The 62,377-nt window shown below is 48.5% G+C and overlaps 2 protein-coding genes across 2 annotated transcripts; one reads left to right on the forward strand and one right to left on the reverse strand.

Annotated features, from left to right (window-relative positions):
• Positions 1-7,064: 7,064 nt before the first annotated feature.
• VSIG2 (V-set and immunoglobulin domain containing 2) lies at positions 7,065-24,930 on the forward strand. Its single transcript, XM_090027825.1, has 6 exons — positions 7,065-7,184; positions 10,808-11,015; positions 11,786-11,944; positions 14,475-14,594; positions 22,876-23,023; positions 24,789-24,930. The coding sequence occupies exons 1-6, from the start codon at positions 7,065-7,067 to the stop codon at positions 24,928-24,930; spliced, it is 897 nt and encodes a 298-aa protein (XP_089883951.1).
• A 1,927-nt stretch (positions 24,931-26,857) lies between these two features.
• Positions 26,858-55,537, reverse strand: NRGN (neurogranin). Its single transcript, XM_090027824.1, has 3 exons — positions 55,315-55,537; positions 42,141-42,355; positions 26,858-28,054 (listed from the first exon to the last, which is right to left on the reverse strand). Exons 1-2 carry the CDS (start codon positions 55,327-55,329, stop codon positions 42,149-42,151), a joined length of 222 nt encoding a protein of 73 aa, XP_089883950.1. The 5' UTR covers positions 55,330-55,537; the 3' UTR covers positions 26,858-28,054; positions 42,141-42,148.
• Positions 55,538-62,377: the final 6,840 nt, after the last annotated feature.

Raw genomic sequence — 62,377 nt, forward strand, 5'->3', positions numbered from 1 at the left:
CCTGTGAAAAGCCCACCTCTGCCCCACACCCTGTTCCCCTGCTACCCAGCCTCCTGTCGGTGCTGAGGCCTTCCCCTTGACTGTGCCAGGGGGAGTTGTGGAGGGGCAGGGGTTGCTCCTTGTGAATGGGGAGGGCTGGCCCCTCCATGAAGACCCCGAGGCCTTTCTGCTGTCACTGTTGCATAGTCCGGTATCAGCGGTGGCCTCAGCTTGCATGAGTCAGAGCCTCACGCCAGGTGTTTGCATTGCCTGAGCAAAAAGGTAAACAGCACATACCTCCTGCACAGTTTCTGCTTGGACTGCCCAGATAATAGTGTCTGAGGACATGGCTGGGAACTCACTCTCCAGCTCACGGCTCTGCTGCCTAGCTTTGGCCTTCACCTTGCTCTTTGGTGAGTGCTGGGGACAGACGATGCATGTGCATGGTGGGTGTTTGCCTGGGACTGGGTGCTATGGGTACTATTAAGCACAGGCAGGGAACCCTCTTCACAGATCTGAATTTTGGGTATGTGACTTCTTGCTCAGACTCCAAGAGCCCTGTTTCACCTGTTTCTGCAGATCACAGCCTCCCTAAATGCTCTGCCTAGAGTCAGTCATGTTTCCATTACGGGAGTGCCCAGGATCAGGACCCAGCACTTGGCAGGGTGCTGATGTCCTAGGCACATCCCTGCTGCTTCCACACCAAATTTAACAGGCTGGTTAGGACTGGTGTGGGGAGGGTCATAGACTTTTCCTGGATGCCTGGCTTCTGGCTGGGTTAATCTGGCTGTGACAGCATGCAATTAACCCAGAGGTGGGCAAAATATGACCCGTGGACCGGATCTGGCACACCAGGTCATTCTATCGAGCCCAGAGGGCCCCTCCAAAAAACAATTACTGGCCCACAGCTGCCCCTCTGACATCCAGAGCTCATGTGCCATCAGACCAGGCAGGCCCTGTGCCTCCGCCTCCATGGGGCTCCCGGCACTCCAGCTGGGAGCCCCATGTGGAGGCACCGAGTGTGATGGCAGAGCTGGTGAGTGGGGAGGGGAGGTCCTGCCTGCTGGGGGGCTTGTGGGTGGGTGGGTGTGGGTTTTATCATCAGTGGGTATAGCCCCCCTATGGTGCACAGCCCCCTCCATCACCAGTGGCAGCAGCAGCAACAGCAGACCCTTGGGGTGCTCATGGCTCAGAGCAGCCAGAGCCCACTGACAGTGCATGAAGCCAGCCTGGCCTAGTTCGCTGGCATGCACTTTTGAGCCAGACCAGACTGGCTCCATGCCAACACATGGGGCTCCCAACACTGCAGGCAGGAACCGTACGCCATCAGGCCAGGCCAGGCCAGGCCAGCACCGTGCCTCCACGTGGGGTTTCCACTACTCCAGCTGAGAGCCACACATGGTGGTATGGAAGCTGCCCGACCTGACAGTGTGCAAACCGGACCCTCGCCCTCCCCATTGCCCAGCCGGAGGGAGCCTGGATAGTTCCAGCCACAGTTATAGGGTGTTCCCCAGTCCCAACCCTTTGCTCAGACCACCTGGACCTGGGTACTTTCTAGCTGCCCAACTCCTCTGACCTACCTAAATCCAAGTCACCCAAACTGTGGAGTAAACATGGCTGCAGCAGGGATGTGAAGAAAGGGAACAAGAGGGACAGCATGAGACCCCCTCCTCCACAAGCCACTGGGCTGGGCAGCAGCAGGAAGGAGGAAGGGAAGAGGGGTGCACGTATACATATGGCAGAAGCAGGAGTGCACACATGTGGGGGTGAGTGTCCAGGGGTGCAGCATGAGGGGTGAGGACAGAGAGCATGTCAGGGCAGTACAAGAATTACTGGGATATCCCAGTTCCGTGGTCTGTCTCTCCCTCACAGCGTAGCTCCACCAGCTCCAGCAATCGTTCCTGGCTTACATGGACCCGAGTCAAGAATCCAGCCCCTGGCACTCCCCAAATTTGTCCCTCCTCAGGGCCCTTTCAATGAAGTTGTGCAAGGGTCTAACCACCCCACCACAGGCTAAGCATTGCCTGCTACTTTTGTTTAGTGCTCCTTTTGAAGCTGTGCCCCTGGCCAGCCAAGATATAAAGGGCCTAGCAAAGAGGCAAGGGCATATGCCAGTGGGGCAGAAGCTTTCCTACAGCACTACAACCCACAAAAAAAATGAAGAACTGCATGCAAGGGACAGTGACAGTTTCAAAAGGGACACTGGCAATTAGAGCACTATGCTGGGAAGCCAGAGACGGAGTCAAACACCCTGTGGACAAGGGAGAAGGAGCACTAGATCCTAGGTTTCTTGTTTCCTAGAGAAGTGCCCTAACCCCTCACCTACTGATACCAAAGCCTGGTAGGATCTGCCCTCTCTTCAGTTCAAGAGCTGCCAGTCATACATTTCTGGCCAACTACATTTTCAGGACTTAAATGTAAGTACAAGTTCAGAATGGGTGGGTGTATTTGTCCAGCTATTGTGTAGCTTACTGCACAGGCTCACTCTACACTTCCATGCTTATGCATCCACACTGCTGGGAGTAGCAGGTTCAGGGCTCCAGAGTCAGATGCCCGCTGGCAGAGAGTCTACTTGGGATGCTGTCTGGTCTCTGCATCAGCTCCAGCTGTTTCACCTGCCACATTTTCAGTACTGTATGTATTCAAGAGACTGCTCTAGCAGCAGTCTTCCAGGTGTTTCCTTCCTTACCAGTTTGAACATTCTTCCAGGCTCTTTCTGGTCAGCCCTACATCAGCTCACTGGGCACAGATCCTGTGCTCAAACACCCATCATCAGCTACCCCCAACCACCTATCATGTAACACCCTCTGTTGGACACTTTTACTGGGTCCAAAAGACTATTACCCTTTTTTGCAAAAGAAATATTCAGCACCCTAATGACTTCTTATTCACCCCTCTCTAGCCACCCCATGCCTCACAGCCCAACACATAATCAAACAGCAACATAAACCTTAAGCCTGTTTAACTTATCTACAGGTGAAATTCTTCTCCCACAAGGATCTGGGTCAAAATATGATTTCTAGCCCAAAAGTCAGGCTTATATTGCCAAGGGCCCCTCCCCTCTTCCCATCACCTGATCTCTGCTGTCCTGGACCAGGCACAGGGCTTTTCTATTACCCACTCTGCAGCCTTTTCTCACTGCAGCTTGCTCCTCTGTAAGCTACCGCTCTGCACTGCCTTGCAGCCACTTAGCTCCACTGCGTAGCTTTAGTCTCAGTAACAGGCACAGGTCCCCCCCGTTACAAGGGGTAATACAATCACCGCCTGTGTACAAATGACAAATAGGCCATTTACATGATTAGAAAACTGCTATTTAGAAGCAGAAAGAGAAATAGATTTCTGCCCTACGTTTAACTGCAGTCTCTTGAGAAGCCACAGTGAATACAGTTCTCTCTCTTGGGTGTTCCCCACTTCTCTTGCTCTGCCTCCTCCTATGTATTCACCAGTTTTTCTACATAATTAGACTTCCTGCCCCTGAAATCTAACACCTTGTCCTGCTGTGCCTTGCCAGCCTTTTCCTTCTGCTCATGGTCAATACCTCCTGAGCTCCTGTTCTAAGTTTTCTTTTGATGTTCCTGCCCAACCACATTCTAGGCAATTCTGAGCAGACAGGACAGGCCCCGGCCTCAGAAATCCAACAGGATGACGTGTCGGGGGAGAAACAAGCAAGGGAGATCTGGGGTGGGCCTGGACGTGGCTACATAGTGAGATTAGGCAGTGATTCCACTCCTTTATGTACACACCTGGGCAAGTACATTATGTGCCTAGGATTTAGAGATATCATTTACATTCAAATAAACTCCTTTCTTGCAAGAGGTGGATAGAGGAATCTGAAGAACCTAGGGGGTGTAGTTCTCAGTATATGGCTATATAGAAAGTGTTGGGGGGCCTTTCCTGTGGTTTGGGTTTATCTAGTCCAGTGATTCTCAACCAGGGTGCTAAGGCACTCTGGGGTTCACATGATGCTTTGAAGTGTGCTGTGAGGTGTGAGGGGATTATCAAATAACCTAAGTAGATATGCACAGGTTTGGGCTTCTGCAAGTGGGTAAGCACTGTAATATATAAATTAGTTTTTGAAACTGGATGCCACTGAATTTGCACAAGTTATGGAGGGGTGCCTCAAATTCAGTGAGGGGTGTCTTGAGTCCAAAAGGTTGAGAATTACTTCCCTAACCAAACAGGCACCTGGCTGCTAACATGTAACAGTGAGTCTTTGCTCATTACATTATAGCCACTGTGTGAAAGAAATACATGGGCCAAATAACAGTGTTGTTCTAAATATATGCCACATACGAGGTCTAGTCTTGTGCCTCCCTGGTCTAGGTAGTTTGAAGTCATTTCGAAGACAGAACGCAGCAAGCAATAATAGAGGGTTTGCAAGCTACATGAAGAGTACTATCCATTCCTGTTCCCTGACATTCAACCGCACTTGTTACCCATCAGAGCTGGGGGTTAAAATCTCCCCTTTGCATACATCATCCAGTAGCTTAAAGTATGCAGTGAGTTTGCCCAGAGAGGTTCCCAGGGGTTCCTCGCTCAGTTCTTTTGCCTTACACTGCTGCTGCCCACTGTTGCTGAACCTAGCTCCTGACACTGCAAAGCAGGTTGGAGAAATTGTGCTCTTCATTACGCTTAATAGTTTCACAGTGTCAAGCCAGCAGGGCTGTCTTCTTGCACCTGCTCTTCCTGTCATCCGGAGGTCACTGTCCATCTTCCCTCTCCCCCTTCCTCCCTTGTGATGGACCCCCTGCACGAACTCCGGCAAAGTTTGACAAAGCAGAAAAGAAAAAGAACAAAACAGTTTTTAGGATCTTGATTTACCTGAAGTGCATCAGCTCTTGTGATCAGTAGCAATAATCAATATTTATTCCTGGGAGCTGCCCACAGTACCCATTTGGGAGCAGGGCACCACTGTGCTGGGCACTGTACAGTCAGAGAGCAGTGGCAGTCCCTGCCCCAGAGAGCTTGCAATCTTGCAGCAATTTCTAGAGGCAGTAACTTGTTAGAGCCTGATTGTCCTCAGGAAGGTACAAATATGTGGTAAATGCCCAACAGGCTTATAGTCAGAACAAGAACTGCCAGAGCGGGGAGACTAGTAAGGTACAAGCCAGGATGGTAAAGGAATAGAGGGGTTTAGCACAGACTAGCCACATGAACAGTTCTCAGCCCGTGGTCACCAGTCACCCGTGGCACGGCTAGTCTCAGCTGGCACTGCCTGTCAGGCCATATGGTGAAGAGGAATACAAAGAAAGACAAGGTGGAAGATGGTTTTATAGATTTTAACAGAGGCTTGCACTCACATAAGGGCAAGTCATCACCCCTTCCAGTTCTAGGCTAGAAGTACAATGAGCTAACACACCCCATGTTTTCAGAGGGCACCAGTTTAGGGTTCTTGAACGCCCTGGCATCATGGATATTGCCCAGTCACCAGGTAGTCATGTGGATGAGCTATGCCCAGTGATCCATGACACCCTGCAACACAATGTACTCTGAGTGACTATGCACTGGGCGTAGGATGGGAATGTGGGCACCATCAATGGATGAGACTTTGGTGCAGTTCAGAAACCCCATTCAGTCAAATCTGGCAATGGCACTGAGTATAAACCTGGACTCAGGTACCCTTAAAGGTCCACTCAGATACCTTTAAAGATCCACTCAGCTATCATCAAAAGCCTCCAGGGGGTTGTGGATGAAAGGCTGAGAGGCATGCTGGGATGCCTGCTCTCCAGCCCCTTGGCTGTAGTGTACCTCAGCAATACTGACTACAGCATGGTTTTTAAATGATCCAGTTGGAAGGGGCTTGAACATTTATCTGGTACTGAAATGCTCCAGTTTAGAAGTGCTTCAAATGACTGGGGGATTTGTAGTGGACTAGCTGGGAAGGGCAGGATTAAATCGTGGAGGGACAGGACAAGATATCTGTACAATCTGGCTGGATTAGGCTGGAACAGAATTCAGTAGTTCTCCGGTCCAGGACTGTCCAACTTATTTGGCCCTGCAGGCCAGATTTAGTGGACCAGCAGCTTGTCAGTGTAGCTACTACAGCCATTGAGTTGGCATGGCTCTTGAACCCAGACTGAAGACCCTACATTCAGCGGTGGGCAAGTGGGTGCGGGGGCGGTGTTCACTCCCTGGGGTCCAGAGCAGTGCCAGTGTAGCCGTCCCAGCAGCCATAACAAGCCCCACAGACTGCAGTTTAATCCTTCACAGGCTGCATGCAACCTGTGGGTTGCCAGCTGGACAGCCTTGCTCTAGTCCAGCCACCTTCACGGACGCAGACAGAAGTCTATCCAGCCTGTTCTTGAATACCTCCAATAACATAGATGCCATGGTTTCCCTGGGCAGCTGGTCCCGGCATCCAACCGTTCTGATGGGAATATTGTTTTGTTTTTTTCTGGGATTTAGTATAAACTGATTTCTTTTGTGTCCTGGCTGTTGTGGCAAGGGAGAACAGTTGTCCTCCATCTCCTTTATGGCAGCTTTCAAATACGTGATGACAGCTAAAATGTCCCTTAAGCTGAGAGAAGCAAGGTTTTGTGGTGATTTCTTTTATTGGATCAATATATACTTGAGAGAGATGTTAGACAAGCTTTGGGGCACAGAGCACCCTGCCTCAGTTCTGGGGAAGAAGCAAGAAGTCCCCACATTTGTTCAATAAAAGATATCACCCAAAGCATTGTTTCTTGCATATTTCCCAAAGCATTGTTTCTTGCACATCATGGTTACAGCAACAGTCCACCACTTCTTAATCTCCTTTTCTCCAAACTAAACATGCCTTGCTCCCTCATCCTTTCCTCATGTGAAACTCCAAACCCTTTGGCCTGTTCATCTGATGTTCATCTGATGCAGTGGAAAATGCAGTCGGGGAGAGCACCGGAGAAGAAACTGTCGTAAAAGCAATGCGCAAGAAGACTATGTTAGGAGCAGCATCTGGAAGGAGGGTGGGGGCAGGAGGCTGCAGCTGTGGAAGCTGGAGAGGAGGCTGCAGCAGATGTGCAGTGACAAGCTAGAGACGATGGAACCATTTTTTCTCCTGAACAGATTCTGGGCCGTGCGTGGAGGTGACGATACCAACAGACCAAGTGATGCAGAAAGAAGGCTCCAGCGTGGAACTTTGTTGTCACTATAAAACTTCAGTCAGCAAGAACTTCATACTGGAGTGGAGGTTTGCACCACTCTCAACAGCACCAGAGATGGGGAAACAGGTGAGGGGCAGGGGACAGGGGCTGGAGCCTTGGGACTTGCTCCAGAGGTGGTCTCTAAAGTATTCCTGCTTCCAGCCCAGGACAAGCCAGATGGGGGGAATTCAAGACTCTGCCAGGGTGGCAAAGAGATGATGAAGGAGGTTAGTGAAGTTTATAGCTCCCTGCTGAACTGCTGGTTTGCCTGTAACATTATAGGACAACAGGAACAAGCCAAGGGGAACTTTTCATTAGCACTAGTCAATATTTTTGAACCAATTCTGAAAACAGTTTGGTTTCAATGAAGTTTCCATTTTTTCAATTAAAAAAGGACTTTGAACTGAAATGAAAATCTTTGTTATGTTCCCAAATCTTTCCTTGAGCCAAGTCAATATGGTTAAAATGTTCTAATGGAAATAATGGTAGGGTTTTAGCTTGGCTCTAATTTGACTGAGTCTTGGGGATGCTGCCAGCATGAAGAGGTCCTTGGCTCTGAGTGATTTGTCCCTGGGCTAGCATTGGTACCAGTGAAATTACTTACCGCCTTGTAGGGCTGGAACCAGGATTGGCCAAGGAGTCTAGGGAAGGCAGGAGGTCAGAGGTACATGCAATAATGCAGTAAGAATGACAGTTGCTTGCCTGGCGCTGAGTGGCCTGCATGATGGCACTGTTGTTTCAGAAACCTAATGAAAACAGCCAATGGGATCCATGGAGGCGAAGGACAGTTTTATAATTAAAGCCTTCAGCTGAAGTTTATGCTGGCTAGGTTCCATACCTGCCTCTGCCACAGGCTTCCCATGTCACCTTTGGCAAGTCTATTCCTCTTTGTGACTCATTTTCCCACCTGCATATCGGGGAAGACGATTCCCAAGCCGTCAGAGATTCTGTGGTCACAAATTCATCAATGCCTATGAAATACTTAATGTGACAAAGAAGAAGGCCCCTATGAATCACAGGAACAAACTAGTGATCACCCCCAGTGGCCTGTCATACAACAGTTTTATTTTATTCTGCTCTATACACATACTTATACCGTGCTCAATGCTGCAGTCTCTGTAGTTGTGTGTTAAACAACAGTACTAATGTCTCTCTCCCCGTTTTCTTATCTCCTCTCATGCATGCCAACCACCCACCCACACATTCACACACACCGTCAAGGCTTTTGATACAGTCTCCCACAACATCCTTGCAGGCAAGCTAAGGAAGTATGGGCTGGATGAATGGACTGTAAGGTGGATAGAAAACTGGATGGAGCATCAGGCTCAGAGGTAGTCAGTGGCTTGATGTCTAGTTGGCAGCTGGTATAAAGTGGAGTGTCCCAGGAGTCAGTCCTGGGATCAGTTTTGTTCAATATCTTCATCAATGACCTGGAAAATGGCACAGAGTACACCCTCAGCAAGTCTGCAGATGACACTAAGCTGCAGGGAATAGGGTTAGGGGAGTAGGGTTATGCTGGAGGGTAGGGTTAGGATTCAAAGACACCTAGACAAATTGGAGGATGGGACTAAAGGAAATCTCATGAAATTCAATAAGGACAAGTGCAGAGTCTTGCACTTAGGGCAGAACAATCCCATGCACCAGCACAGACTGAGGTCCAATTTCCTGCAGAAAAGGACCTGGACGATAAGCTGAATATGAGCCAACAGTGTGCCTTTTTTGCCAAGAAGGCTAACTGCATACTGGGCTGCATTGGTATGACAATTGCCAGCAGAACAAGGGAAATGATTATTCCCTTCTATTCAGTACTGAGGAGGCCACATCTGGAGTACTGTGTCCAGTTTTGCACGCCTCCCCCCGCCCCACTACAGAAAGAATGTGGACAGAGTGGAGAAAATCCAGCAGAGGGCAATGAAAATGGTTAGGGGGCTGTGGCCCATGATTTCTGAGGAGAGGCTGAGAAAACTGAGCTTATTTAGTCTAAAGAAGAGAAGACTGAGAGGGGATTTAATAGCAGCCTTCAACTACCTGAAGGGGGTTTCAAAAAAGGATGGAGCTGGACTGTTCTCACTGGTGGAAGATGACAGAACAAGAAGCAATGGTCTCAAGTTGCAACAAGGGGAGTCTAGTTTAGATATTAGGAAAAACTTTGTCACTAGGAGGGTAGTAAACCACTGGAACAGGTTACCCAGAGAGGCTGTGGTATCTCCATCTTCAGAGGTTTTTAAGACCTGGCTAGATGAAGCCTTGGCTAGATTGAGATAGTTGAGGCTGGTCCTGCTTTGAACAGTAGTTGTACTAGATGACCTCCTGAGGTCCTTCCAACCCTAACTTTCTATGAGTCTATGATCATGGGATGAGGGGAGGTACCAAGTGTTTCATGGTGAGGCTGGTCTGGCAAATTGGGAAGGTCAGGACAGATGTGTCAGCTGCCTGCCTACTGCAGCAAATAAGTGGCTAACGGGGAAGATCTTTTGGGGCCAGCCAAGGACTCTGGATTGCAGGTTTGGCCTTGGCCTGTTTGTTCTTGTCTGGCTGGTTGTCTCTGAACAGACCAAATGAAAAAGGTTTGCTTGTTCATGTCCCTGTGGCCTTTGCTCTGACCCAATGCTTGATGCTGCTGAGTGATTAACATTAACACCTCCCAATCCCCAGCTAGCAAGATGTAGTATACAGCGTTCATCAGAGTGGATGATTAATCATCAGTACATAATGCCAGGAGACATGATGGAGTGTCCATTCTTCAAATCAAGACACCTTTCTGGAATAGCTTGTTACAGGAACAGTAGGGTGACGCTCTGTTGTGATAGGCAGGATCTGCGCTTCTTTCTTCCCTTAAAGTTTGTGATTGTGAAATACCACACCAAGCCCTAGCGGGGGAATCAGCACTCTAAGTATCTGCCCCAGGGACTGTTGTGAACTTGGGAGTACATCAAGCCCAGGCAGACAGTTGGTAGTGTGAGAGGTAGACCACAAACCCCAAGGCAGATCGCAGCAGGCACTGAGAACCTATACCAGTAAGGCTGGACATTATTGTTAGCCACCCAAATAAGTCCTTAGCCTCCCTTTATATGAATCCCCTTATACAGACAGTAGCTTTATAATCCATACTCACTCCCAGGCGAGATCTGGTAAGTGAGTGTGGCATTGGTTGGAAGGAAGAGTCCCAGATCTGTGTCTGAGGAGGTCTCATGCTCTTGCCCTTATGTTCCAGTGGTGTACATTGCTCATAGAAATGGGGTGGATGGGATGGTCCACTGGAAGATTGTACATTGTGGATGAGTTCTTGGTCCTGTTCATGTGGACTGTCCTGCTCTATGTCTCATGCCTCACTATTTTCTGTCTTTGTCCGTGTGTAAAATTCTATAAGGGCTTTTTTAAAGCAATGCAAAAGTTTGCTCTGGGCTGGTCTAAGCACTCTATAAACAGAGGGCTCTCTCGCTGCTGGATCAGCCTCTCCTTTGTTGTCATTTCCCTTCTAGTTTATTCTTATCCTCTTCTGCATTCTCTCTAGTGTGCCTTTCACCTAGTCATTATGTGTCCTTGCAGCTTTCACCTTAATTAATTCTCCCAAGCTGTGTCCTTTGAGATTAATTCGACACAAATGCTGCTGGATGGCAAGTTAGCTCTTAGCCCTTCTCTCGTTGCATACTGCTGCGTTCACCCCAGATTTCTAAAGCTTCCCCAAACAAACTGTCTCATTTCTGCAGATTCTCTACTTCACAAATAACATGCTGTACAAGCCTGGCTCTCAGGCCAGCCGACTGAGTCTCCTTCAGAGCCCTCCCACCATGGGGGATGCAACCATTAGACTAGACAACGTCCGTACTTCAGACGCTGGCACGTACATCTGTGAGGTGAACAACCCCCCAGACTTCTATGGCAGTGGCTCAGGGCTCATACACTTCACAGTGCTGAGTAAGTCGATGAATGCTACTAAGGGTCCAACCTTGCTTGTCTGGGAGCTACCACTAAAAGGGAATCCTCTCAGACATCCTGAGTAGGTCCAGTGAGGCTGATCCCTGAAAGTTTATGCTTTCAGGGCAGGGAGACAGTGACATTTTGATCTGCTCCTGTCACTTTTGAGTCCACAACATTTCTGCTGGAGCCCAAAGGAAACACTCTCACTGCTTATTGCCCCATTAGTGGGTACCCCCTCCCAGCCTCATTCTAGCACAGAGGCTGGGCAAGGCACAGGAGCAGAAAGGTACTGAAGTATGGGGAGCAAACAAAAGAAGGCATGTGAAAGCATGGTTCTCCCTCTCCATCCCAGCTCCCGCCCCTGCTGTTATGCCCCTAAGGCATCCCCTCCCCTGTGGCATGCTAGGCAAGACTTCACCATGCAGAAAGATCTGAAGTGGGAGGAGCAGGAGGGGATGGTGCCTGGCTGGGATATCTCTTGAGCTTTCCCATCTCATTCACATTTGTGTGGTGCTTTGAGGTAGTGTGCCAAGAGTCACATAAAGGTCTAAGCAGATGGCAGAGAAGGGTTGAAGCACAGTGTGGGTGGAAGAACGAGTAGAGGTAACATGGTTGAACACAGGGATAAACAAAGTGTCAGTAGTGGGATGGCAAAGTGACTGCAGTGCTTTCCAATGATGGCTATGCCAGGGGCCCAGCCACATGTGCAGTTTTACCTATAGTCTCCTACTGCATCAATCTCATTTTCTCTCCTGATTCCCCTACAGTGCCTCCCTCTACCCCTGTTTGTAAAGGGACTGAATATGCTTCTGTTGGGTCTGATGCCACTCTGACCTGCAACTCTGCCGAGGGTACACCCACCCCAGTTTATGCCTGGTCACACATTGGTTCCAAGACACCATTGCCACTGGTCAACATGGTACAAGGTATGTGGCATTCATTAAAGACCCTTTATCTTTTAGCAGCACAGACACAAACCTGGATTGGGTCAACCCAGAATTCTGGCTTCAGCTGAGATATGAGCCTGATGCTTGAGAGTAGGGTAAAAAAAAAAAATACCCAGCCAAGTGTACAAAGCTGCTTAGGGTGGGGAATGATAAGTTTAAATCTGAAACATGCAGATGGTCTCTTTCCCCTCCCCACCTTATCCTGGCTAACTCCAAAAGATCAACACTGGGAATAACCAGGCCATCATAAAACACACAGCTAAATTCACTCTCCTCCACTGGTGTGAATTGCACAGGTTCCGGGGGCCAAATGCTGTCTGGCTTAAGACCCTATAACTCCCATGAAACTCTCCAGAGCAAAAGGAATATTTCAGAAATTAAGGAAAAAATCAGATTCTAGTCCCACCAACTGTTTCTTATGGGTATCACAAGATATGAAGTTACAGGTCCTGTTAATCAGAAGGTATTTATTAAGGAAATAGCAGCCAGCTACAGACACAAAGAGGTATCTACACCGTTTGAGTTCCATTTTTGCCTTATTTACCAGGAACAACAGACTATCTAGAATTCTAGACAGCATGCAAAGACATCTAAGAGCTAAATGCCATACTGCAGGAAAGCACATTTCAGCTTATATAATTCCAGAAAATACAAGGGATCTCTTGTAATTAAAGTATTGGCATGAGGAAAGGTGTTGGTTATTACGGGCAGGTTTTCAGGATCAGACACTGAGGGTAAGTCTGCACCACAGCAGCAGAATCCTCAGTCACGCTGCTAGGGAAATAAGCCATACCCATAACTCATTCATGCCAGAGGGCTGAACCAGTTTTCCCCTCCCAGGTACGTGCCCTAAACTGCAGGTTCTACAGTGGGTTTCTCTGAGGTTGCCCCAATGACTAATTATTTGTAGAAAGTAGAACAGCTCCAGCAGGAGAGACCAAGAGCAACCGACTAACCAGCTCCGCAAGCCAGTGCTCATGGCACGCTCCTGGAAGGTGGAGGATTCAGGTGTATGGCCCTCAAGTGGGGCAGACAGAGCAGGGATCTGGACAGGGCACTCCCATGGCTCAGGGGAGTTCTCTATGGGCATGTCTATGTGTGCCCATATGGCGACGCTGCTACTGCGCCATGCTTTAGTACTACCTTTTGGAAGTACTAGAGCCTGGCGCAGTAGCAGCCCATACTGTGCCATACACTGAGCACAGTTATCTTTAGCAGCTAGTTGGCTGTAGCAGCATGCTGTACTGAGGGAACACACTGCCACAGTGAAGTAGCTGCTGGTCATGTGTAGATGCAGCTAGTTGCTATGTTGCACATCCTATCTGACAGACCATTTGGGGTCATATTGGCTCTGAATTTTCTTGATGGCTTGTGTTCATCTCTGGACAAGATCAGCAGGGACGTTTGAACCTACCTCTGCAACAGCCACAGTGTGATTAGCCTACTTGAACTCACCTCATTGAGTCCATGCCAAAATGCCTGCGGGCATTGCTTCTGCTCTCATGTTCTCTGTCTGGGCACTCAACAGTTTGCTCTCTTCAGACCTGAAGTGCTTTAACCAAAACAGAGTATTAGCTTCAGTATTTAACCTCTTTCTCACTGGTAACAAGCTTCATGACTGAAGAGAAAATTATTGATGCTGAGGGCTAATTCCTTTCCAGCCTTTGCAGCCTTATGCCAGAACATTGAGCCCTGAGGCCTGAAAGCACATGCCCTATTTAGGCTGATGCTTAAAGCAAGTCTCTTTCTCTGACAGGCTTTCTCTCAGGCTAGTGCATGTGACCATGTCTCCTTCCATTGGCCAGCTGTAGTGAAGGGACTACCTTGCTGCTTGCTCACAGGAGTTTTCCTCTGGTATCTGTGACAGAGACATCTGCCCAGGGGCAGGGGTGTCCGTAGCCATGGTTCCTCCTGTTGCAACTCTTGCCCTCTTTTACACAACTCAGGGCATGCAGATCCCTTCCCTGTAGAGTATGCTGCTGGCATGACTACCCTGGTCAGAGGCCCAGCTGAGCCCTCACCCTCCGATTGCACAACAGGAAAGGGAACTTTCTCTGGCATTTCAAGGGTGCTAACAGAAGTGATATTTGTCACATAATCAGCCCCCTGAAAGTGCTCAACAGCCATGTCCTGACAAGTCCATGGCTACAGAATGTTTTCAAAGTGCCCATCCATATGAAAAATGAACCCTCATAACATAACGGTCCAAATGAAGGCGCTCCAAATGGGAGCCTGCCTGGGAGCAAGGATGGGCCTCAAGTCCCATCCTGAAGACAGCACTGGAGCTGGGGGGCAGGGGGGGGCTCAAGGAGAGAGGCTGCAGACATCCAGCTGGCTCCAAAGTGGAGCTTGATTTAACCCACCCCACCAGGTTCAACAGAGAATAGCTGTTAGGTTGAAGGGCTCGCTGTAACTCATGGTGCTTCCTGTGGAGCACCATGAGTTACAGTAGGGAGCTGCATATCTGTCAGGACCCTAAGGATTATTTTGTTGTTTTCCTCCTTAAAAGATGAAAAAACAGGGACACTGATGCTGACCAACCTCTCGCAGGCCTTTTCGGGGACCTACCAGTGTGTTGCCTCCAACGAGTTTGGCCATGCCAGCTGCCAAGTGACCATCAACGTGACTGGTAACATGATCTGTGTTTATTTCAGCCTCTTTGTGTCTAGGTGCAGCTTCTGCCTACAAGGTGCTTTCTCCACCCCTTTTCTGCAGGTGTTTTCATAGATTCATAGATTCATAGACATTAGGGTTGGAAGGGACCTTGGAAGATCATCAAGTCCCCCCTGAGCCTGTACTTTTCCAGGCTAAAGAGTCCCATGGTTCTCAGCCTTTCATCATAAGGCCTGTTCTCCTGCCCTCTGATCATGCACATGGCTCTCCTCTGGACTCTGTTAAGCTTCTCCATGTCCTTTTTAAATTGTGGAACCCAGAATTGGATGCCGTACTCCAGCTGTGGCCTCACCAAGGCCGAGTACAGCGGGAGGATGATATCCTGGGATTTGCTTGAGAAACATCTATGGATGCAAGCCAGAGTTTTGCACACTTTACCAGCTGCAAAATCACATTGGTGGCTCATATTCGTCTTGTTGTCAATCATGACCTCCAAATCCCTTTCAGCAGTGGTGCTAGCAAGCGTAGCACAGCCGAGCCTATAAGCGTGCTGTGGGTTTTTTTCCTCAAGGTGGAGTACCTTGCATTTTTCAGTGTTGAACGCCATCAGGTTTTCATCCACCCATTTTATGAGGCTGTCTAGGTCAGCCTGAATCATCATCCATCCTGTCCTCAGGTGTGGATGCTTTACCCCAAAGTTTAGTGTCAATGGCGAACTTGGCCAGTCTGCTTCTGACACCAATGTCCACATTATTAATAAAGACGTTAAAGAATAAAGTCCAAGGACGGAGCCTTGGGGGACCCCCACTGGTCATGGTGCACCACAATGATTTACTTCTATCGACTACCACACTTTGGGTCTGACTTCGGAGCCAGTTCCCCAGCCATTGGGCTGTGATGTAGCCAACGCTGCAGTTGGCCAATTTTTCCATGAGGTAACCAGATTGAAGGCTTTTTTAAAATCAAGATACATGATGTCAATCTCTTCTCCCTTGTCCAGGCAATATATGTCGCCTGGTCATAGAAGGAGATGAGGAGATGAGATTGGTCAGGCAAGACCTACCTGCAGCACACCCATGCTTGCTATCCTTCACAATGTTGCCATCAGCCAGTTTTTCAAGAATGGACCCTTTGATAATTTTTTCCAATTCTTCCCCAGGATAGAGGTCAGGCTGAGGGGCCTGTAGTTCCCCGAATCTACTTTCCTCCCTTTCTTGAAGATAGGCACCACATTGGCCTTCCTCCAGTCTTTGGGCACTTCACCTGAGTGCCAAGAGTTCTCAAAGATCTTTGCCAGTGGCTGAGCTATGATGCTTGCCAGCTCCCTGAGTACCCTTGGGTGTAATCTGTCTGGGCGAGCTGACTTGAAGGTGTCCAGCCTCTCAAGGTGTTCCTTCATATGGTCTACATTGATGAAGGGTAACAATTCTCCCTCACCCTGGCCGTCCCGTACCATATTGAGCAGGGCTGTCCCTTGGGATTGGTGAAAAACTGATGCAAAAAACCCATTAAGCAGATTGGCTTTTTCCTGGGCATTTTGCTAAGGCCTCCTTGCTTACATCAGTCCTCACAGGGCATCAGCATATTAGAGTACTGATAGATTATGCACTGTTGGAAGAGGAGGGGTAACATGGGACCAGCGCTACCTATAAAGTCCTGGAAGGAGGCAGAGATAAAATTGAATGGTTTGGATGTACAGGGAACCAGTTAAGAACTCCAGCCCTTCAGCCCTGTCCCCTCAAAGCTAGCAGGTTGCCTATGGCAGCCAGGCTGTTACAGAGGAAGGCAGTACCTGGAAGTGGGGCAGAAGCCACAGACTTCTGTGCATAATTTAAAATCTGTGCAGATCTGAAGATGGCGAAGGGCTGTGGGGCTCAGCTGTACCTACCCACCCAGTTCTTCCACTGGGAAAGCAAGTTTTAAGCCAGGGGCGGGCAATTATTTTGGGCGGAGGGCTGCTTACTGAGTTTTGGCAAGCCATCGAGGGCCACATGACTGGCAGCCAGGGACAGATAAATATTAATTTTCGAAATTTTTTAAGGGCCCCACGGGCCAGATAGACTGGCCTGGTGGGCCACATCTTGCCCACCCCTGTTCTAAGCCATGGTGGAGTGACAGGTGCAAATCTCCTAGTTCAGATTGTGCCTGTACATGAGCAGGGAGGCTGCTCCGACACACTGTAAATACAGCATGTTGGAGCAGACTCGATTAAGCTGAGCATGACTCAGCCGATTAATTGAGTTTGCTGGACCATGGTAATTACTGTGCTCCAGCAGCCTCCTGCATCTGGGGTATCAGTGTGCCTGTGGTTAAAAATGGCAGCAAGCGAACAAGCTTCAGTTCAAGTGTCCCTGCCATCATTTTTAACGGCAGAGATGCTGATACATGAGATGCTGCCAGACTTTAATTAGAGCAGCTCTCAGGGCTGCTTTAATTAAAGCACCATCCCCTACCTCCACACCTGGAGTATGTGTAAAAGTGCCCAGTTTTAGGAAAGGGGATGATGTGGCCCATAATATTTTAAAATGGGTTTCCTGTATTGGCCTTTATTTAACGCCAGGAGTAACATATACATAACTGACCAAGGTCAATCAAACAGACTCTTTTGTTGTGTCAGTCTTATAGACATTAACCTGGAAAATTTGGGGGCAAATTAAAAGTTGCAGAATATTTGGGCTCTTACAAGAATGAGCAGGTTAGTCAGAGAGCCTGGATTGCTGCTAAACAAAAGGAAATGTTGCCTTCTCTGAGACTGTCACTCCTGGCTTGCTCCCTATGAATACCTAGTAACTGTGTCATGAGTCTGACAGAGAATTGAAGCAGAACCCAAACTATCATGTATATGGATGTACTCTATCTTAGGCTGGCCATTCAAACACACTATAATGGAGGGGTTTGTAGCTCAATGGGACATTTTTTAAAAGCTGCTAGATTTTTGAGGCAGCTTTTCACCATGGCAGCACATTAATATTACCCCCTACAAGGTGCATAATATGGTGAAGGTAAATGACCAAATCCACTCTGGAAAGCTTTTACAGTCTGACCATGACTAGGGCTTCCCAGGGGCTTCCATTAAAATGCTCGAGAATTTCCTCCTCCAAGCACCAGAGGTATTAGTGAGTGGCTGCCTCCAGCTAGCGGTCAGGGGTCTGTGTTGGTGTTCAGCACTTCCTCCGATAAGCCCCCTGGAAGGGACTCTTTACAGCTGCTGTCCTATCGTCATCTCCTCCTCCTCCTGATGTCTGTCTCCTTCACAGTGGTGGTACCTGGTCATGTCAAAATCACCTTTGTCTTTTTTCTGGCTAAGCCTTGTGTTTTTGTCCTTCGTGGGCAAAGACGAACACATTTGGGGAGCGGGGAGAGAGAGAAAAGGAGAAAAAAGGAAAAAGGAGAAAAGCGAGGAAGGGGAAAGGAAGGGGTGGGGGATGGAGGTTAGGTTGCATGGGTATGTAGGTGACTTATAAGCCTGATCTTTGCCTTGAACAGTCTGCTGCAGCAGGGGCAGGGAAGTGATGAGGACTGGGTACAAGAGGTTTTCATTTTCCTGGCCATGCGTTTCCTCATTGCTTCTGCCGTGCGTTGCTGTTTGAAGGCCAGTGCTCTGTTCTGGATGGCATACTCCATTTGATAGTTCACCGTAGAAGATTTTCTCCGCCAGGCAAGTGTTGGGCACTCTTGAGAGGTGGCCGGCCCATCTCAGCTGCGCCAGCTTCAGTAGAGTGTGAATACTGGGAGAGCTGATCTTCTGAGCACCTCGGTGTCTGGAGTCTTGTCCTGCCACTTGATCTTTAGTATCTTGACAGGCAGCACAGGTGCAAGTGGTTTAGTTTCTTGACATGACGCTGGTAGACAGTCCAGGTTTCTCAGGCATTGAGGAGGCTCAGGAGAATGATGGCTTTGTACCTTCAATTTTGTCGACATTCTGATGCCTCTGTGGTCCCAGACTGACTTACAGAGTCTGCCGAAGGCCACGCTAGCTTTCGCTAGTCTCGCATTGACTTCATCATCGATGTGGACAGCACAGGAGAGTGTGCTGCCTAGATAGACAAATTTGTCGACCATCGACAATTGTTGGCCTTTACCTGAGGCATGTGGTTCCTGGGGTGTTGTGCCGGGCACAGGTTGAAACATCACTTCAGTCTTCTTCCTGTTAATAGTGAGTCCGAAGTTGTCACAAGCTGATAAGAATAGATCCATGTACCGTCGCATGTCAGCCTGTGAGCCTGCGCAAAACATACAGTCATCAGCGAAGAGGAAGTCGTGAAGCGTGGCTGTCTGGAGTTTGAAGCTCGCTTGGAGCCTGCATAGGTTGAAGATATCTCGATCAAAATGGTACCTGATCTCCATACCAAGGTCATCGTCTTGGAAGCCATCCAGCAACATGGCAGAGAATACCATGAGAGAATACATGCTGAAGAGGGTAGGTGCGATCACACAACCCTGCATGACACATTTGTAACTGGAAAGGAGTCAGAGCATTTGCCATTCGCAAGGACACGTGTCATTATGCTGTTGTGGCACTGTCGAACCATATTGATGAATTTTCCAGGGCATCCATACTTCTTCTTGGGCTATGTCTTAGGGCCTCCTCACCTGCCTTGTTCTCTCACCTGCTTTTGTGCCATTGATTACTTCCCCCTCCAGTCCTTTACCTGTCCTTCGCTTTTATACCATTTCGCTATTTCTCTTCCTACCACTCTGGCTGTCCATACTCCCTGAGCCTCCTGCCATAACCATGCCTGGCTGTTATGCCCTGCTTGTTCTGGTTGCAGCATGTGGACAATAACCATTGTCAATAGGAGTACTGATGCTGCCATAGCACTTCACCTGTAACTCCAAACACTGGCGTGATAACTGAACTTTGATGTACAAACTCCAATACAAATTTGAGCAGCAGATAATCTCAGTTCCTGTCAGGCCTGTCCCAGACGTAGGTCATTGCCATTCCTTTGTCAGAAGGAGTGAGCGTGGATACCTGATCTGTGCCCAGAGAAGAAGAGACAAAATATAGGTTCCAAACCAAACAAAAGCCCAGACTGGCTGCCGGGTAGGGACAAAAGCAGAGGTCTCCTGAGCTGCACTGTCCCAAATGCACAAGACAAACAGGAACCAGCAAGACCATCAGCATCCAGAGGTGGTTTTCTGTTTGCTCAAAATGGTAGTCTGTCTCAGGCATGCATACTGTACCCTGCTGTCTCCTAGCTGGAGGACAGGCAAGAGGTAGAGAAACATGTATGTGCTTCTTGCCCAGTTCTCTCTTCTATTTTGTGTGCTCAGTCTATTCTAATCCTTGATCTCCTGACTCAGAGCTGATTCTTCTCCAGCTCATACCCTCTCCATGGGTCTTTGGTACCATCTAGTGGCTCATACTCAGCCTACTTCTCTAATTCTCTACAATCCAAGCTATTGTGCAGGGTTCCCTGGGAACTCTCTCTGATCTGCCTCTCCAGGAAATCTGCAGCTGTCTCTGTACTGTGCAGTCTGGCTGCCATCCCATGGCTGCTCCACAGCATGTTCCCAGGTAGCACAGGACTTGTCTGCACTGTCTCTGTGCTGAAAGCATACTGCTGGGAAGCACATCCCACCCACTTCTTCCACCTCGGCTTGCACCAAAGCATAGGCATTATGTGGTGGGCCCAGCACCTCCCTTGGGCTCCCATTCTTGGGCAGACTTCTCAGCACACACTCAGAGTAGCTGTAACGCAGCTGCCTTGTTTCCTGGACTTGGCCTGTGCTGAGCAGGAGTGAGGGGGTAGACGTGCTTTTCAGTGGTCCCAAGTCCAGCAAAGATGGCCATAGCTCTTAGCTGGGCATGGGCACCCCTGACTAGGAATCTCTCCAGTTAGCAGCATGCATTTTTCTTGGGCAGTCTTGTCTCCAACATCACCTTTTTTGCAGTGGGCGCACAGTCTGAGGGCAGGTAGTCACATTGTGTAAGCTGGTGTGGCTCCACTGAAGTCAGCGTAGCTGATTTATACTGACTGAGGTTCTGGCCAGGGTTTGGGGCTCTGTCCAAGGGGGGATCGGGAATGCCTGATAGCTAGGTGAATCCAGGCTCAGAAGGTGCTAGTGCTGCAGATCCTTTTGGCCTAGGGATCCCCATCTGCTGTCCACCTCCATCTAAGGAGTGTGCTCCAGGTTTTGCTTCTAACTCCCGCCTCCACTAATTTCTTCCTGTTTCTTCATTTGGCACATGGCTCCCACTTGGGTCAGGCTCCCTGTTTTAATTAGTTCTCATCCACTGACAGCTCCCCTTAGCTGGCTTCACAGCTTGACTACATGAGTAAAAGGAGAACTTGATAGCCATCTGCATGTGTTTGAAGGGTGTAAATATCAAGGCTTCATAGAAATTATGGGGGGTGGGAGATGGAGAGAGAGAGAACAAAGCTACAGAACTAGAAGCAAGGGAATACATTTAAGGCAAGGGAAATTTCAGGTGTGAGTATCCATCTCAGTGAGAAAGAGAGTGGTTGATTATAGAAGCTTCTACTTAGCAAGGGTGGGTAGCTGCTTCACAGGACTCTTTAACTCAAAGGACAGGATCTTCAGAAATGCCCCTACATGATTTAATAGGTCTTTTCTTGCTCCAGGTTCAGTGACACTGTCATCCACTGTAACAATCTGCTAGAACAGAACTCATACATCACAAAAATAGGTCTCATGAGAGAGACCCTGAGCAAAAGGGATGGGGTACAGCAAGTAACTACCGCAGCATGACTGTCTAGTAAGAGAGGTCCACTGTCAGCTGGCAGGGTCATTTGGATGCCCGAGGCCAGAGCTGGGAGGCTTTGAGTTCTAATCTTGGCTCTGACTCGCCGCATGGCCTCAGCCAGCTCTTTAACTTCATCAGCCATTCACGTCATTAATTCCTTTGGCTTCCTTTATCAGTCACCTGCCCTTTTTACCTGTAACTTATAATCATTGCCACACACTTCCCTGTTTTTCTATCCTTACATCATTACAATTATTATTATTATCTTATGTTTTATTGCTTCTTCCACATCTCCTTTGAGCCAGAATGGCTTCTTGCCCAGAATGACTTTAATTGTATCTGTGAAATATTAGATTTCAGGTATTCAGTGATCATGTCTATACGTGGATTGATGTGCTGTTGTTACTACACCTTCAGTACCTCTAATATGAGGTACTAATTAAATGTGCAGTAACTGGTGTGCAGTAGCACCAGCACATGGTCTTTTCATGACACTCAGTATGCAGTAGACTAATTCTACTGCGCATTAGCCCACTAGCCTGGCTTTTGCCACAATGCGCTAATGCACATTACAATTAGTCTGCTGAGCATTAAGCATCTAGTGTAGACATACCCCATCAGATGTCCATAAACCATTTCCAGCTTTCCTTTGACACTTCCCACTTTAAATTGGCATTACTGGTTGGTTAGACCAACAACGACTTTAAGTTTTGGGATATTAGCCCTTTTATAGTTTAGAATTTCAGGCATGCGGTGGTTGGTTGATGCCATATTTGGTTGATGCCATATTTGGTTTGTACAAAGGAAATGTAACCAGATCACAAGCATTGGTACCTAAGCAGCAGATGACTTTTAAGGCAGCAATTAACTCGTTTTTGCCCATCCAAATTATCTCCAATATTGCTCATCTATGCTTATTCTAGAAATGCTAAGGATGTGTTGTTACTGTTCATATGCTACTTCCAGAAAACATTCCCCAGCTTGAAGTCATCCCACAAAATGCTGTTTTTCTTCCAGCACATAATTTACAGATACTTGAGAAGCAGCTTGTTCTGAGGCTTGATGGTCTGTAACCAACACCTCAATTTTACTTTTACTAGCTGAACTCTGATTCATCTTCCCAAAGAATCTGGCTTTCCTCTGATCCATAGACATCAGAAGTCCTGTGTTTCAGGATTGTCTATTATTCCACGAATGGAAAGATTGCCTCTGACATGAAGTGCCACTGCCTCCCGTGCTTTCTCTCATTCCATCTTCACTGGATAAGTTGTAGCCATCAATTTTAGTGCCCCATTTATAGGACTTATCCCACTAAGTCCCAGTAATATCTATCATATGTTCCCTCTCATACATGTGTGTCTCTGACTCCTCTTGTTTCTTACCCAGCCTCCTAGGATTAATATATAAACAAATGAAAATGTGACCCTTACATGCTTCATTTGTTTTTAGATATCTTGTGTGTGTCATTAAGGACAAATCTTGACTGCTAAAGAGTTAATTACAAAAATATAGTTTAAGAGGGTGGAAAAGCCATAGTCTCCTGGTGAGCCATAGTCTGCCTGTTGATTGAATTTGTTTCCAATAGGTACTGCAAAAGCTGGAGTGATCGTGGGAGCTGTCATAGGAGTCTTCCTGGCCTTCTTCCTGTTCACAGTGATTATTCTCTATACGTTACAGTACAGAAAGAGGAACAAGAAGGATTCCCAATCCACTTACACTGGGAATGAATTAAGGTTAGAACCTCTGACACCACTTCACTGTCCATAGCTCTCACCTTACTAAAGCAGGAGGGGCTCTAATACCCCGTGCATAAACCCATGCATATCAGAGCATAAATGGTAAGTCTGGGGCATATGAAGGCAGATGCTTATTAGTGAGCTGACAAGACAGTATGCACCCAGACTAGGGGAGAGCTTCAGATTTGGCTTGCGGGAGGTCTTGTGAAGGGTTGGAGATGAATGTAGTGCTCATGGACGGGACTAGGTAAGCAGCCCTGGAGACTGGAATCCATCAGCCACAAGGCAGGCCCAGCCCAGGGAGCATCAGTGCAAACTTCTTTGTTCACCTGCCACCACCCTCCTCCCTGCCAGGGTCCCACCTGCGGCAGCGAGGGGGGCAGCCTAGGCAGTGCTCAGCTTCTTTGCTGACGGTGCTAGCAGAAGTTATCAGTTCCACAGGGGTGGCTCCATGGTACCCTCAGGGCACTGAACTGGGCATTGGCTACTAACCTGATAGCCCATTGGGTCACTACTGACACAGCCGAGATCTCACCTGTAACTTAGCAGGGAAAGGCTCTGGCCCCACCTGTTCTAATCTTGCTCCCGGGTGCCTGTGCCCATTGGGCAAGAGCTCATCTTGTGGGGGCAAGTGCAGCTGATCAAGCTTTCAGATTCCTAGCTTGGCTGTTACTGATACCAGCTCTGACCACTGTAGCCATGGTTCTTTGAGGATTGGGTTGGCCCTGTGTGCGTAACACGCCTTCTAGGTCTGGGGCAGAGCACAGCCCTGTGTGCCTGGCATTAGAGCCCCAAAAGACTGTGGGCTGGAGGGAGCTGGAATATGAATGTCTTGCCAGTCTGCTGCTTTGTTGTTACCTCTTATTCTTGTTGCTCTATGGCTGATCCAATGGACATCATTGTAGCCAGAGGAGAAGGTGAGTGGCTGGTTAGACTTATGGCAAACAGAATGAACAACCAGATACTGAGAGATAGTGCCCAGCATGGGTGACTGGTGCCTCCTGAGTCAGGGGGGGCACTTGCCCCAGTCAGCAACCCCGCAGCTGGGAGGGGTGGGGGGGTGCGGTCCCCCCACAGTCAATCCAGCTAATCTGCAAATGGCTTCCGGGTGAGTGCAGTCAGCCATGGGGGGACCACTTCTCCTGGTGCCCCCACTCCCCAGCTGGCACTCTCGGGGCGGGGCAGGCACCAGCACTCTCGCCTGCCCCCCCTTGCCCAGGAACGCTGGCTGTCAGGGGATCTGCTGGCAAAAAACACTGGCTGTCAGGGAAGGGTGCTGTTCTGGTGAGTGTTCAGGGGAAGGCTGCAATGCCAGAGGCACTCAGTAGCCTGCTACCATGGCCAACATATTAACAGCTGAATGGTACAAATTTAGAGTAGTGTGCACAGAGGCAGCACAGTTCAGGGATCTCGTTGTGTGGGACTGCTGGTACTGCAGATAGACTGGGCATGTTCACTGTGATGAGAAGACCTCCAGTGGGTGGGTGCTGCAAGCAGAGGGACATGGCTGAGTGGTGCTGAATCCAGCTTTACAGACTGTCTTTGCTAGTGATACACTAGTGCTCTGTCCTGCATGTCCCCAGAACACTTAAACATGGAAGGGAGAGAGGATAATGCAGAAGGGCTTGAGGAGGCTGATGTTACCGGTAGGGGAGGACACGAGCAGTCTTGGGAATATGCAGTCAGCATTAGGTCTGCTGATGCTTTATGCCAGCTGAAGTCCCAAGCTTACATTTCTGATTGATTTTCTCTTCTATGAAAGGGAGGATGCCACTGCCCCAGGGATCACAGAAACCTCCTTGCAGAGGAGAGACAGCGACCCTGGAAACCGCTTCCTGGAACGGCCATCGTCACAAGCAGAGTCCATGAGCACCACCAAGTCCAGACTCAACATTGTTGTCTAAGGCAGGGATGGGCTTGTTCCTGCTCTGTTCAGGAACTGCTACTATTTTTGATATATTACGTTCTTTCTTGTTATTAATTAAGTTTTTTTTATTGTGGCATATTTGCAGCAGAAGGAGGTTTTACCCACTTCAAGGACCCCTTCCTTTGTGACCTCCAGTCTCCCTAGGCAGCACTTCTCACATTGGATGTGTTCTTGGTTTTGTAGCATTTCCTCCAACATTTCATCATAAACATGTAATACAAAAAGCCGTGTCCTTTGATTGTCTGACATAAAGGGGTTATTACCATTCAGGATGCAGGGGTTTCTGTAGTCATTATTGGGCTATTTCCCCACAAATGTATATGTCTCTTGATGCTGTTGCCTTCTGCTCTGCCTGGCCCCAGGACTCAGACCTACCAAGATGCGTGCCTGCAACTAAAATGCACCTCAGTGTAGCTGGAGGAGAAGCCAGAAGGAGAGGGGGAAATACCAGATCGAAAAGAAAGTGGAGCTAATGGGGAGTCATGAGGGCCTCTGCTCTGCTCGTTAAATGAGGTCTTGCCCACATGCTGGGGCCTGTATCCATCCAGACCATCTGCTTCCTTGGGCAGGGCTGTGCTGTGGGACATCACTTCAGAGGTTTCTGCCTTTTTCCTCACTGGCTTGGACCTGTAACCTGGCAGAGGTGGGGCATCTCCTGGAGCCATGTTATCAGGACATCCAAACCAAAATGGCTCTCTGGAGCCCTGGGAGCTCTAGCCAGGGCCGTAGTCCTACCGTACTGCATCGGGGGTTGATGCACGTGATAGACTACTCTGTTCTACTCCAGATCTTCCCTGTGCCCCCCACAGGTTCCCTTGACTGAACCCAGAGCCTGCCACAGGACCTAGCAAAAGGTATAGAAAACACCTCTTGATGGGTTGAGACATCAAAGCATGACCTGAAAACTTGCATATACACTAGCAAAGTCTCACCTTGCTCAGCCTTGTACCACACAGCAAACACCAGCACTACCCAGAGCAGCTGTTCTGCACCTTGCTGCCTTGCTGAGCTGTAAGGGGGAGAATGGCCTGCCAGAGATGGGAGGAAGCAGGGAGCAAGGGGGCTTTAGTTCCTTAAACAGCCTCTGTTCCAGTGGTGTCCATACCCAGTGCTGGTCTGTCATCCACACATGTGTGCACTGAACAGGACAGTTCAGGGCAGTGAGGACAGCTAGCATGGCTTCCTAGTCATGTTCGTGTCCTGGGGGAGCAGACCTCTGCCCTTAGGTAAACTAGGGTCTAAATAATGGGCCCAGACTCCAAGAGAAGCCCAAGGTACTGCAGGGAGTATGGCTGTGCTGGTAACCTATTCAGTGCTTTGCTGCTGACTTGCTATGTGGGCTGGGCAAGGCTCACCCCTTGTGTGCCCCCAGATGTACGGGGCTCTGGGACCCTGGAAGGAAGGGCTCCAGTGTCAGAGCTTAGTGCTGTGGTGATGTTGTCTAGGAGAGGCAGGGACATGGCTCTTTAGGAGCTTTCCACTCTAAGCCAGCACTGTCTCAGCACTGGGTTGCAGGAGCTATGCGACTTCTCAAACAGCCATGGCTTGCCCTAGTGTCCAGGCCCATTCCAGCATGGGGACTTTGTGCTCCTGTAGCTTCACAGACACCTGCAGCCTTGACTCATCTGTGAGTTGAAGAAGACTGCTTTCTGGCTTCTGGGGGTCCCTGCACCACTGTTATCATAGTGGGAGGGAGATCTCCATGCAGGGAGTGGCAGCAAGCCAGCACAGGGGAGCATTAGTTCTCATCCCAGATGGGTAAGGTTCCTGGTGAGATGATCCTTTCTGGTAGGGCAAAGAATCAAAGTTGGAGCTCTTCTGCACTGGTGTGAGGTGGTCCCCTAAGAGGGGTGCGTGCATGGGTCAGAGGCTCTCCAGGCATGAGAATAAACAGGCTTTCGGGGCTCATATCAACATTCCTTTATTAACATTCCAACTTTTCCAGAGAAATCACATGCAAACCAAAAAGTACTATAGAAAAAAACACTCGGCGCCAGCTCCTTCCAGCTGTGCCGATGCAGGGGCAGCATGCATATGGAGCAGGGGCTGTGGTGCAAGCTGAGGCAGGAGGGGCACACAGCTGTGGCATGGTAAAGAGGCAGGGGGATTTCCATACTTTGCTGCTCTGCTCCCTTTTGTGTGTCACCAGAAAGGAGGCCAAGTGTACACCCCAGGAATCAAGGTTTTCCAGAGGTACAGCATTGTTGAGGTCAGGCTGGGGTGCAGGCCTGACTGCGACCGCTGACTCAGGATAACAAGCAGCAGGAACCTGGCTGTTCTCCAGCCATTAATAGAATAGAGATTTTCTTCCAGCCCAAAACCTACATGAAATGGGCTCAGAAAACAACAGCACCTCAGCCTGGGGGACAGTTGGGCGAGACATAGTGCTGAGTTTGGGACTGTTAACTGGGCTAATACACTGAGTGCAAGGAAGAAGCCAACATGCAGCATGCATGGGAGGGCTGTGCTGAGACCATGATGCAGCTGAGGCTGTGAGCAGTCCACCTCCCAGACCAAGGGAAGAGTCTGCCCTGCCAAACTGGTGCAACTGTGGCCTGCCCTTTGGAGAGCTCAGACCCTGCTCAGAGCAGGGACCAAGGGTGGGGAACATACATAGTGTAAGAGCCAGAGGCATAACAGAGCAGCTGAGCACCCGGGGCAGCAGTGATGCATGGAGGCAGCAGCAACTTCTGGCTGTCAGTGCTGCTAGTGCAGTCGCAACAGCAGCTATTATTCTTCTGTCCCCTCTGCCACGACATAAGCATCTGGTGCTGCTTCCCCAGTCACCCTGCCCTAGTTACGCTACTGGCAAGAGCATCAGGGGAGGAGAGGGATGCATAGACAATCAAGGTGAGAGATGGGGGGAGGGCAGGGTCTATGCTCTGTAGGAGGCAGGAAGTGCTAATCCCCAGGCTGAGATGTGGAGATGGCACAAACTCAAAGGAGCGTCCGGGGAGGCCAGAGCAGCACATCCTTGGGACCAAATGTGAGGAAGCGAGACTGATTCTTCTGAAAGCTGATGGGGCGCTGGGGGAGTCAGGAACATGGCTGGGCGTCATCTTCTCTGCAAAGGGGATGCTCCATCTGTCACTTCTCAGCCACTGCAGGCGAAAACAGAGTGAGAGCCAGAGCTACTCCTGCACCTCCCTGCCTTCACCCCTCCTTCCCCTCAGTCCCCTCCCTGCCGAGACAGGACAGTCCCACCTGTGCTGCCTGTCCAAGGCAGAGAACTGGCAGCTTGCAGGGGAAGGAGTGTAGGCTGGCGTGTGACCAGCCTGAGGCACCTTCCCCCGCCTCGACCAGGCACTGTGCTGAAACAGTGCAGGCTTCTCCGGCCTGGAGGGCATGGGAGAGTGGGGCTGGCATGGGGGGAGCACAGCACAGGAGAGTGATCAGTGTCCACTCCAGGGCCAAACAGATCCCACCAGAGAGAGCCTCTTTGCCCCACATCAACCCCTCCCCCTCCAGCAAAGGAGCGACCTGCCCTGGGCCAGGTAGCCAAGGGGGTTGCAGAGCTCTACAGCCCTCCACTGGAAGATGGGTACAAAGGGTCACAGCCCCAACAACCCTGTCCCAGGCAGAGCCAAGGCAGGGCATCACTCTTGCTCCCTCCTGAAGGCCCTGTGCCTTTCTTTCCACAAAGGATTCTGGGAATCTTCCCCACCTCTAATGTGAGTGCTGGTCCTGCACTGGAGAGATGCTGTATGCCATGCTACCCCCTGCCCCGGAGCCTGGCAAACTCAAGTTAATTAACAACAAAGAGAGCCCCTTGCATTCTCCCAGGCCCCAGGGCATGCCTGAAAAAGCCCCCTGCAAGGGGAATCAATTGCAACTCTGAGCATAAGCACCCCACGTCCTCTCAGTGACCGGGGAAACAGCAGTGCCTGCCACACTAATGTCCCCGTCATTTACATCATGCCATTGCCAAGTGAAAAGACCCCAGCTTGACATAATGTCTCTTATTAAAGAACCCAGGGAAGAGGCAGGATAAAAGAGAAAGTGCCTCTCTCGGGTGTGTAGGTGGCATTTGCTCTGCACTCAGCATCCCCAGAGACGGGAACCAGGCCTGGAGCCGTCACCATCGGTAATCACGGCACATCCAGGCTGTTCACTTCTCTCCAGCCACCCTAACAAATCTGTGCTGAAATTAACAAGCTGACATTTGGTGAAGAATAATAAAGCCCCTCGGGACTAGCAGCGGTTCTTGCACAACTCTCGATTCCTCTCCAGAATATTGGTGGAGCGAGCTGGAAGAAGACATGGGCTCCCCGGGGGTGGGGCAGGGTTGGCAGGCCTCCCCCCTGAGCCTGAGTCTCTCCCCTGGCTCTCCTGTGCCTGCTTACACTTACTCCGTCCTAATTTATTTCACATGGGGAGACCAGGCCCATCAGGCCTTTGTTCTGCAAACTCCCAACTGAGCCCATCCCTTAACTTGGGGGTCCTTGCTCACAGCAAATGCTAAAGTGCTGCAGAACCTCAGGGCAGGTGACACACAATCCTATGTAGCACAGGCTGCCCAAGAAACACAGGCATGTGATTCAAAGAAGGCAGGACCCAAAGCGTGAAATGAACTGGAGCCAGAGAAGAAAAGAGGAAAGTGGAACGAATGAACAAGGGCTCAGAGTGAGGCACTCATCAGTTCAGACAGCCACAGAGGAGCTGCAGGGCACACAGGCAGCCCCTGCCCAACCAGTCTCCAGCCCCCGTGAGTTGTGATCCTCCTTTAGGTTTGGGTCTTAGAAGCAGCTGCAGCTGAGTCAGTCCAGCCTTTCAGTCTCACCCCACTGAAGACCGCGGGCCTCCTGGGCCCACAGGTGATTGTTCCTCCAGAAGAGCAAGGGTGTGAGAGTACTTCAGGCAGAGAGAGCACAGAGGAGGTTCAATGAAGATCATCGCAGTGAATACAGCAAGAGATTAGAGCAGGGGTGGAAAATTCATCTGGCCCTGTGGGCCAGATGAGTGGCACAGGACCAGTCCATGGGTCAGACAAACAGCGCATGGCCGGCCCCACCAATGGGTTAGACCCACCAACCTTGCTTCCACACATGCCAGATCCAATGCACACTCTGGCTAGTCTGTGGCTGTGATGCACCTGCTCCAGCTGATCATCTGGGCCCTACGCTGCATGAGGCACCTGCCCTGCACCAGCTGGGGTGGGTGCCATGTGTGACTTACATCCTGGACTGGCCCTGTACAAGTGTCGCGTGCAGAATAGCCCTGGACCAGCTGGAGTGGGTGCCACAGGCCCTTGATTTGACATGCTGTAGGGCCCCATCCAATTACGGTCTGACTGGCACTGTGTGGGTGCCACACATGGTTACATGCTGGGCCTGGCATGCAGGGCCAGGTTGGTACATGCTGCATGTGACATGAGTCAATTCAAGATCCAGGGTCAGCACCAGGAGACAGACCCAGCCTGTGGGCCTTAACTTTGACAGTCCTGGGTTAGGGCTCATGCATCTGAACTGTGTGAACAGCCCTGAGCAGGGATGAGAGCCTGCTGTGGGTGGGAGGAGGCAGCAAACCAGACCAGGGTCTACATGAGGATACAGCCCATTACTGAACAACAAGGAGGCAAGGGTTCCTGCCTGTGGCCAAGCAGTAATGCTGGGCTGACTTTGGGTCTCATGCCTGCAGGGACAATGACAAGCTGGAGGGAAGAGTCCCAGCCATTTAGGCATTGATAGTTATAAAGCCTGATTCTCAAAGATACAGGTTTCAATGTCTTAGCATTGCCGCAGGCATACTGTAGGTGCAGCTGCACACCATGTCACTGGCCTCAGCATCACTAACAAGGTCTGGTAGAGAGGTCTGTGAAGCTTTCATTGGTCCTGCCATGTCCAGGCTGGTCACACAAGACAGACCCACACATCAGCATGGGCAGCACCCTACTGGTTAGGACCAGCCAGCTCAGGGAATGGGAACCTGACCCAGTGCCCCATGTGCTGGGTAGTTACTGTTTGTCTCACTGAAGCTCTTCTGCTAGAGCTGCCCCACTTTTTATACCTAATGCAATTGTACCTAGTCATTTAGGGTAGAGTGGACACGAGGAGGAACTCTGCAACTTGGAAGCTGTCTGTCTCTCTATGGCCCAATGAATATTTAACTAGTTCCACACACGGGGCAGCTCCAACACGAGAGGTGGAGAGTGGGTCTCTTCATAAAAGCACCCAGAAGAGAATCACCCAGCCCTGCCGCAGGGACTGTAACCTGCTCTGCAAGTGCTCTCATGCTGGGTAGAAGAGGCAGAAGGGGACTCTCCCCTTCTTTCTCTCTCCTAGTTTTTTGGGGAATCACTCTGAAGGCCTCCAGTTTATTCTTCCTCAGAATGACCCCCTGGCAAATCCTCAGCATTTTGTGCAGAGTTCATATCTTGTTTTGGGTCAGCTGACATAGAGCTGCTCTGGGCTGAGCCAGTTTGCCCTGTCCATCTCAGACTGAAGCACCCTATGAACTCCTCACACTTAGCACAAATCCCCTGCAGAGACCTAGCCGGAATAGGCCACCCACCCAAAGAGCTAGTGCAGCATCGTGCATGGGTCCCACTGTCTCCTACCAGATTCATCTGCAGGGAGACACAGACAAGATGGGAGTGTACTGAGCAAGAAGGTGCTGACCAGTACTGAGATTTGCTGGAGGGAGGGAGAGGGGGTTGTGGCTCAGAACAGTGTGGTTTTGTAGGGCTGCCACTGGGAAGGATTTGTTCCTCTTTTCAGCTCCTGCCACAGCAGCCTTCTGTGATTTTATAAGGGAGCTCCTTAGCATGTAGGCGAGGGATGCAGCTGACACGCCAGCTCTTGTTCCTGATCACCTGAGAAGGCCACAGAGTGCCTTGATGTCAGCACCTCCCCATCCCCTCCCCGCACCTTAACTATGCCGTGGGTCTGATTCTGGTCTCACCTACGAATCTATACTACAAATGGGGAAGCTGAAGCTCCCTGCTCTTAATAAGCAATTATCAGTGCCCCCCTGCTGGCGATCTTCACCCAGTGCTATTGATCGTAGTGTACTTCTTTGCACATTGGTACAGCAAGACACCTCCCTACAACCACAAAACAGCCCCACCAGAACAAGCTTCCCACAGTGTCCCTATCTTCAGCAGCACAAGCTCTGAATTCAGACACCCATCCATGTAGTCTGTGTGATTCCTAGGTGCAGATTCTCTTTTCCTTGTTTGGATTTTAATCATTATTACCAATGCCAAGTCCCTCCAGACCTGCATGACTCCAAACACGAGACCCTTCATACATTGCTTTATGCGCGTGTATGCATGCACACGCACACACATACTCGTTTGCATAAATATGTGCCTGGACTCATGCACATGTGTATATAGATATGTTCACATATACATGTGCATATATACGCATGCAAATGTACATGCATGTGCACATGAGAAAAAAGCACACACATTCACAATGCATACATGGACACACACACACACACACACACACACCTCTTTTCCCTATTTCTAAGCCACAACCATTACCACAAAAAATGCACCATCCATCACAGTTCAATCCATTTGTGAAGAGAAAAAATAGGAATAAGAAGAGGTAACATGCACATTAAAATCTCAGATGCTCTTGCCTAAAATTAGCTCCTGTTCCCTCTGGGGTGGGTACGAAGGAAGTGAGAATGCCTGCTAAATGCGCGGGATGAAACCTTCTGGGGGAGCAGGGACTCCATCTGTGTGGGAGGGATACTCTGTCTACAGCCAGGGCTGTGTGCTGCCAGAAGCCTTCTCCCAGCAGTCCCAGCTCCTGCAGGAAGTGTGGCCAGGTTGCAGGGGTGGGTAAGCAGCCCGACGAGGAAAACTCCCCCAGGACAGGCACTGCAGTGTGCCATTGCCTACGGGAGGCATAGTGTGCCCCTGCATCCCCACCGTGCCCAGGACTGGAGGGCTGCACTACGGTTCACAGGCAGCCTTGGGGCTGCTGCCCTAAGTGCCTTTGCTACAGAAGCCTCAGTCCAAACCCCACAGGGCTGCGTTCTGCCCTCACTGCAGTGGTGGCAGCAGCAGCTGATTTACACTAACTGGGATCAACGTTCGGCCCTCGTCACTCCCAGAAGTCTAGCGTGAAACTTTGGCAGAGGGGAGCAAGTCTCCAACAGCTTCCCTATTACTTGGTGGGGGGAGGTGCTCACTGGCTGTACCTTGCGGGAGAAGGGCTGGATTGGGCCCACTGAAGCCAGCTTTTACATTGACTAGATTATATTTACCTTTCCCTGCCAGGAAACTGTGACAAGAGGCTTTAAAAATAGCATGTGCTGATGTGAGACGTTCAGGATGGTGTTGCTAAGGGAGAAATTAAATTCAAATCTAGGGCTCTTGCTTTCTCCTGAGAGTTGCTTTTGGTTTCCATGATAACTACTACACTGTAGGAGCTGCCAGCAACACAAATCTAGGACATACAGCTGTGCCTCCTCTTTGGCTTTCCTCTTAGGGAGCATGTGAGAAGAGGTTGTGCAGAAGTTCCCAGCCCCTGAGCACCACGTCCCACCTCTTCCACACACTGACTCTGCCCGGGGAGGATGGGAGCCACAGTACTGCACAACACATCGGGTCCAGTTCTGCTCTGCAGCACAGGCAAAGCTCAGGAGTGCTGCCAGTGCCGTGAGGCTGGGGAAGTGGGTTCAGCCCGGTGTTACACCTCTCAGGCCCCAGTTCTGGCCACAAGGGAGGTACTCCTGAGAAGTTTGCTCAGGCTGCTGATTCCAGAACGACACCCAACAGCTTCACACAGATGTGGGGGGCAGGAATGCAGCACAGACAGTGATATGCTCTCTCACTGGCCAATGACCATGTGGTGGAGGCTCTGGGAAGTGGTAGGGCACTGCTCAGCCACAGTTGTCTTTTATGGCTATTTCATGCCTTCTGCAAAGCAATCCTTCCAGCACTGAATCAAAGTGCTAAGCAGGGCCTGTTCTGCTCTAGACTTCCTCTGCAGAAGTTCAGAGACAAGAGCCAAGTGCAGAATACCATCACTCCGACTAGCAGAGGAAGGTCAGGAACTATGCTGAATCCAACTTTCTCTGGGACAGTGAGAAGGACATCTTCAGTGTGGAAGAGAAAGGTGGTGCAGTGGCTAATGTCAGCCAGGATTTGGGAGACTTCAGTAAAATTCCTCACTCTGCCACAAACAACCTGTGTGATCCTAGGCAAGACACACAGGCTCACTAGGCCCCAGTTTTCCTCTGTAAAATGGAATAAAATGCCCTGCCTCATGAGGCTCTCTGGTGATAGAGACCATGGGAGCCCATGGGGTGCACAACCTACAGCTGCTAGGAGGCTGGGAGTAAGTTTCTGAAGAGCCAATAGCTTTTGTAACTCCGGTGCGCTGAGGCGTGGGAGTCCCTTTGTAGCTGCATTGCCTGCCCTCGCCAGCTCACAGGTGCTTTTGAAAGTGCGGCAAGGTATGGGAGGCCCCTGCACTGCCTGCTTGACAAAGAACGTTGCAGCCTCACTGGAAGAGCTGTCAAGAGCATCTTCTCTGCTAGAGTATTGACCATAGACGACACGCAAGTGTTGACAGTTGGGGGGGCACAACTCCATGCTGCTGCCCCCGCTGCTACTGGGAGCTGGCTTCAGCTGGGCTGCAGCCCCACCACCACTGCCCTAACTGCTGCAGGGCCCTGGCTTCAGCCTGCCTGTCGTTGGCGCAGAAATCTGGCGGGGGGGACAAGTGGGTTGGCAACGAGCCCCGTGAAGGTGAGTAAGTATAAAGTCAGTATCTGTTAACAGCCACTAAACAGTGCTACAGGCCTCACCTGTACTCAGTGCAGGGGAAAGCTATGCTCTCTGTTGGCAAATGATAGCTTTTAAACATTACTACCTACTATGGTATCACAGTGTCCACTAAAGTGTAGGTGGGGAATTTCTCCAAGAGTTTGTATGGATGATATTGCTTCTAACTTCCTGAGATACTAACATATGAGCTGAACCTGTTTTCAAGGGTGAGAGTAAATAATTTCAGCTACAAATAAATTAAAAAAAATATCTTGACAGCTAAAAGCAGCTGCAAGCTGAGCGTCTAACAAAGGCCTTGGCAGAAGCCACTATTAGACCGTAAATGTTTTGGGGTGGAGCCTGTCACTTACTATCTGCAGGTACAGTGCTTGGCACAACAGAGCTGCTGGCAGGCCTTCAGGCTCTCCTGAAGTATAACCCACTATTAGCACTTACAGTAACTACATTAAGGGAAATGTAAGGTTGCCAAGTCAAGCATTCAGAAGTTTCAGCATGGCCAGGCCTTGGAGAGTTTGCACAGGGAAGGCAAAAGGTACATTGACACTCCTTTCGCTTCCAGATTTCAAGCCCCAGTTCTGTAGTGATAAAAATTAGAATTCAGAAATACTCCCTAATGTAGAAGAATTGGAACTTTGGAGATGGTCCCTGAGTTAAGTTAGTTAGAGACAGACTAAGGGTCTGCAGAGGCTGCCTACTGCTCCACAATAACGTCCATTGTTATTAGTTCTTCTCATTCATATATGCATGTGTTTATTGAACCCAGAGATCACTATAATTTTCACAGCCAGGTGTCACTCAAGCTTCTCAACAAAACAGTGTTTTAGCATGGGCAAAACAACATTATTTTTTCCACTCTCAATCTTGGTGAAGGCTGAGCCATTCTTGAGGAAATATTCTAAAGGAATTCAGCCTTGGCCAAAATAAAGCATGGGAAACTACAACCTCGCTGCTGCAAGGGTCTTACAATGAGAAACATCAGACAGCAATGGCAGCACTTCCAAACTCCGTCTACACTATCTGGCGGTACTGATTCCTCAAGCACTTTGGTGACCCCTTTTCTCCCTAGACCAGTGATTCTCAAGTTGGGTGCCTGGAGTGCCATGAGTTCCTTTTAAGGGTACAGTAGGGTGCTGCACAGTACTAGAACTGTTAGGTGTGAAAACACCTACACATAATTCACAAGATAAACCCAGAGATTTCAAATAGGAATCCAGTGTTGTGGTCAGGGCAGAATAATAAAATGAATTGCTCTACTGTTTTTGTGTAGTCAGCAATGAACCAAAGTTAGGAGCTGCGGCTTTGAGTCTAGTGAGGTTGAGAACCACTGCCCTGGACTGACTTTGAGCAGTTTGTTGTGGGCAATAAATATTCAAGCTGTGATCTGGCCAGGTCCGTCACAGGGTTCTGCTTTAGCCCTTTGATTAGGTGACTGTCACTCCTGAATAAGGCAGAGGGAGGGATTGGCTTCCTCCAGAAGTAGGAGCAGGTTAGGTAGAAGGAACAAATAAGTAAGTTTTAGAAACATCATGTCTTTTCCCATTCTGGTCCAGGCAGGCCTCACTGAAGGCACTAAGAAAATTAAGCTACTGCAAAATGTATTACCTGGTACAAAGTTCAGTTTAATTTGGTATGGCACATTCACATGCTTGAATGCTCCTAGCAGTCATGTCCTTGATAACTCTCTTAATTGCCTCTTTGCTGTAGCTCCACTGCTGGGAAGGAAGGGGCCAGGAGGTAGCAAAAGAGCCACAAAAGAGGTAGAAAGGGACAGGAAAGGAAGTAAGACTGCTGCCTCTGGCAGTGCTTGTAGCCATCACAGTCTACTAGCACAGCCATGGGAGAGGTGCTTGCTAGCACCCTTGTGCAAACTTGTTTCTGCTTTCCAAAAGTGCAGCCTGTCTTGTGCTCTTGACATGCCACATTGGTGCAGTATTACACAACACATGCAATGTGCAGGAAGTGCACGGCCCCAGTGTGATCCCAGGAACCACATTTACTACCTGAGACAACAAGCAAGGCCTAGCTACACCCTCAGGTTGTGATCACAGAACACAGAGCAGCACATGATATAGTATCTAAAAGGATACTACCCAGTAATACCCACTATATGGCATCAAATGCAATCAAGCAAGGCCCAGATAATTGTATTTTGATTAGTGCATCCCTCTGTGGGCAACTGCCTGCAGAAATGGCCAAGTACACATATAGTACTGAGGTCTCCTGAGGCACTAGCTTTCTCTCAGGGCTCTGATCTTCCTGTTGCAATTTCATAGATTTCATAGACATTTGAGCTGAAAGGGACCTCGGGAGATCATTGAGTCCAGCCCCCCGCCCAAAGGGCAGGAAGTCAGCTAGGGTCAAAGAATCCCAGCAAGATAAGCGTCCAAATGCTTCTTAAAGGAGTCCAGAGTAGGTGCTTGCACCACCTCTCGAGGGAGTCTATTCCAGGCCTTGGGGGCTCAGACAGTAAATAAGTTTTTCTTTATGTCCACTCTAAAACAGTCTTAAAGGAGTTTGTGCCTGTTGGACCTCAGGGTGCTCTGGTGAACAGACGTTCCCCCAGATCCTGATGCACACCCCTGGTGTACTTATATGCTGCCACCAGGTCACCCTTGAGCCTGCATTTTTCCAGGCTGAAGGGTCCCATGGCTCTCAGCCTCTCTTCGTAAGGACTGTTCTCCTGCCCTCTGCTCATGTGTGTGGCTCTCCTCTGGACTCTCTCCAGCTTTTCATGTCCTTTCTGAATTGTGGCGCCCAGAACTGAATGCAGTACTCCAGATGCGGCCTCACCAAGGCCAAGTACAGCGGAAGGATGACATCCTGAGATTTATTTGAGAAGCATCTATGGATTCAAGCCAGAGTTTGGTTTGCTTTACCAGCTGCGACATTGCATTGATGGCTCATGTTCATCTTGTGGTCAATCAGGACCCTCAAGTCTCTTTCAGTCATGGTGCTAGTGAGTATAGCACTGTCAAGCCTATAAGCGTGCTGCAAGGTTTTTTCTTCAAGGTGGACTACCCTACATTTGTTAGCATTGAATGTCATCAGGTTTGTATCTGCTCACTTTTTGAGCCTGTCCAAGTCAGCCTGGATCACCAGCCTGTCCTCAGGTGTGGATGATCTACCCTAAAGTTTGGTGTCATCGGCAAACTTGGCCAGTGCACTTCTGACACCAGTGTCCACATTGTCAATAAAGACATTAAAGAGAACAGGTCCAAGGACAGAGCCTTGAGGGACACCACTGGTCATGGAGCGCCATGGTGACTCTGAGTCTGGCCTCAGAGTCAATTCCCCAGCCATCGGACTGTGTCTGAGATCTGTCCAATTTGCCTGAGATCTGTCCAGTTCTGCCACCCTCAGGGCCCCCTTCATCCTGCCACCCCATTGGTTTGCTGCTGCAATCTGTCACGTACCTAGGGCTTGATTTTCCAGGTTTCTATGTCTGCTGTTCTTCAACCTTCCTGGGTAGCCTCTTGCTCTCTCTGTTTCCCTTGCAGCTCATTCAGCCTGCCCAGGCATTGCCCAGAATGACAGTCTTGTAGAAGCAGCAAAACATCCTCCCCTGGCAGCCCAGCTTGTTCTTGGCACTGCTTATGCTCCCACAAGGGTCCATGTTTTGGATACTCCAGGCTGGCAGCAGCCCAGCCATGATGGTGCCAAGCCCACAGCCAGGATGTTAGTATTCCAATTTAGTCACATTTTGTAGGACTTGTGGCGGACACTGAATCTGATGGGTGGGGGAAGCGACAGAGGGATGCGGGCAGCAGCTGCTACAATGGCACAGGATTCCAGGAGAAGACAACAGAGGACAAGCTTTAAAACCCAAGGCCTATTGTGTGCTCTAAGGAGGGATTCTGTAGTGGTCTTGCTTCCGGATTGTCATGGATGCCAGCTATTTGCCCACACTTAAACTCCAGAAAATAAAGAGCATTTCAGGGCTGCTCAAGCTGCCTTGCTGGGGCATTGGTAACCATACAATAGCTGCATTGCCATCTCGTTCCCCACTCAGTCAGACTTGCTAGCTATTGAAGGAGATGGCAGGGCACTTAAAAACCTAAAGCACCTTCTGCTAACAAGGCTGGAGATGCGCCAGAAGATAGAATGGCCTTTGGGGAATTTGAAGTGCTCAGTTAAATGGGGAGACCCTGCTATTGACATAGAAGGCCCAAGGCCCAGGAAAAGCACCTGGGATGGAGGTGCTTTGTATGTGTGTGGGGCAGGCATTATGGGAAGTGTTGATGGAGCTGGGAAAGGCCCTGCAAGAAGAGGGGTGGGGGTGGCAGAGGCTCTGCAGAAAGCAGATGGGCCAAGGGAGCCAGGTGTCAAACAGATGCGTGCCTCTTTACCCTCATCACAATACCCTTCACATTTGTTCTCCTGGGCAGATGCCTGGTCTGCCTGTATTGCAGGGCTGGCTCTGGCAGCGAATGGGTGACTTGACTACACAAGCAATCATTTGACAGCACTTCAGATTCCAAAGCAGCCTCAACTTCAAGTCATGAAAAACCATAGACTATAATACTGCAAAATACAGCCTCCAGGATGCAATGTGTGAGCTACTTACCAGCTCACACTGAAATCAGGTGCTCTTACAGAAGCAAAGAATGCCACTACCACAAAAACATGCATCTGAGCAACAAATGACAAAACAGGAGCAAACATTATATGCAGCCAAGGCTGAGCAAGATCTAGGCCAGAACATGGGGGCCAGGGCCAGGGCTAGGAAAATAAATGGGAGAGACATAGGCGAGGGGCTCCAATCCACCTGCCCTCCCCCATTCCCCATACTCCAGAAAACACCAGAACAGACCTCCCTCCCCTGCCGTCTCTCCCTCCCACCCAAAGACAGCAGCAGGGCCCAGCTATGCTGCAGCTGGAGCAGACAGAAATTAATGAAGGTGCTCCACTCGGAACATCTTCATTTGAACCCTCATACAATGAGTGTTAATTTGTTGCATGATCAGAGCACACCGCAGCTATGCTCTTCTGTTTGGGCACAGCTTTAGAGTGCTTTCAAGGAGATGATCAAGTAACAAATGTCATTTCTGTCTGCACCCACTATGAGACACTGCCATCTCTAGGATATTTCTGTTTACTCCCAGGGAGCACCCCAGGCCAGCCCCCTCACCTGGGCTGGTAATCAGCTTGCATAAACTGCTAGTTACCAGTGGGCCAGACTCACTAATCGTGATGGCAATAGACTAGGCACAGGGAAGCAAAGCAGGGGTGTTTGGTAAGTGTACATCGTAAGTGTTGTCTGCTCACCAAGAAGATGGAAGCTATGACTCAAAAAAAACAACTCCCGGGAGGTGGCACTGACTGCTTCAGATCATGTCATTCTGCCCTTTGACAGCCCCCACGCTCCTCCAGGGCCCCGCACACAGGATTTTCATCCTCCAATCCCCACATTTTTCTGCCCAAACTTATAGCATGGATCTAGCTTCTCAGCTTGGCCTCCTTGCTCCCATGGTGGCAGCCTCAGCCCCATTCGTCTCTGTCTTCACTCCCATCTATGGATCTTGCACACTCCTGTGTGCCTGGAATGAGCACCCCTGCCAGGGCATGGGGCCTCTCTTCTCCTCCAAATCCCTCCCAAAGACCCACTTTTACCTGGGAGCCTGTAAAGACCCACCCATATTACCCAAGTCCTTCTCTGCTTCAGTACAATGTCAGAAGGGAAAAGAGAAGCTACTGGAGAAAGGGAAAGTGACAGAGAGTGCTGAGCAAACCCCTCTCCTGGGCTGCCTGATGCATCTGGCCTTCTCTCCATGCAGCCAGTACACCATGAGCTTCTGAAAGCAGGGACTGCCTGTCACTGTGCCTGGTATGGCCTAGGCAGGAAAACTGCCCAATGGCAGGTCCCGCAGATGCTGCCCAGTGCTGGGAGATAGAGCCCTGGGGAGGGGTGTCTAGGTGACAGTGACACTGCTGCTCTGATTTTACACTGTATGTCAGGCAGAGCCAAGGACATACAGCCTAACACTGTGACTAGTTATGGTTTAATTCACCTTGCTCTATACTTTTCCACCTAGTGTCCTTCTCTCCCTGCTGGTAGGAAGAAAGTCACTCCTGCTCCAGAGGAAAGACAACAATATGCTATCCATACCAAAGACAGTGGCCAGAGACCAGCTGTGGGATGCAGAACAGAAAGCCCACTGTGATCCTTGCAAGTTCTAGATTAGTGCATGGGGCCACCTCTAAGGGATGTGGGTGCAAGGGGGAAGCACTCATTCAGAGAGCTGAGAGCGGCGGTGTTAGCTGAGGGGTTCCATGAGCAGGGGAGGACCCAGCTGGAAAGAGGCCCAAGGAAGAGTCACTGAACATTATCATCTCCTTGCTCTTCAGTTCCCAGCTTCTATTCACCACACCTCACAATTTTCTGGAAGAGAACAACCCCAGTCTGAGCTACGAGGCCCTCAGCCTTGTCTCTGTGAAGAGAGAGGGACGTGGGGAGGGACACCAACCAAAGCAAGGACTCCTGCAGGCTGACAAGGAACAGAGTCTGCATGGGATTGACAGGGGCCCTTTACAGATCTGACTGGAGCAAGAAGCACTCCTATATAATGGGAGTTGCCAGCACAGGAGAGAAAGGAAAGCAGGCTCCACACACAGCTGGTGCCAGAGCACACCTCAGGCCTTCTCTTCTCTGACCACGCTGAGCCCAGATCTCATTGACATGCTGGGCTCACACAGCTGGGTACACTGTGGTAGTTTCTGCTACGCGTCCTCCCAAGTCCACACTAGCATCTGTCCTTGCTCATCTGTTTTCTTGAACACTCCACTCTCCTAACATCAGTGCCTAGCTGCAAGTCTCTCCTACTCAAGGCATATCTCCTAGAGTACATATTCCCATCCCACTCCTAGTGGGTGTCTCTGATGATTTGCTCTGTTCCCTTTTCCAAGCTTTCCCCTTCTATAGCTGTTTTCCTGTTTACAAGTAAAAGAAATTAAAAAAACAGTGCCGTTATCTAAACTAGGGCAGATCTCTCACATTCAGACCACTCTACAGCTTCCAACCACAAGATCTATAGGCCCAGACTAGACATTTCCACTTTCCAGAGCTTCCTGCTTTCAGCTCAATCCCAAAAGGAAAGTGGTGGGAAGGGAGATTGTACACATTTCCGATGCTTTCTAACTGGGCACCACCACCTTACCTGGGACTCAACACTGAGAGACGCTGACTTTAGTCCTCTTTAAGTCAGCGGACCACCCCAACCCTAGTTCTTATTCAAGCAAACTTCCTGAGCTCTTGAACAGGTGTGTCAGGATTTGGCCCTTTGGGATTACAGGGTGCTCAGCATCTCCCAGATTCAGGCCTTTTACCCTGAAGTCATTGCGCCACATGTGTGCAGGACGTGTTTCAGATGTAGCTGTGTCTGAGAGAGCGGGAGCTGAGCCCCAGTGGCAGCGGGTGAGAGCAGTGGCCAGGACCTTACCTGGCCAGCTAGTCTCCATTGCGTAGGTCTCCTACGCGGGAGCTGCTTGTGCACTCGCTGTCCTTGTTTTTACGGTCTATTTCACCCCCTTTTATCTTCTTCCGAGTCATGTGACCACGGAAACTGGCTTGGATTTTGGCTGCTGCTGCATTGGCATCAGGATCGTCTAGTGGAATATCCAGGATGTCCTCGTCCAGCTTGGTACAGGCCCCTTCCTGTAAGAAAGACAAATGCCACAGTCAACACAGTGTGCCCAGGAGACTGCAAATTGCCAGGCAGTGCCATTTTGGGGGATGGCTCCAGGAAGAGGAGCCAGGAGGGTCTTACTAGCAGAGGAGAGTTTGCTCCTAAACAAGGAGAGTGGGATCACAAAGCAGGGTAGTCCTGGGAGGCCCAAGTGAGACACTGAGAATTCAGAGGGAGAACAGGGTGAGGGAGGATGGGCCAGGTGATAGTGGCACTGGAGTTACCTAGATCCCTAGGGCCACATCCAGTTTTCCCATACAATTCAGTGCAGATATACCTTCTGTGAATGCCCAGTGCAGTGAAGCTGGGCAAGGGAAGAGAGACAGCAGCAGCATAGCAGGCAGACCGAGGAATAGCACGAGCAGAGGTGAAGGGCCCCAGAATTGTTTGGTCACTTTTGTTAGACAACCCCCCCAATTAGTCCTCATGAATCAACATGTCACAGACTGGCAGCACCCCTTGCTGTCTGCTCCTTTCCTTTACAACACCATGGCTGCCAGTTCTGCACATGCCCTGCTGTTCCATGCTCAGGAGCAGAAAAAAGGAGATCTCTCTACTCTGCCACACAGCAACGCCCTGTCACAGGCACCTGAGAGTCCCTTCCCCCAGCCAGGAAGAACTATCCTCCTACCCCTGGGCTGGACTTTTGTAGAGACCCTTTCTTGCCATGACTTGAAGCAAGAGTTCCCAGACCTGCTGGAGAAGTGTCTTCTTGGTGTGCAGCTGTACCCTGAGCTGTGCCTCTGTAAGTAAGGCACGACTAGGTTCCACATCCATCATTTCTCTATGACTCTATAATTAATGAGCTGTGTCTATAAGTTAAAAGAGATTTGGTCTAAGTGCCTGCCCTGAAAATCCCTCTGGGATCTGAGAGTCAGGCTGGACCCTCCTCATATATCACCTCCAGAGTGAAGTTCTGTGCAACACATGTTGTCTTCCTGAGTCTTCAAGCCCTAGGGGACATGTACAGCCCCATTACTTCCACTGGGTTTGCACACATGTGCCTACCTGGAGCTTGGCAGCCAAGCTGCTTACACTCCTGAAGTGCATCTACACAAGACATGTTAATGCACATTAGCCTAATGTAATGCTCATTACAGGTGCAAATTCACACGTGTGTGCTCTTAATGCACATTAAAAATGGCGAAATTAAGCTAATCACATCTCAGTTTGATACTTGAAAATGCAGATATCAAGTTTAGGCATGATTAGTGAAAGCACGTTAATGCATGTGTAGATTTTAGTGCCGGGTCTGACCAGCCACTAAGGGCATATGGCAGGGCTGCAGGGACTTCCAAGTCCCTGCACATGTAAACGTCTGCCAAAAATCTCTTAATGCATGTTAAATTTAGTTGCGATTAAATGCAACTTCCCTTGGAAGAACAGATTTTAGCTCTTACCAGTGGATTGATTTTGCACTTGCAATGAGAACAAAAAGAATTCAGCCCCTGCACAGGTGGATCTACATTATATAGCCATCATACACAAGGGCACAGATTTTGATCCAAGTATATGTGTGGAACTCCAATGTGATGGCAGTGAAATCAGTGGAGTTTCTTTGGTTTTATAATAGGAAAGCTGAGATTAGAATATGGGCCAAGATCTCCACATTGCAATTCAAAGCCTTTAAAGGAAACAGAAATGAACACACCTGTTTTCTGAATCGTCCATAAGGTGATGAGTTGTGCTAAGTTAATTACAGTTTGGCTAATTTCAGCCCACCATATCATCATACTGCAGTTAGCAACAAGTTCATTAGACTCGATTGTTTTTTTGTTTTTCCAATGAAGTGTTGACAAATTCTTTGTTTTGAAGGGGAGAAAGAAACAGCCAGGATATTTTAAAATGGAACAACTGAGAGAAAATTACCGAATTTCGCACAGCAAATATCTTCATTACATAGAACTGGCCCCAAATGTTAATGGTGAAAGACTCCCAGTGCTTATAATTTAGCAATGTCTATTCTTGTAATGCCTACAAGCCCACCAAGTCAGGGCCCCAATGTGCAAGGTGCTGTACATTTTGCAAGTGACAGAGCCTATGCCAAAGAATTAAAGTAAGAAAATGCAGGGGGGTGGGAGGGAATTGCACTGAAAAAGGAACGTCATCAAAGTGAGCAATTCCCAGTTAAAGAAATCTCACTATGCTTATCCATGGCTACAACCCATAAAATAATATTAGCAACAATAAACAATGTCTAAGTGACAATTTGCAATTATGGTAGCTAGGAAACAAAAATTACATCAGATAGAAACCCTCACATTCTAGAGTATATACCAACTCTTAGCTGCCTCAGGTGAAAAGAAACCTCTTCTGAGACAATTTTTCTGCTGGACTCCACTAGGGAGTTCCTTGCTATAGATCTGTGATTCTGGGGTGCTATGAGATGCTTTTAAGGGTACAGTGGAGTACCATGAAATGTTAGCATGGCTAGATATACAAAGGCCTACACGATTCATAAGATAGTTCAGCGATTTCAAGTAGGAATCCATAGTGGCAAACCCATTTTGCCCTGGTGTGGCCTTTTTGTGTTCTTTGCAACAGAAGAATAACACAATTATTTTTCTGTAGTCAATAAATTGAGTGAAAGCAAAGAGCTGGTGTTTTCTGAAGGGTGCCTCAAGTCTAATGTGATTGAAAAACACTGCTATAGAGAAAGAGGGAATATTCACAACTTTTATGAGCAGCTGTGACTCAGTTTGCCCTCCTGCTTTGCAGTTCCACCCACTGGGCTTCCAAGTGTTACTGCAGCTACCTAATGTTTATAGTGCTTCCCTGCAGGGGGGAGACTTTGGATGATGTCCTTAACAGTAGTTTGAGGGCATTTGATTGCTGGAGGGGCCACTGGGAGAAGCAGGGGTCCTGTAGCTGGCAGCTGATCCCCCCCTTGAAAATAAGTTGCGTTGAGGAGGAGTCCCTGTGACAAATCCTGGGGACACTCCCTGAGGCTGCATGCAGACCAAGCCTTGAGCTCCCTGGTAATCCATGATATTTATACATTGTTTGAAGCATCTGCTACTGGCCATCTTCTGGGACAGGGTCGTAAACTGGGAACATAACCACTAGCAGACAGGCAAGGCCAGTAACATAAGACTTCACCCTTAGACCATATTACATCTGTGGAATGCTAAGCAGTGTTACAGGCAGAATGTATTGCGAGCAGTCATACATTTACGGTTAAGACAGTTGCACAGCTCTGACTTGTCACAAGGCTGGTGAGGAGGTGTGTGGCTAGGAGCAAGGACACCTGGGCTTATCTATCCTTGCTCTGGATGGGAAGAGGAGAGAGGTTGGGAATGGTGCATCCTGTGATGCTAGAGGACTGCAAATTACTAGTTTTATCTCTTTGGAGCAGATTGAAGTTACCCTAACAAGCTAGGTAGCACAGCCCAGAGTTACCCCTCACTGGAAATGTCGTAACTTTGAGATGCTCAGAGGGCATTTAGCATGAATTAACAAGTTTTAACATGTGGATGCTCATGTTTTAAGTGCCTGTAGTCTGGTCTAAGTGTAATGTATAACGTCATCCTCAGAATTTCCATGGTCCTGTGAAATACAGATCCAAATAGTCTCCATCTCCACTTAATGTTATACTTGGCCAAATACTGCTACTTTAAGAACTGGTCACAACAAATTCCTAAAATCCTTCTTGCTAACAACAGACAGCATCCCAGTCCTGCCTGTGCCGAGGCACAAGCTCTGTTGGTGAATTAAGTTTAAAGCTTAGGGGCCAGATGGTGTAAATCGGTGTAGCTCCATTGAAGTCAGATGAAGATCTGTCTGATGGTTTGAATCCAGTTTGATTTATCTTTTTATAAACCTCATTTGATTGTGGAAGGGACATAAATGATTTCAACTGCGATCAAGCCAGTTAATTATCTTCACAGTTTATCTCATCTTGGGAGGTGTTGAAAACATCACTGAAGATATAAATAATACAAGGGGACCTGGAGAGGTTACGAATGACAGAACCACCCCAGACAAATGCAAATGAACACAGACTGGAAATAAATATGGTGTGCTGAGACTGAATCACAGAGAGAACCTATGAGAGCAGGGGTTACAACAACTGCAGAGGATGGTGTTCAACAAATCACATATGTGCTGGCAACAGAAAATGTTCAGCCCCTAGCAGCAAGGGATATGTGAGAGGTGGTACATGGTATAAGGGAGTACACGCTCATTCAGGTCATTGTGAAAGGTCCTCCCATCCTAAGGGACCATTAGCTAGCACGGTTAAGGCACACTAGATTCAGAGTCAATGACGCACAGGGGAGTGACGTGGCCATCATCTCATCTGGCCACCTTTAACTCGCAGTCCAAAGGACCAGATACCCATTCACAGCTGGGTTGACTAGGGGAAGGCAGCATTAGGCATGAGTTCAGAGCAAGTCTTGATTTCATGCCTCCAGATTACGTAGGTAGAAACATCTGCAAAGCATTAGAGACAGAAAGTGTGAGCAGGGGAGTAGGACACAACAGCTCCAGAAAGGGAAGGCAGGACTCATTGGAATAGCAAGAAGGATAACTTTCCTGCCAGCAAGCTGCACGACACACACTGTGCTGCTGGTACAACTTGGTGCAGTTCCTTTCACATGCAAAGCACATCATCAGGAAATTATGTTCTGCTCTTTTCTCTCCCCTATCGCCTTCCCTCTCTCTTTCTCTCTCTTTGACCAGTTTCTTCCTTAAGTGTCACTGCTCCCTACCAGCTATATCCAGGCAAATCGTGACACGGTGCTAAACTATGGCAAAGCTGTGGGAAAGTCAGTGGAAATCATACACCTTGGGAAATGTAGGGAAGGATTATCGTAAGAGTCAACACCACATGTGCTTTTGCACTCACATGACCTGAATTTATGCACAGAAAGGCAGGCACACTGCTCTATCTCATGTTTTAAAAACAAGGCCAGTAGGTCCCCCCAGAGAAAGCACTATGTAAAATATCCAGGTTGTAGCCGTATTGTATCCAATACGGCTACAACCTGGATACCTGACACATGGAAGATATTGAATTTAAGCCAATTTTTAAAAAATGAAATCTTCATATTTTCCCAAGCAGGAAGGAACTGTGACCACCTAAAACCTGAGATCCTGCTCCTGCCTTTGTTTCAAGGTAATTTGCATTATCAATCCTTACCAGCTATGAACAGACTGCCCAGAGGAGTTTTCCATCTATTGACTCCTCCGTGAAATCCTATGAAATATGAACTTTCATTTCTTCCCAGAAGAACTTTTACAATCTTTTCTCCAATGCCCAATGAAGGGTGTTTGTGCCTGAAAGCTTGCAATTAAAGATTTTTTTTTTTTCAAAAATCTTGTTGGTCTAATAAAAGATATCATCTCTACTATGAGCCCTGATTGCCTATGTAAAATATAGCATAGGGAAGACCCTAGCCCTGACTCCTGCAGAACTGGCCAGGAAACTCAGAGGGATATTTTAATGCTAATGAAAACTAAGACATTTTTTATGAACACCATTTCCTGTTTCCATCCAAAATTCTGTTGTGAGCTCCAGTCCTTTCATCACCCATCAATGTGTTAATAGCAGTAATCTCAATGGCAAATCCCTCATTAACCATGATCGCCTCATAGACAACACTGCTCATATTCTTGGCCTTACTGAGGTTACTCTCCTATTACCAGTTCCCAGCTTTGCAGCCTGCAGGCAGGCACCTGCGGAAATGATGGTGACTCTCCAACGGGCATGCTCTCTGAAGTGCTGAAAAGTAGCTACAATACAGGGACACACACCAGACTGTGGCATCTAATTCCTCCTCTTTCCTCTGGAAATGCAAGTTCCTCTTCAATAACATTCACGCACATCTAGCCAGCCATCCTGCTTGCCCTCTCATGTTGATATCAAGTAGAAGGAATAAGGGAAGGAAAAGCTTTCTACTAAACCTTAAACTGGCATCATCAGAAGGCTTCATGAGAGCCCTGCAAGCCTATCCATCCCATTTTTATTCCTTCAGTTGCTTTGCTCGAACCGGTGCAATACTGGCTATGCAGCAGGCGCTTCAGGAGAATGTTCTCTGTCTTGGCAAGCTTAGACTGTGCGAGAAAAGAGCAACAGGAAGCCAGAGGCAGCACCTCTGAAACCAGCAACATCAGGAGAAAGTAAGCAAAGATGATGGACATGAGTGGGCCTGGAGAGAAGTGTCAGTAACTTCAAACACCTGCAGCACTACAGCAATGATGTCTGATCACAGGAACAGAGGAGCCACATGTGCCCTATCACCTCCAGGACCTCACAATAAATTCTCAGCAGCTTTTGACGGGTTGTAAAGGCACTCATGTATGTAGACTTCCTAAGGCTTAATAAGCTACTGGATAAATACCCTCTAAAACTGCTGCAAATGCTTTTCAGCAATTTAATTCAACCCACACTACATGCGAGTGAAGTCTGCAACCCAGCTTGACCACTCACTTGCACCAGTGAGGATGAAACCCCAGTTCTACAGCTCAGCAAATATTTCTTGAGGAAAGAAACTCTGGCAACACTGGCTGAAGAGCTGAACAGCAAAGTACATTCAACTTCTGGTGCCGTCAAGAAAAATACAAACATTCCCTCTGTTGAAAAGCATCATAGAGATGCAACAGGCAGTCAAAGGAATCAGTTCCCAGATACCATCATGCCTGGGCTGAAAAAATAGCAACCTTGCAACCAGTGAAGCAAGCAATCAACTGCACCCAAGGGTAGAGCTGCCTGAAAATGGAACATATCATTATTACTGTTGTTGTTGTTTTGCTGGTGTTGCTGCTTAATAGTATAACAATACATTGTTATAATTATATATGGTACTTAACAATATTATTGGTGATGCTGAACAACTTTCCTGTTTGAAGTTGGAAGTTTTTCCAAGGCAGTTTTTCCAACAGCTCTATCAAATTCAGCAAATAGCCAAGCCAATAAATCAACACCTAAAACAACAGGTGAGTCACTCACAAAAACAACAAGCTACACTGCTCCACAACTCTGCACAGAGCTATCATGCTAGCTGAGACAGTGGCATGTACAGAGCTAAGGAAATCTAACTCATAAATAAACAGTGGACTAGGGGAGACCCAAAAACCGGCACAAGCTGGCAAGGGGACGGTTGCTGACCTGGTACAGCAAAGGCGTGACTGAGAAAAGCAGATGCTGTCTACCCCGAATGGTGAAAACTAGTGGGGGGACAAGAGAGACTTTTTTCCAATGATGAGGCAAAAAATAAGATGCTTCAGCGACAATTAAAAAGATGCCTAAACCCGGGAGGAAGGAGAGATGCCTCGTAAAGCAGCTCCCGGCTGGATTCTAAAGGTGACGGAAGACACTGAAGAAACGGCTTTGAATGGATCTGTCTGCGTGCCTCTCCTTTAACAGACTCTTCAGTGCCAGGTCTACAGCTGCCCCTGCCAATAAAGTATTAGAAGTGAAATTGTAACAATGGGCAACTAGCAACAGTAACTATGGATATTCAGAGGAAGTCCTAGCAGAAGGGAGTGATCCTGTTTGGCAAGGCGGAGAAGTGCAGTGCAATGATTGTGACTTAACGAAAAATAGCTCTGTGCCTGAAGGGAACTCCGAGTTTTTTGCAATGTCCTGTCTCATTAGGGCAGCTGAGACAGACTTCTTTTCTCCAGACAGTAAGAATATTTATTCGGCCCCTAGAAGGAGAGGAAGCTCAGCTCAATGATTCCTGAAGAGTCAGAGACCAGCTGTAGCTGAGGAGGGGATCAGGATGCTGAAAAGAGAAGGACGTACCTAGGAAACAAACCGTGCCTGGGAAACGGTTGGGACTGAAGCAACCCTGGGCACCAGACTGACCTCAAAAAGGGTTTCTTTGCCAAAGCAGCTGATCCTGGTTTGAGGAACATCACTGAGAGGAGATGGAGCTGAGGAAGGCATGGGTCTGTCCATCACCCATCTGAGCCCTGTCACTGGGCGTAAGCTGCAGGTACAGTTTATCAACTCAAGCTGCACAACTGACACACTCACTGCATCCCCAAAACAACCCACACTTCTCCTCAGAGTCCAATTCATATTATGTCTTTGAGGAGAGAGAGTAAAGACAAGATTCTGCCAAAGTTCCCAAAACGCCATAATGCAATAACTGGTGAGCTGCCAGAATGACTTGCTGACAGAGAGCTCAAGTTGCCAACGCTTACACACAAGGATGTACACGACTCTAGTGCTTGAAATTTTGTCACATATACACTCTGTTCCAAGTTACCTTTCAGCGAGACATCCTGGGCGCAGTTCCTAGAGAGCTGTGTACTATAATTGGACTATTTGTTTTAGTGTCTGGCTGGCCACAAATGTTTGACTGATTGTAAAGGCATTTACCATTTTAGTATCTACATTAAGCACTCCTGCTTAGCTGCCTGTCACACTTCAGAATGGCTTTGGTATCTGAAAAGAGCAGTTTTCCACTGAACTACAAATACCAGCTGTAGAAATTTTCTATATGGAAAAGCAGTGATGAGTGCTCTTTAGATTATTTACCATTTATTTGTTTGGTCTATAATAACTTCCTAAACAGGACGGCATAGTCCGCCACCTCTCACACCTTTCAGAATTGCGTGTTTTCAAAAAGCTCTCTCCAAAGGTCTTACACTGCTGCCCATGGCTAGCATCTGAGTACCGCTGTTATACTGTAAGGCAACGTGAGGGTTGCCTTATGGGAATAATAGGCCAGCCTTTCAATATCACTAGAAAATCTAATCCCTAAAGTGCCTGTCACTATACACGAAGCACTATCTGCATAGCGGGCTCTGTCCAGAAGAGGCAGGCAGTTTTCTAGTTCTTTAATCATTCAATCACTTCATTGACTTATTCTGGAATATTCTTCTCTGTTTTCTGCTGGTTTTGCTCCATACATCTTACAGACAAGGCAGGTTTTACTGATGGTAGGAATAAGACTCATCCTAACATCCTTCCGGAGAGAAATCCCAAACTTCAAATGCCACTACAGAAGACTTCTTCCAGCTCTCCGACCTCTGTGAGTTGACCAAACCGCTATGGTAGAAAAAGTTCGTGCATTACCAGCGGCCAGTAAGACCACTTCCTAGACAGTGCAGACAGGTTAAAAAGGGGTGAGAAGTGGCTCTGTGGTAAAGAAGCTAGCGCAGGATCAAAGATGTGAGTTGAGTCTCTCAGGCAATTCACTCCAGTTTTCTATCGAGGGGTTAATGCTTTCCTTTCCCCTTCAACTGTATGTTTTTTGAGGCTCTCTGTCTCTAGCTATGCTCTCCTCCAGCACCCCTTGCACTGAGCCTGGCTACACACTACTGGAATACATGTAAACGGGGGCATGAGCATACCGTGGACAGTGACCAACTGAGCGCACAAAGGTAGGACACATGGGATCTGAATTCCAGGGTGGCAGGTGGAACTTTAGTAGCAGACCCGTGACATGACTCCACTTTCTCCCCTTGGTGCAAGCTATCCTTCAAGAGAGGGTGCAAAGACCAGCTGAGTTTCTCAGGGCCCAGAGGTCAGAAATATCCCCTGTAAGCATGTAAAAGGAAAAAAATGGCATGAGAGTTTTTCCCATGGTGCAAAACCAGGGCCTGTCACAGCCTTTTCTGTCAGCCTGATTCGTGGCTCACTGCTGCGGCTGGCTGTGCTGGGTAGAGGCCCTGGCCCAGCCCACACTGTGGTGTATGCACTGCACAGAAAAGGAAGGGAACAGACTGAAACTCTCTGTCACAGCATTTTTACTGAAGAACTAGTTATCGCTCTTTGTCTTTGGATGATCCTGCCTACACACTGTGTAGAGCTCCTAGGTAGTGATCCATGAGGGCTCTGAGGAGGAAGGGTCACAGAGACAGGGGAGGTGCCTTGCCCAAGGTCACACCACAGAGCCATACACAGAGCCCAGGCCAACTCAACACTGGCCCCTTTTCAGTCTCTGGGCCTCCTTTGTTAAAACTATATGTTGAGTTGACTTTCTCAAAGACAGAGGTGCTTTCCAAACACCAGAGGACCCTGCCCAAGCCCAGCTCCATCTCCTTAGCTTCCTTCCTGGACTCAGAGCTCTTGCCGGCTTTGGTCCAGGATCATGTCATATTCCAGTCCTGGAGCTCACCAGCCACTCCACACCCCTTCCAGAGGTCTGCACAGATGCTCACAGCCAGCTCTGCATATTGCCATGTGCACACCTCCGCCTTTCCTTCGTCACCCTGTCACCTTCTCTGCAGGTCCTCTCACCTTCCCCGAGGCCCTGCTCTTTAGAACACAGCACATACAGGGTGTCATGGCTGCTCCTTAATTACACTGGAAATGAGACCATAACACTCATGTGTCTACCTCCCCCACCCATCCATTTTATGGCCAGGCTGACATTCTTAGTTTTATAAAATCTCTAGTGACTCCCACCAATGGATCTTGGCTCATTCTGCTCCTTCCCTTGTTCCCTGCATGCACTCACCATGGGTCTGACCTATTTCTTCCCACCATCAGGCTATTGTTGGTGCAAGTGCCTTCCCTCTGCATTCCCATGCCTGGGAGTAGTATGCCGCATCCCTCCACTGAAGCAGCTCTCCATCTTTCCCACCCCTCAAATTTCATCTGAGAGCATCTCCTTCCACTCCTGCCTAAGGTTTTTAATATCTCTGCACATCACTGACCTTCTGGCCACAGGCTACTTTCCCTCTACTAGGCACACCAGTGATTCTTGAGATCAAGAGTATTGAGGGGTGCCACACAATGTTAACATTGCTAGATGTGCAAACATGATTCACAAGATGAGCCCAAAGATTTCAAATAGACATACAAAAAAACTAGAACTCTTGGTTCCAAAATGATACCTTTTATTAGGCCAACTGGAAAATGTCAGAAAAGGATAAATTTGTCAGAAAAGGACAATTTTCTTGCCATTTTCCAGTTGGTCTAATAAAAGGTATCATTTTGGAACCAAGAGTTCTAGTTTTTTGTGTGTTCTTTTGTCTCAGACCAACACAGCTACCAAGTACACCCCTAAGATTTCAAATAGGAATTCATAGTGTTAAAAACATTCTGATGTGTTTTGGTCTTTCTGAGTTATTTGCAAGAAAAGAACCACTTAATTATTTTTCTGTAGTCAAACAAGAAATGAAAACTAGACATGACATTTTTTGAAGGGTGCTTGGAGTCTAACAAGGAGTGCCTTGAGTCTAAAAAGGTTGAGAACCACTGCATTACACAATGCTGTCCTCTAGAAGCTACTGGGGGTTATCATTTGAACAAAAATTGGGTAGAAGGCGAGGTAGATGTATAACCTATAGACTAACTAAATAAAATATATATTGAACAAAAGTTTCCATCAGCCATTCTGCTGCACCACACTGCATTTTCCATGCAATCTATAGCAGGAGGCAGGGTTCAAAATCCTGAGGGCAATACGCTGTGCTTGCAATCCTGTCACCTCTACTGCTGCCTGCTATTAAAGGGTGCTCCGATAGTACTAAAAGGTTCCCCTGCTGAGCTCTGCTGAGCATTTGCCATGCAAAGCATACAAGCCTGAACCAGCTGTGAACTGCTGTGTTACTCCAGACCTATTGTTCACAACACAGGAAGGGCCAGAAACCGCCTACTCTTCCATAGGTGCCTAACAGCCTTCTCCTGCTCTAAGAGGCCAGAAAGGATATCTCTAGTTCCTGATCCTTCCTCTTCAGAATTTCACCGGCCCTTAGTCCAGGATAGCTCCACTGAAGGCACTGCAGTTACTCTGGTGTGTCTAAGAAAGGAGCTGGGCCTTCCGTGTCTAAGGTTAGCAAATCCAGGAGACCACAGGAGACAAGGCAGGGGAAGGGCACAGCCCCACTCCCCTTGTGTGCTGTCTCCAGCAAAGGCACATGGGGTATCCACTACGGGCAAAGCGGTTGTTGCTCCTGCTCATACCACCCAGTGGTCTGAGCTCTCTGAAGGCGGGTGTCAGTATAGGTAACAGGATTGCAACATGCTACCAAGAGTCACACCTTGGCTCCCCACCTTGAGCCTATTACAAGCCACAGTCGGGCCTTCCACCCAAACAAATGGATCACGTTGGATCCATTCAGCACATTGCAAGGGGAATCCACAACCTCCTAATGGTGGTTGGTGAAAGCAAACCAAATCTATAGGAAACAGTAGCACGTCAACACCAATATCGCCAACTTTACAAACAGGATAACAAGAGATTCCTCACTAGTGCAACGCAGCTGCATAGAGGGTGCATTTCAAACTCGCTGCCAGCCGAGTCCACAGGGTCTTGGGCTTTGCTGTTACAACCAACTTCAGCTTTCTCTGCTCATTGACCTGCAACCATTCTCATTAATTGGCTGCTTTTGTCATTAGGAGGTGAGTCTCCTCAGGGCTTGTGAGGGGAAGATGTCTGGCTGCCCAAAGTTTGGAGTTCCTGAGACTCTGCCCGGTGGCTTTCCCTGAAGAAAAGCAATTTTGGACGTATGTGGTACTCACCACTTCTCCATGGTACCAAGGAAAACAACATTGTTTTCCCTGCTCTCATCCTTTCCTTAGTGCAAGAACAGAAATAAGCAGAGAGACTCCCACATGCAAACTAGCTTTTTAGCTGCTACCATTATTTCATGTTCAAAAACCCTGCACCAGAAACCATCCTGCCAGGCAGTGGAGTGGTGGAAAGGAGTGCTGAGCTCCCTGCTAAAACAGCTCCCTTCAGTTCCCAGTCCCATGCATTTGCTAGTTACAAACAAATCCCCTCCTGTGCCAAGACAGAGTCCATGTATGTACTATCCCTGGGCAAAGCTCCCCACATCATGCCCCAGCACTCAGTGCCTCAAGGAGGGTCAGCTCCTTCCCACTGCTGAGAACAGGTCAGCAATGGCAACAGCTCCCTGCACCTTTCCTGCCACAGCACCACCACTCCAGTCCTGTGAGGCAGGGGATATTAACCTGCAATTTTTTTGTGGTGGATTAAAAGAGAAACAAGCAGCTTGTACGTACGTTGCAGCAGTCCATGCCCGATGCCAATCTGATTAGAAGCTTTTCAGTCAAACAGAGGCTTATGCAGGAGGAAGGTAACAATCTGCCTTTCTGCTGTTCTTGTAACTTGGCTTTCCCTGCTGTCTCCAGATCAGCTCCTTCTGCAGGTGCTTAAGTTGAGCAGAGCCTCTTGCCTACGTAACCCAGTTCCTCTTGGCTGGGGAGCCTATCAGACCTACTCAAGCAGCTCCAGTTTTCGACATGCTTTTTATTTTTTTCTCTCTCTCTCCAGTTTATTTCACAGCAACTCCCCTTGCTTCTAACACCCTTTAAATACTTAAAGGAACAGGCAGCTTGGAACAAGCTCTTATACAATATAAATACATCAGTAGCACAAATAGTATCAAATATTTAATGCTACGTAGCAATTTCTATTATTTCCCCCTCATTAGGGCATGTAAATGTCCGTCCCGTGCTTTCAATGCGTTCCATCCTCACCAAATCTGGTGTAAAGCGAGATCTTCAGAGGCTCAAATTCTTCTCCCTCACACTGATTTTACACTAGTGTAACTACACAGACTTTAATGGATGTATTCCTGATTTACACCAGGGGCAAGTAAAAGGAGAAGCTGCCCTGTATATTAAGTTAAATGTAATTCACCATTGTGAAACCTAATACCAGTAGCAAGAGAGGAAGAACCCGCATACCTCATGTACATTATCTTCCTTCCAAGTTACAGGAATTGCCAAAACATTTCAAACCACTGATTTACCTAGCCCCATTCCTCTCCTTGAGGTCAGCACCGGTTGTTTTAGTGCAAAATAGAAGTGTCTCCATAAAGGGAGATCAGATTTTTCCTAGCTGCTGGCTTCCTAACCTGCAATGGTGGGGATAGTATGCTCATTTAACACTGACATTGGTGAGACCATCATCTTGCCTCTGTTCTTTCCATCCTGGGTAGGAGCTTCTGACATACCTTGTTTTATGCGACATGAACTGTGTTTGATAATAAAAGCTTCAAAAGTCAAAAGGCAGGCTACTTCCCCTCCCCCAAGATGACCAGCAGAATTGCAGAAGACCAACAGAGACAGTGTTGAGGTGTCAGATTTGAACTGGTAAACTGAGGGGCTTGTATGGCTTTTTTCAGACCTTTTTTTAACTAAATCAAGCACTCAATCCTTGTGCAAGTTTAAATTGCAAAACCAGGACAAACACACCCACACACCAAATGAAGCTCATGAAGCTAAACCTTGCCCACACAATGAAGCATAGCAAACTGCATCTGACCTACTTAAAGAGAGACTTCCCCACCTCACAGACACACAATACACAGATCCACACTCCTGTACACATACAGGCATACCACGTACTCTGATTCATAGAGGGACACCTCTCCCGGAGCTAGAGACACAAAGATTCAGCATCCTTACAGCTAGTGCTGATTACCCACTATACCCACATCAAGGCACCATGCAAGGTTGTGTAGATAGATGTACCCACGCTTAGACATCAGAGATCCAGAACCCGAGTGCCTCCAGGCCAGGAACATGCAGTTAGACAGACAAAGAAACAATAACACTGATGCAGACAAAAACACATGAAGGATGTCTCTGAACTGTGATGGAGCTGTTGCAGAGACACTGATTGCACAAATGGCTCAGTCTCATGCATCTTCGTGACTCTGCAGCACTTTCCACAGAGCAGCATTGCCTCTATCTGAACTGGACTGGCTAAGCCCCAAGGAGCTGCCTCTGGCCCATTGTACACTATGACGCTAGTAGCGCCGAACTTGCGATGTCCCTCACTATCACATCTTCCTGCGACTCTAGACATGCCCATCCCATCGGCCCTACGTCTTCTACAAGGAGCTGAGACTTGCAAAGGCTTTGGGTTGTTGGATGGAGTCAGGACAAGTGGTCTGTGCCCCCCTTGGCCAGGCTGGAGAGTAACTGTTGTACTGCTGAATTCAGGTGGATTAGAGCTAAGTACACATTCCTAAATGTTGCATCCAGTGGGCATGTCTATATGTGCACTTTTTACTGACAGTAGACACTGCAGAAATGAGCAAAAGTACATAGCTCTGCACTTTACATGCCTGTCCATAAAGGCTCAGTCCTGGGGAGAGGATAAACACCAGGGCTGCACACACTTCAGAAAACACACCACTCTTCATCCCCCCATTGCATCAGAGCGCCGGCTGGCCTTACGTGTGAAGCAACATGACTAATATCTCATGTATTTGTTCTCTTGCCCAATGTGTATGCAGCAGGAAGTCTGGTTTCAGAGTAAAGGATCCTTGCTGTGTTTATTACACAGGTATTCAGGTTGCCATGTGCTTCTGTTGGAGAAGGCAAGTCAGAGAGTACCTTGCCCTTGGAGTGGAAGGTGGGGAGGGTTGTAATGGTGCTTAGCTCCCCTGGTAATTCATTCCCGTTTTGGACCAAACCTCCAAGCAAGTGCTGTTCCTGCACAGACAGGCTTTACCCTTAAGGACTGTTCAGAGGCAATGCCTGAACTCCTGACTTTGAGAAATGTATCTCCTGACTTCAGTCAACACACAGATCTAACTAGTTTTTTATGAACAGGACCAAGGCAGAGAGAAAGGACTGCAGTCATTTCTCTTAGGAGAAGGGTAGGAGAAAGGGCTGTTGTTTGGCAGCAAAACCAAACTAAGATGCAAGTATCTACAGGGCTGGCCTACGTCACCAGGTGGGATGAGTTTTTACTTAATTTAGATATAGTGGGTTTAAACCATTTTTCCCCTTTAAAATCACTGCTTTAGTGTTAAAAAGGCTCATAGACTCCCAAAGGGGAAAACATAGGTATCTACACCCAATTGGATGTGCTGAGCAAGAACTGTTAATACCCAGAGTGCTGAGGTCCAGGGCACAATCTGAGACCTGTGGCTTGTACCTCAGGAGAGGTAAAGGTGCTAGAAAGACTGCATTTAAGAGAGGACAGACGTGCTGTCCAACCATGGTCTTGTAGAGCATAGCTTGTAGTTGGAAAGCATCAAGGAGAGGGTGTGAGAGAGGGGGGTAGGTTGTATAATAAGCAATAAGGAGTGTGTGAGGGTCTGAGGCATGTGATAGGGTTGTGGGTAGGGAATGTAGGGGAGGGCACTGGAGCTTCTTTTGAAGAAGGCAACGGGAGTATGGAAAGGAGAAAGGGTTGTAAGAAGGGAGTCGCCAGGGACCGGGGCGAAGGGTCTGAAGGGTGTGTGATAGAAAGTGATCAAGAGGCATGTATGGGGAAGGGTGAGGAAGCAATCATGGAGCAGTGGGGAGAGGTGTGGGGAGGGTCTGAGGTGGGGAGGGTATGGAGTGGGGGTGATGGAGATCACACATTGTACTGGAGCTGGAGGGATGCTGAGCGGCAGTGGGAAGCAGCAACCTGCATCACCTTCTAGTTGTCACCAATGTTGTGCTCACTTCGCAGATCAACACACGGGTGCTCTTGAATCCTTCATCCCATTGCTCCACAACCCAACCCAGCATCAGAGCTGGCTGGATCTTGCCTCCCAAAAGAGAAGAGAACAAATGATGGGAACAAAAGTGGATGGGAAGAGGGCTAAGGCTTCCTGAGGAAAGACCTGAGGACTAACAGAAAGACTAGCTCCACTCAGAGGAGACTCTTCAGAGAAACAACCTGTATGATCAGAGTGAAACAGCCCAAGAAACAAAAGTGGCACAACAGCTACTTGCTTAGCAGGCGCCACGGGGTGATACGGCTGCTAATAGTTGCAGCAGTTGGTGTTTATCTGAAAGCTCCAGCTCCCAGAATCATGCGATGACGTGGAAATCTCATCTTCCGTTACAAGAGAGGGCTCCTGGCCCCCTGGTTGTGGAGAGAAGCGTGAGACGGTGTTAAGGCAGCTGGAACACTAGAAGGAAAAGGGTAAATCCACTTTCATTGTTTTTAAATCTCAGGGTTTTTAAATCTGGTCAAGATTTTTATTTTTGTATTTTTTTTGAGGCTTGACTCCTGATACTTGGTATTGTGTGTAACCTCCCTTGGTCTCAGTCAGCATGCAGAATTAGGCCTTCATTGACTTTCCATGGCAGGCAGGCAGTGCTTCTGAAACTCAGAATGAAGAGCTGTATTGGGAGCCACTGCAGGGTTAACACTGCTGGTTCCACTGTTCCTGAATGGCATGCTCCACAGCTTTGTGCCACTTCTTGTTTATCGCTAATATAGTGCTTACCTCTGTCGCGTGAACACATTTCTGTTCTTGGCTGCTGCCTGCATCACTGTTTGGGGAGGGATTTATAGCCAGGTCCAGAAAATAGAGAGGCAAGAGCTCTGATGGAAGACTAGAGGTATGCTTGAAGAGAGGGGACTAAAAGGGAGGGGTTGTGTGCAAGAAAATAGACCTCACTGGCAATAAGAGTCTAGTAGGTTCCCAAACTTTCTGCTGTCACAGGATTCCCCTTGTCCTCTGCTAGACAGATCTCCTTGGACTCAAGTGCCCTAGACCTTGCTCTCAAATCTTTAACATATCACTTTATGGTCAGAAGTCTTCTTGTATTGTTATTGCGGGTACCTAATCACGGCTATTGTCCAAAGCTCTGACTCTTTGGCTCTGATATACTAAAATGTGGCTCAGCTCTGGAAAGGGCAGAGGGGAGCTGGAATCTGTTTATCCTTGCCTCCAGTAACCAAGCTGTTTATCACTTCTGGTGGAATGAGCTCTCTCTCCCTGTGTCACTAAAATTCCCACTCCTCCTTCAAGAGCTGACTCTTCCTGACTGTATAAGCCCCAGAATGCCAATAGTTTTAACAGGTATTAAGCATATTTGTCCTGCAAAGTCTTTGCTGCTGGTGATGATGCATAAGAGGGAAAAAAAACCTAATGTTACTTGAAGGTCCTGGGGGAGTTTGCAGGGCTTGGAGTTAGAAACAACAGTCTGATTCATCCTTCCTATACAGCTCAGGCTGATATCATTTCATTCACTCCATGTAGAAGAGTGAAGAGCCAGGACAAGCATCGTTTTACTTCTAAGTGGAGTGAGTACAAAAAAAAAATGTCAAGATGCAACGGACATCATGTAGTTGATCTGCATGGGAAGACTGCCAGGTTTCTGCTATGACAAAACAAATGTCAACTTTGTTTGGCCAGATGAAGCAAAGCTCTATCTTTGACGGCCTTTCTGTTTGTAGCACGGCACTTTTTAATGCTGCATCTGATTGATTCCAAAATTGCAGGGCCTGTCTGAGGCATCAGTAGAAGAACCCTATTGATTTGAGCAAAAATTAGAATAGTGTGTCTGGATCTCACTGAGGTTGCTACTGAGAGAGGAGACTTCTAGTGAGTTATGTAGAGGAGGAGCAGAGTGCACATATCACACAGAAAGTAGAAGAGACTGTTCGATGCAGAAGAGAGGTGGCACATGGAAGGTGGCAGAAAGGTGATGGAAAGGGAGGCGTGGGCTGAGATCTTAGCCTCCTTGTTGGAGGCACTGTACTACACATCACAGACAGTCCCTCCCCTGCAGCTCTTATAGTCTAATAGCACTATCCCTGCAATTAGACCTTGGCTGAGGAGGTGGCAAGAGACTTCTAGGAGAGAGCAAAGTAAGGGTGTAAGAATAAGCAAGCTTTGACTTTGTTTTTTTCTGCGCTCAGCTCCCAGCCCGCATTAGCTTTCTCTTCCATAAAACAGAAGCTTGGAAGTTGCTAGGCAACTTCAGTATTCTCCCACTCCATGTGTTTTTGGACCATTTTTTCCTAGCCCAGGGATACACAGGACTTGTTTGTCAGTAATTTCTCATGCCCATGCTGCAGTCAATGCTGATGCATTGTTTTCATTTCTGTAAGACCCACAGGCCCCAAATGAGATCAAAGCACTTGTGTGTTCATTCACTTTGCAAGTCCCCAACCCCAAGAGTTTATAATTGAGATAGACAAGATGAAGAGAAATGGAGTGCTAGCTCCAGCCAGCAGATGGGAAACTGTGGCACAGGGAGGGTGCCACAATTGTTCCCTTATCAGGTCCTTGTCCTTCCCAGCCTCCACCCTTTTCTCTAGGTGGACCTTCTAACTCAGGCCCACTGTGCTGGTTTCTGGGCTCCAGCTCTTGTCTTGATTACTTTTAGACCTGGGCCTCCTGGCCCTGTCTCCAACCTGCCTTGGGCAATGCTTGCTTTGACTCCCTCTGTCTGGACCCCCTGTCCCTATCTCCACCCTACTCTGGGCCCTCAGGATCTGTCTCTGCCCCACTCCAGGACACTGCTGGGACCTCCACCACCCCTCAATCCTGGCCCAAATCACTGGTATAAACTATAATAAAAAGATAAGCCCCCTGACTAGCACTCTGCTGTCTGCTAGCTTGTTCTTTTAGCTGCTAGCCCCAGACTGGCTGCAGATGTGCCCTTTACCGAGAGCAGCAGGCAGAGCCTGTTTCATTGCTGCCTTCCCCTTTACAGCTGCCCCCTGCTTAGCCACCTTTCCTGTGCTCCAGGTGCTGTAGTTTCCCCACTTAGTTGCAGGGGCTGCCATGATCTGGAACGGGCTCTCAAGGAAGGTGGTGCTCTCCCCTACCCTGGGGATCTTCAAGAGGAGGTTAAATAGACATCTGGCCAGGGTCATCTGACCCCAGCACTCTTTCCTGCCTATGCAGGGGGTTGGACTCGGTGATCTATTGAGGTCCCTTCCGACCCTAGCATCTACGAATCTATGAAGCTATGATAGTTATTTTCACTCAGGTGTTTACAAGCTCAGGATTGCCTTTACAAACATAGACCTGTCCCCGCCGCAATCAGTCAGCAAGTATGTCTCATCCACTCTTTTCTTCAGTCATGTTGCACCTATCTTCTGGTACTTCATTTGTATGGTAGGACTTTGCCTATATGAGCTAATAAGGATTTTGAGATGCAGGAAAATTGCATCTGAAGCTCCAATATATGAATGGTAACACCAGGTGTCTTTTTCCTCCAGATCTCCTGTCGTACCTGTCTGATGCCTGTAGTGGGAGAAAGACAAAATGTCTGGGTGGAAGAGATTTCAACTATAGTGTTCTGGAAGCTGCATAACAAGACTGGGCTCTGTAGAGAGGTACTGTTAAAATGCCATTGATGCTCAAAC

The sequence above is a fragment of the Crocodylus siamensis genome, chromosome 14 (assembly GCF_052110815.1).
Source record: "Crocodylus siamensis isolate JL-2025a chromosome 14, ASM5211081v1, whole genome shotgun sequence".
Lineage (NCBI taxonomy): Eukaryota > Metazoa > Chordata > Crocodylia > Crocodylidae > Crocodylus > Crocodylus siamensis.

Bases quoted from the DNA above. Each gene is read 5' to 3' on its own strand.
- VSIG2 (XM_090027825.1), top strand. From the start codon at position 7,065: ATGCAGAAAGAAGGCTCCAGCGTGGAACTTTGTTGTCACTATAAAACT. The intron at 14,595-22,875 runs GTAACATGATCT...TGTTTCCAATAG, and splicing joins AGTGACCATCAACGTGACTG to GTACTGCAAAAGCTGGAGTG. The intron at 23,024-24,788 runs GTTAGAACCTCT...CTTCTATGAAAG, and splicing joins TACACTGGGAATGAATTAAG to GGAGGATGCCACTGCCCCAG.